Below are 72,089 nucleotides of genomic sequence, written 5' to 3'. Positions count from 1 at the left end.
TGGGTGAGTGGACTTAGTAGGCGGTGAGGCTCATTTAGATCAGGTCAGGTCAGGTTGGAAAGCATGCACTGTCTACCCAGCACATGAAAAAACAGCTCGGGATCCCATTTGGCAACACCCCAGGCAGACACATGGTCCAGTCCCACCCTTCAGAAATGACCCTCTATCTGCCACAGCCAGATGTTACGTGGATGTCCCCTTGGCCTGGTCCAGCCACTCGGGTCTTGAACAATGAGGTTCACCCTGATCACCCTCGGGGAATGGCACCACATGGCCGTAGTGCCGTAACTGACGCTCCCTCACCATGCAGGCAATAAGCCTCATTCGGGGCTCCGTGAGCAACACAAAGTCAAACCAGCGGCACCCAAGGATTCTCCAAAGAGACACAAGGAGTCCAGTCTTCATCAAACATCTGAACGTTGATCTGTCCTTAAGTGAGAAGACGACTGTGCATTCAGGACCTGAGGGAGTGTTCAGGTTTGTCTCTCGTGACGTCTCACCTTCTCCCCTTTGCTGTGCTTTAGTAAATCTATGGCCGCCATTTTAGGGGATACACCTGGTCATTGTGGACTTGCTGCTTTTGAACAAAATGCTGGCCAACTAAACGACGAAGTGGGTGTCCCATCATCCCAAATACAACACGGTCCTTAAAAACACCACTTCATGGCCATGTCTTATTATGCTACGTAATGGAATGGGGGTCTGGAGTCACATCACATCAAACCTGGAGTCAAACTGAGCAAAAAGGCCATCTGAACTGTCCTGGGGGGAGCCACCATTTGAAAGGGCTTAATGCATGTGAACACAGCGTGATTTCTGACCCTCCGTTTATTGAACTCGGGGGAGTGGAGATCCGGGACCTACTACAGTAGCACTGTGGGCAAGATGACAGACCACCACAAGGCCCACTCGCTTACACACACACACACTAAATAGAAAACCGTGTGAGTCATGTAAGAGATCCACAGCACCAGCCCAGGTAAGGAGACGAGTAGTGAGCTCGAATCCGTGCCCACTAAGATGGCTTAGTGTTTTTACTTTTTCTTCTCCCATATTTCAAAGTTTTGTTGGTGAAGTTAAGTGACGACTCTAAACTGGCCCCCAGTAAAAGCACAGGATCATGTATGAGTGGCCTGTGGGCTGGCATGAGGTCCTCGGCAGGCCTGAAATAGGCAGCCATGTTAGGAAATGCAGAACAATAGCAAGAAATGCGACAGGAAACAGAAAAGCTCCAGCTAAGAGAACCCTTTAGAGCAACACTTGGGAGCGACACCATGATCACTGAGCGGCCCGTCAACATGGCACATCTGCAGGCAGTTCATTATTGGATAGATAGATAGATGCATAGCTGTGAAAGGTGCTATATAATAGATTCATAGACATATGTGAAAGGCACATTATGATTGATAGATAGTGTGATGGATGGCACACATGGGGGGGCACCCTGGCTGGGATGTGGCAACAGTACTTAACTTGCTTGGGTGGCCAACCCTTTAACAGCACAAGAAGCAGGATGGCAGGCTCCCTGGGTGACGCTACCTGTGCGTGTTGGGAGAGCATGTAGTCCTGCCAGGTTGTCTTCTCCTGTCCTTCCACTACACTATACTGGCCTCCAAGCTGGGTATTGATCCTCAATCCAACACTGCTGGGATGCCAGTGTGCCCACTGCTGCACTGTCATTTTCTGCTCGAATTTTCACTGGGTTAATTGTGCCATTGAAGGGCTGGCCTCCCATCTAGGTAAGGAACCCTGCCCCATCCTGGCAAGGATGCATACCCATGTGTGCCATCCATCACAATAGAGAGATGTGAAAGGCACTATAGAATACTGAGATTAAATACTTTCTGATTCTACTGTAGATAGATAGATGTGAAAGGCACTATAGATAGGTAGATAGATAGATAGATGTGAAAGGCACTATATTAGAACATTAGAACACTCTAGACGAGAACAGGCCATTCAGCCCAACAAAGCTCGCCAGTCCTATCCACTTATTTCTTCCAAGAAAACATCAAGTCGAGTTTTGAAAGACCCTAACGTCTTACTGTCTACCACACTACTTGGTAGCTTATTCCAAGTTTCTATCGTTCTTTGTGTAAAGAAAAACTTCCTAATGTTTGTGCGAAATTTACCCTTAACAAGTTTCCAACTTTGTCCCCGTGTTCTTGATGAACTCATTTTAAAATAACAGTCTCGATCCACTGTACTAATTCCCTTCATAATTTTAAACACTTCAATCATGTCACCTCTTAATCTTCTTTTGCTTAAACTGTAAAGGCTCAGCTCTTTTAATCTTTCCTCATAATTCAACCCCTGTAGCCCTGGAATCAGCCCAGTTGCTCTTCTCTGGACCTTTTCTAGTGCTGCTATGTCCTTTTTGTAGCCTGGAGACCAAAACTGCACACAGTACTCAAGATGAGGCCTCACCAGTGCATTATAAACGTTGAGCAGAACCTCCTTGGACTTGTACTCCACACATCGCGCTATATATCCTAACATTCTGTTAGCCTTCTTAATGGCTTCTGAACACAGTCGGGAAGTCGATAGCTTAGAGTCCACAACGACTCCTAAATCCTTCTCATAAGGTGTACTGTCGATTTTCAAACCTAACATTTTTACTTCCTATGTGTAATTCTTTACATTTACTGACATTAAATTTCATCTGCCACAAATCTGCCCAAGCCTGTATGCTATCCAGGTCCTTCTGTAATGATATAACGGATTCCAAATTATCTGCTAATCCACCTATCTTGGTATCATCTGCAAACTTAACCAACTTGTTACTTATATTACTATCTAAATCATTTATATATATTAAAAATAGCAGCAGCCCTAGCACTGACCCCTGTGGAACACCACTCTTAACATCGGCCAGTTCTGATGAGGTTCCTCGCACCATCACCCTCTGCTTCCTGTGTCTGAGCCAATTCTGCACCCATCTACAAACATCACCCTGAACTCCCACCTCTTTTAATTTGATGCCCAACCTCTCATGTGGCACCTTATCAAATGCTTTCTGAAAGTCCAGATAAATAATATCATAAGCTCCACTTTGATCGTATCCTTTTGTTGCCTCCTCATAGAATTCCAGCATGTTAGTAAAACACGACCTCCCTCTTCTGAACCCATGCTGACTGCTTAGAATAACTCCTGTCCTTGCCAGGTGTTGCTCGATCTTATCCTTAATAATTCCTTCCATTAATAATCTATCTATAGATAGATAGATGTGGAAGGCACTATAGATAGATAGATAGATGTGGAAGGCGCTATAGATAGATAGATAGATGTGAAAGGCACTATAGATAGATAGATAGATGTGGAAGGCGCTATAGATAGATGTGAAAGGCACTATATAATAGATAGATGTGAAAGGCAGTATAGATAGATAGATAGATGTGAAAGGCACTGTATATAGATAGATAGATGTGATAGGCGCTATAGATAGATAGATAGATGTGGAAGGTGCTATAGATAGATAGATGTGAAAGGCACTATATAATAGATATATAGATAGATATGAAAGGCACTATACAGCAGATAGATAGGAAAGGCGCTATATAACACAAAGCTAGAACACACATTTATTAACCCCCGAGTGTAAACATCTTTTTATATTTTCATTTTCAGACCTTTCGTCTTTCCATTTTTCCAGACCTGCTTTTTCCATTGAAGCACGATGACGAGATGGTGTCAGTTCCTCCATCATGGGGCCATTCTAAGTGACCAGTGGACCTAAACCAGCGACTTGTCCCACTTTAAGGTGTGTCACAAGCTTTGGCAATATACAAGTGGAGACAGTGGGCTTTATGGGTGGCACAGTGGTGTAATGGTTGTCACTGCTGCCTTACAGCTCCAGGAGTCTGCCTGTAAATCCCAAACCCTGGCACTATCTGTGTGGCATTTTCTTGTTCTCTATGTGCCTGTCCTCCCACATCCCAAAGACATGCGTGTTAATTTGATATCAGGCGACTTTGAATTGGCCCTAAATGAGTAGAGGGTGTCCTGTGGGGTGTCTATTATGGGGTGTGGTCCAGCCTTGCCCCTGGTGCTTCTGTGATCATTTCTGCCCCCCGGAATTGAATTATTTAAAGAGGTCCAATAATGGATGAGTTGACAGCCATCCATTTTCTAAATCTGGCTATTCCAGTGTGAGGTTGCCAAGAGTGAGGATCAGTCCGTGAACAGGCTTGGGGTCATTCCTAGGACATAGTGATGCACACTCCCCCATTTATCCATCCATTCATTTATTTTTTCTTCCTAACTCCAATAAAAGTCACAAGGAGCCCGGAGTCTGAGCTAGCGACATGACAGGCAAGGCAGGAGTCCACCGGAGCAGTGCAGGGCACATTAAATCGCACTCCCACCCTGACCACCCATCAGTGAACCTCGTTTTCGTGAAGCCAGTGCAGGGACATGTGGAGAAAGTGAAGACCACGGTGACAGCAAGCAGCTCGGCCATTGAACGGAGGTCTTCAGAATCGCAAGGCGGCAGCACAAACCACCGTACCGTCGAGACCCTAAATTATAAGGCTGTCTTCTGGAATCATCTGATCTTATTTGATTTTTGTTAGAAAGTGAGGGGGCACTTACCTTCTGCTCCCAGACCCCCAACCACCACCCAGCCCGTGTTGCTTCTCCTTGCCAGCATGAGGACGTCTGCCCTTTTTTCCATTGCAGATTTTGCACGTCACCCAGCAAAGCTCAAAACGTAACTGCTGGCTTGAGGTGAATTCATAACCAGAATGTCCTGGAGCCCTCCACCGACTGAACGTTGGCGGTCTTTTCCCTAATAAACTGTGACAATTGCAGTGACCACATGTGGCAGATGATTCATAGGACTAACAGCCTTGTCTTGGCCCTTTTTTTATTTAAATACTGTAAACTTTAGAAGAGCAAAAGCAGGCAAGAAAATAGAAAAAAAAAAAATAAGAGGGGCATACACAACAGATTCGGAAAACATTGAGACCCCTTCACTTTCCGCACACTTTATTGTTTTGTAGACTTCATTTTGAATGGATAAACTTTCCATTGCCCCATTCCATTAGATTGGATGGTAATTCCATAGATGTTCTATGAAGTTTAAGTCGGGACCCCTCATGGATACTCGCAGACTTCTCAACCATGATAGCCAACTCTGACCCTGGCATCACTGGGCCCGCTCTCAGAAGGTCTGAGTCCTACCATCTTGGACAGATCCTACAGTGTGCCCTGGCGAGGAGAGTTCCAAAAGGGGCAACAAACATGCACAGGGGTGCCCCAAGGATCAGTGCTGGGTCCTCTCCTCCTCTCTCTTTACCCCGCCTCACTGGGCTCCATCATTCAATCCCCTGGTTTCTCTTATCAGAGCTATGCTGATGATACACAGCTGACCCCGTCCTCCCCACCTTAGGACAATACAGTATCACCTGGAGCCTCTGCATGTCTTACTGATATCTCAACCTGGATGAAGGACCACCATCTGCAGCTCAACTTGACAAAAAACAAGTTTCTTGTGATCCCAGCCAGCCAGTTTGTTCAGCTCCCCCTGTCTCACTGTCACCAACACCTGCCAGGTCAATATGGAACCTTGGGGTGGTGATGGGGGGGCAGCTCTCTTTTTCTGACATTTCTACTGTTTCTCGCTCTTGCAGGTTCATGCTGTACAACGTCCCCAAGATCAGACCTTAACTTCTGGTCCAGGCTTTGGTCTTGTCACGTCTGGACTAAAGCAACTCACTTCTGTCCGGAGTACACATCTGTGCTATCAAGCCAATGCAGATGGTCCAGAATGCAGCGGCCAGTCTTTTATTTAACCACCCGAGATGGGCACATTTCACTCCTCTCTTCAGGTCACTACATTAGCTCCCTGTAGCAACACACATCAAGTTCAAATCCCTGACACTTACCTACAGAGTAGTCAATGGGTCAGCACCTGAGTGTATATGGAGACACTAGTGAGGTGCCATACGCCTGCTCGCCCACTCAGGTCTGCCAGGAAACAATGTCTGGTGATGCCACCTCTGTGTGGTATCAAGTCTCAATGCAGACTCTTTTCCTGTGTAGTTCCCACTTGGTAGAACAGGCTGCCCACCTCCATCTAAATTGCTGACTCCCTTTTTGTATTTAAGAAGCAATTGAAGACCCTTCTGTTTTGTGAGTATCCATCAAATTGATTAAAAAAATCCTTTGCTCTGTGATCTTTTAAATTGTCGGTTGTGACGGACCCGGCTGGGACACCCTGATTATGGAAGGACCGGGGGAGAGAGAGTATTTCCAGGACAGTTTCTCCTCCGGTCCAACAGAGGGCAGCCTCCTTAGTTTCCAGCAGTGCCGTGGGTCATGAGCATGGGAGCGCAACCCTGCTGGGCACCGTGGCCACCACCAGGGGGCGCATGGATGCTTTCAGGGCCCTATTTGGCCCTCACTTCTGCCACGAAGCTCGTTGGGTACCTGGAGTGCTCTATGAAAAGGGGTAATGGTCGCCAGAAGTGAACGGCCAGAGTCGGGAGGAAGAGGACAAGGCCTGAGGAGGAGTGGAGGTAGAAGGACTGGCGGTAAAAAGGGACTGTGTTGGTTCTGGTGTTACTGTGTGTCCTTTATGTACTATGCTTTGGGGAGCAGGGTGAAACGCTCCCCAATTGTAAATAAACCGTGTGCTGTGTGTCCTGCCTGTTTGTGTCCGGGATATGCTGGGCCTTCACATGGTTAATTTGTGGTCTAAGTTTACTTGATATATGGATTGCTAAAGTTTGTATCATTATATATTTTCACTTGTGACAATCAACTTTTGTTTCCTGTCCTACTACAAACAGGCCCCAGTCTAACGTTACTTGTTTAGGTTTACCTCTTTGTAAGTCACTTTGGATAAAAACGTCTCCTAAGCAAATAAATGTCAGTGTGCCAAAGCCACTCCAGTGTTGTCTCGCCTGTGTTCTTCAGGCCATTGCCACGCTGAAGATGCTCTGTCTCCTCGGTCTGAGGTGACGTCCATTCTGGTGCAGGTTTTCTTCAAGGTCTTGTCTTTCCTTCAATTCTAACCTGCCACTAAGAAGCCAATGGCACCATGCCGTGTCACCATAGGGGTGGTATCAGGCGGATGATAAGCATGGTTTTCACCAGACACAGCACTTGGAGTTCTGCCCTTCAGAGTTCAGTTTTTGTCTCATCAGACCACAGAATCTTTTCCCGGCCCCCCCTTATATTCCTTTAAATGCCATCTGGCAAACTCCAGGTGGGATTCCATTGCGCTATTTGAGCCAGTGTGCCAATTCTCCTGTGCACCTTGGGTCGTTACGGTATTTTTCACTGGAGTACATGTACAAAAAAAAATAGTATTAATTGTAGTGCGGGATTTACAGTAATAAGTGGGTGTTGGCCTTAGGTGGTCCTCCTTTATTCTGGTTGACGGTCCAAAACGTTTGGATTACTGCTGGTCTACTACACTGTTTTGGATTGGTGTCCCATCCAGGGATGGCTCCCTGACTCAAATTTATTGCTACAAATCTCAACTCAGTTAAGTGGGCTTCGAAGATCGGTGGGTGCCAAGTCCAATACGCGGCCATAGCTTCGTTTGATGGAAGATGTGGAGGGGCCACCCTAACCTGCGTTAATATTTAACAGCTAGTCTGCTGCCTCTAAATGAAATAAAACTATTGGTATTTGGGTGTGGGGGTCTCTTCCTTCCCTGCACAATTTAGATATGCAGCATCTGTTGGGAGAACCCGCTGTCCCATCGTTTGTGTCGGCAGGCTGCACTGCACAGATAGCGGCAACATGTGTAGCACCACCCAGCTGAGAAGATTATGATAGCAGCCAGGGGTCTTCACTTTCTTTAGCTTTAGAAACGAACTCTTGACACACAAGTTCACACTGACACCACTAAAAATGAAGGCAGAGGAGTGCCAGAGTGGTTGAGGGTCCCAGGCCTCATTTACAGCCCCACTGTGGAATATGCATATGCCCCCTGAGTGGATGTTCTCCAGGAGCCATGGCTTCATTCTACAGAGATGTTTGCTGGGTCATTTCTGTCAGCAGGGTAGTGGTAAGTGGAAATAAAAAGTTGATCTGCTCCCAAAGAGCATGGACCTGCTCACTTGTCACACCAACAGGTCACCCACTTGAAGCTACACACGCTCAGGCCTGGTCAGTACTCAAACTGTCCTTTATACAGCTTCCAGTTAATCCAAAATGCTGCTTTAAGACTTATTACAAGAACAACAAAATACGAACACATAACTCCAGTTCTTAAATCCTTACAATGGCTCCCGGTTAAGTTTAGGGCAGATTTCAAAATCCTGCTTTTAACATATAAAGCCTAAAATGGCCGAGGTCCGGCTTACTTGTCTGAACTTATCACGACTTACAAACCTGAGCGCACATTAAGATCTCAAGATGCCGGTCTGCTTATGGTTCCAAGGATTGATAAAATAACAGCGGGAGGTCAAGCTTTTAGTTACAGGGCCCATAAACTGTGGAGTGGTCTGCCTGTTACTATAAGAGATGCCCCTTCGGTCTCAGCTTTCACATCCCTGCTGAAGACTCACTACTTCAGTTTAGCACACCCTGACTAGAGCTGCTGATTAACTGTGCAGACTGCATCTTTGTTGTTAGTTATTAGCACTAAAACATAAGGAACATGATAGAATTTGTTACTAACCCTCACCTATTCTGTTTCTCTTCTCGGTACTCAAATGTGGCACTTGGTGCCACTGCCCACCTGTCAAGTTGTTCTGCCTGCCTAAGGTAAAGTCATCCCTGATGGAGAATCGCAGGAATGATCGGGTAGAGGGGTCCTTTCATTGGATTGGCTGGCCCAGCGCCGACTCAGCTGTGGAATGGCCAATAGGGTGAGGCAACAGGACTCTGAACAAATCCAAATTGTATTATGGGATATCATCTACTGTTGAATTCTGCTCTGTATTTGTAATATTCGTATTGCACTATTATATTGAACTGAGGATTACTTGTGTTTTGTTGTGTGTATTGTATTGTATTGACCCCCTTTTTTGACACCCACTGCACACCCAATCTACCTGGAAAGGGGTCTCTCTTTGAACTGCCTTTCCCAAGGTTTCTTCCATTTTTTTTTTTTGGGAGTTTCTTCTTGTCTTCTTAGAGAGTCAAGACTGGGGGGCTGTCAAGAGGCACGGCCTGTTAAAGCCCATTGGGGCACTCCTTGTGTGATTCTGGTCTGTACAAAAATAAATTATGTTGTATTGTATAGTATAAGGAACAAAAGGATAGACTAGAAATAGCTTGCTCTCTTTCTCCCCCCCCCCCCCAGTCTCCCCGTCCCACCCCATTTTGCCTCCCAACATGAGGCTAGACCCCACTTCACAATCATTCCTCTGACATAGCTAGAGACAACAGGAGTTTTTCCTTGTCTTCTTAGAGAGTCAATGCTGGGGGGCTGTCAAAAGATGGCCTGTTAAAGCCCACTTTGGCATTTCTTGTGTGATTTTGGGCTGTACAAAAATAAATTGTGTTGTATTGGATGGGAGACCACCTAGGAAAAGCTTGGGTTGCTGCTGGAGGAGGCCTTGCTGAGTCCAGTAGGGGGGCACTTACCTTGTGGTCCGTGTGTGGATCCCAATGCCCCAGTGCAGTGATGGGGACAACGTGCTGTAAAAATGGGGCCACCTTTCAGATGAAGCATAAAATTGAGGTCCTGACTGACTCTCTGTGGTCATAAAAAGATCCCTGGGCATCCTTCATAAAGAGTAGGGTGTATCCTGATGTCCTGGCTAAACTGCCCACCACTGCCTGGTCATTATGGACCCCTGTCTCTAACTGTCTCTCTCTCTCACACCCCTTCACCACCTGACAGCTCCTGTGTGGTGAGCATACTGACGTAAAAATGGCTGCCGTCTCATCATCCAGGTGGGTGCTACACATTGGAGGTGGCTCCCCACTCACTGATGTGCTTTGAGTCGCAAGAAAAGCATGATATAAATGTAAAGAATTTATTATGATTATTGTCAAACTCCACAACATGCAAGGTCTACTTGTCTACTGACCTTGTATACCGAAAAGGAAGAGGATGACCTGATGAAGAGGGGTACCAGTCTGGAGATTCAGGAGAGGAGGATAAAGAAGATGTGCTTGGAGGTGGTGTCAGGTGAAATAAAAAGAATGGGTCTCCCCACTCAAGGACACCCAGGAGCAGTGGCTGAAGCTGATAAAAAGGAAAGGTGGTACTCATGGTGTTTCAGCAAACATGGTGGGGTGGGACCCCTTTACATATAAAAGTTTCAGGATGGGTAGTTTTAAGGCTTGAAGATCAGTGGGTCCCCCTTGTACATATGTACATAAGCCAGGAGACGGAGAGCCTGTATGTAAGCTAGTGGGTGGGGGTAGAAATTCAAATTAGGAGACAGAGAGACTTTGGAGAAGAGATTGATGGAGTTGAGCAATATTCACTTTCAGCAAATGGAGACTAAGAGGTGACAAAATCAAAGTGTTTAATATTATGGAGGGAATTCATCCAGTGGATCCCAGTTTAAATTTTAAAAATACACTTACTGGCCAGGGCGGCATGGTGGCGCAGTGGGTAGTGCTGCTGCCTCGCAGTTGGGAGATCTGGGGACCTGGGTTTGCTTCCTGGGTCCTCCCTGCGTGGAGTTTGCATGTTCTCCCTGTGTCTGCGTGGGTTTCATCCGGGCGCTCCGGTTTCCTCCCACAGTCCAAAGACATGCAGGTTAGGTGGATTGGCAATTCTAAATTGGCCCTAGTGTGTGCTTGATGTGTGGGTGTGTTTGTGTGTGTTCTGCGGTGGGTTGGCACCCTGCCCAGGATTGGTTCCTGCCTTGTGCCCTGTGTTGGCTGGGATTTGCTCCAGCAGACCCCCGTGACCCTGTGTTCGGATTCAGCGGGTTGGAAAATGGATGGATAGATGGACTTACTGGCCACTTTATTAGGCACACCTGTTCAACTGCTTGTTAATGCAAATCTCTAATCAGCCAGTCACAAGGTAGCAACTCAACGCATGTCGGCCTGTAGACATTGTCAAGACGAGCTGCTGAAGTTCAAACCGAGTATCAGAATGAGGAAGAAAGGGGACTGAAGTGACTTTGAACGTGGCATGGCTGTTGGTGCCAGACAGGCTGGTCTGAGTATTTCAGAAACTGCTGATCTACTGGGATTTTCACACACAGCCATCTCTAGGGTTTACAGAGAATGGTCTGAAAAAGGGGAAAATATCAGTGAGTTGCAGACCTCTGGGTGGAAATGCCTTGTTGATGCCAGAAGTCAAAGGAGAATAGCCAGGCAGGTTCAAGCTGATAGAAAGACAGCAGTAACTCAAATGACCACTTGTTACAACTGAGGTTTGCAGAAGAGCATGTCTGAACACACAACACATCAAACCTTGAAGCAGATGGGCTACAGCAGCAGGAGACCCCACCGGGCATCACTCCTGTCAGCTAAGATCAGAAAACTGAGGCTACAATTGACACGGGCTCACCAAAATTGGACAACTGGAGATTGGAATATGGTAGCCTGGTCTGATGAGTCTCAATTCAGATGGTAGGATCAGAATTTGGCATCAACAACATGAAAGCAGGGATCCACCTGCCTTTTATCAGCGGTTCAGCGTCCCACTAAAACATTCGGAAAACAAATATGGACGCGTCCAGGATAGGCTTTGTGGTGCTTGCTCCATCGGAATAAACAGCAGCTGGTAACAATGCATCATGTGGTATTTCGCACATTCAAACACCGTAGCAACAGGTCCACAGATAGACATTGGACAGCACTGTACTGTATGTGTGACCGAGTTAAGGAGACACAAACAGATGGAAGGGCTAATAAACAGTAGAACACGACAGCCTTCACTAATGTTCCCGGTGTACACTGCCATTTTGGATGGACGTCATAATCTGAAGTCAGACAGCCCCAAGTTGCCGAGTTGGAAATCCGACTTCCTACTTCAAATGGAACACAGTATTCAGTCCATGCTTCAAGCACAGAGAGACAACTGTCTAACTGGTTTAATTACCACTCTGATTTTACAGGAAGGGCGGCACGGTGGCGCAGTGGGTAGCGCTGCTGCCTCGCAGTTAGGAGACCCGGGTTCGCTTCCGGGGACCTCCAAGTGTGGAGTTTGCATGTTCTCCCCGTGTCTGCGTGGGTTTCCTCCGGGTACTCCGGTTTCCTCCCACCATCCAAAGACATGCAGGTTAGGTGCATTGCCGATTCTAAATTGTCCCTAGTGTGTGCTTGGTGTGTGGGTGTGGATGTGTGTGTGCGCCCTGCGGTGGGCTGGCGCCCTGCCCAGTGTTTGTTTCCTGCCTTATGCCTTGTACTGGCTGGGATTGGCTCCAGCAGACCCCCGTGACCCTGTAGTTAGGATATAGCGGGTTGGCTAATGGATGGATGGATGGATAATGGATGGATTTTACAGGAATGGCTAAGAAAGTTCTATTGCATGCTAGTTTGCAAGGGGTAAAACTTAATCTTAGTAACTTTGTGAATTTTTATATTCTATTCAAATTAAGCCGACAGTTGTGTGAATTTAACATTAACTTTCTAAGGCTGGCTCTTACAACACCTCAAAACAGACTTTCTCAATTTGGCCTTTTAGTTGTACCCCTAACAGACTATATAAGCACTGAATTATCAAATTCTTCAGGGGTTTGCAATCTTTACTAATCTCTACTTACCCAGTTAAAATGCCAGCCCCACCAGAGCGAGGCACAGTGCAGCCACCTGTGATGCCCAAATGAAGGTGGGTGTCCCAGCTGTCCACAAGACCCACTGCAGTGAATCCTCAGGGACAAAGCTTGGAAACAATGAAGGGGTGGAATATCTGGTGAGGGCTGGGTGGTCTTTTGGCCTTCAAACCCTTGCAGAATTTTTTTTCACCACCTTAACTGGAGTTTTTTATGCCCTCTCGGCCATCTGATCTTATCGTCGGACTCACCTTTAGAGACTTAAAATACAATATTGCAGTATATAGTATGACCATCAGGGGGCGCACCAGCTCCCCAAGCTCAACACAGACAGACACCAGGCACAAGTCCAGCAACACACACGTTTTATTTTCTCCTGTTAAAACTCTTCACTTCGTTTCCAACTTACACAGCACAGTACACAAGCACCAATAAACAACACCGTACAGCAGTTTCTCTTTTCTTCTTCTTCTTCTCTCTCTCTCTCTCTCTCTGTCATGTCCACTCCACTCCACTCCACTCCACTCCACTCCACTCCAAGCAAGCTTCATTCCCTCTTCCCCCTCTCCGACTCTGGTTCCTTGAATGAAGTGAGGTGGTCCATTTATGCTGCACCTGGCAGCACTTCATTTGGCCCATCAGCATTATCTGAAAGTACTGCCAGGTGTGCTGAAAGCCCAATGTAGGGCTCTGTAGCTCCCCCTGGGCTGTGCCAAACTCCCATGGAGCCATGTAAGAATCCGAAGCGCCGCTGCAACCCAGGAGGTGCTGCCATCTAGTGCTCCGGGGGAGGCAGTGCCCTGTGCACATCTGCTCCCCCTGTCCTTCCTTTACAACGGCCTCTGGGCCAGGAAAGGTCCCGGTCGACCATCACAACAGGCATATTAGACTTTTCTACTAATTACATATCTATGTTATGTAAACTCGTATTGGTTTGTTTTATTTTTCTTATTTATTATCATTATTATCATTCACTGTCTTAATCTTCCTTATTTATTTATCTGGTTTGTACAATGCTATATACTGTATATGCTGCCGTTCTTTATTATATTCTGTAAGTGCCTTGAGCATGGGAAAGGCGCTATATAAATAAAATGTATTATTATTATTATTCTTGTCTATTTTAACTTGTTTTTTTTCCCTTGTAACCATTTCCTGGACATATCGTAAAGCTACAGTCTCTGGAGGAAAATATGCCATAGTAATAAATGTTGTGGTTGTGGGTTCCCCTTCAGCTTTACCCTTTCATTCTCTTGTAACCACCTTGCATTTAGTTCTGAGATCTTCACTTGCGTGATCAATTATGTCACCTTGTCTTGTCACACTTGTTCCCAAACAGCACACACTGATGTTTATTCAGTTATTATTGACCTCTTTTATGAGTTGCTTTGAAAAAAAAGCAAAATGCAAATCAAACTAAAATCTCAATACTCACTGCCTGGCTAAAATTGTTTTACGTCACTTGTTATACTTATGAGTAATGCTTCTTCATTTCCTTTTTCCCTTTTAACCCGATGACTCATTTTTTTTCCTGTCAATGCTTAATATTGATTTATTACGTTTAAGTATGTTACGAAACTCTGTCCTGCCGTTATAACGTTCTGCTCCGGTCCTGTATATCGATCCGCGCGGAGTCCTGGGCTAATATTTGCGCAGCTCCCACTCCCTCACGGCACACACTCGTCTGTTTTTCGGCCTTGACTCGGTCACCTCTCCCCGGGACTCGCCGCGCCGCCTCCTTCAGCGGCGCCTCATGAATATTGCATTAGCCCCGCCCTCCGCAGGATGAATAATGCATATCGTTTGCTAATCGGAACAGGAAACGGTGCCATCTTGTTCCTGCCTGGATTTTTTTTTTTGAAAGGGGTCAGAGCTTCGGGAAAAAAGAAGGGGGACGGTGACCCAAAGAAGCACCTGAAAAAGCCGCCCTGCAGATTTCCTCCCCGACCTGTGTCGTAGTCACCTAACCGTGACGGAAAGTCGGAGGGGAAGGGCGAGGTCCGGCTGAGGAGGAGGAGGAGGCGCTGGAGGTGAGGAGGAGGAAGAAGAAGAAGAAGAGAAGGAGGGCCCCCTGTCACCGCGTCTTCATTGCCGAGGCTTTCTCTGCATGTTTCTGCGCTTCCGGGTTGGGCTGTTATCCTTCTCGTAGGCAGACCCTTCAGTCCCTGCTTGACCACTCGCTCCGTGGTGCTGCTGGCCTGCCACCGTGTCCGAGGCGGGTCTGGAGCTAAATGGCAGGCTGCTGACAGGCAGTTTTGTTTGTCATTTTTATTTGAATGTAACAGTCCGAGTCTCCCGGCAGCAGTTTGACATGGAGTGCAGGTTTCACGTAAAAAAGTAAGTTGCCTTTTAATCTCCCGCCTCTTTCAGATTTCCTCGGGGACTCGATGTTACTGCTCCGTGCCGGCCTGCGGTCTGAATCGGACTCTGAGCCTCCTCCCGGCCGCTGACATCCTCCGCTTAAGAGGACCGAGGAGACAGCGGAGTGGTGTGGACAGGTGAGGGCTCTGGTGTTGGGCCGGTAAAAGGGGTTTGGTGCGGCAGGGTGGGACAAGATGGACTGATGAGGAAGGAAAGACAGGATAAAGTCAACACGTGAGGAAAGAGCGGTGGGCAGTAGGTGGGTGGTGCTCATAATGGGCAGGTGGGGCCAGCTGGGAGAAGGTGGCTGGAAGCTTTGGAATCTGGCGGCTTGACTTTGGAGTGATGGTTGAAGGTTGAGTTGGAAGTCAGGTATATTGAGGACGTGAACATGGAAGGCAGTGTGCACTCGCTGAGCAAATTATTTGGAAACCACCTGTACATCTGCTTACTCGGGCAAGTAGCTAATTGGCCCGTCATGTGGCTGCAGGGCCGTCACAGTAGTGCGCCGGGCCCCAGTTTTAATAGCAAAACGGCAACAAACATAGAGGGCCCCCGGCCAGCACCCATACATTAAGATGGCCCTGCACAGCAGTGGAGCAAGTCATGCAGAGCCAAGTCAGGAGCTTCAGTTCATGTTCACATCAAACACCAGAATGGGGAAAACATGCACTCTCCGTGATTTCTGCTGGTGCCAGACAGTCCGGTTGGAGTGTTTCTGTAACTGCTGATCTCCTGAGATTTTTTCACACACAGCAGTCTACATGTAGAGTTTACTCAGAATGGTGTGAAAAAACAAAAAAAAACCTGCAGTGAGCGGCAGTTCTGTGGATGGAAACGCCGTGTTGATGGGAGAGGTCAGAGGTGGAACAGCCAGACTGGTTCACGCAGACAGAATGGTGACGGCAAACCAGCTAACCACTCTGTACGATTGTGAGCAGAAGGGCATCTCAGAATGTGCAACATGTCAGACCTTGAGGTGGGTGGGCTACAATAGCAGAAGGCCACCTCTTTCATCCAAGGGCGCAGTGGGCAGAGGCTCACCAGAACCGGGCAGCTCTCACGTGCAATGGAAAAACCTAGTAACTGACATTTTTTTCAAAACTAAAATTTAGTTTTTAGGCCTTTCCTGATGTTATAAGGTAGTGGTGATGATCAAAAATGTCTTCAGTCTAGTCCTAGCACGATGGAAGAAGCTAGTATGTACAGATGACCCCCAAAATTGCTAGGGGGTACACTCCTAGAGCGCCTGCGAATTGTGAAAAACCACGAATTTTGGACGTGGTCAAAACAAATGCCTATTTTTATACTTTAAACCCTAAATATGCCCCCAAAACAATTTCATATCATTTCATTTCAAACTCCGCTTAATACATTACCTAAAAAAAAAGTAAAAGTAAACCCGTCTACTGTACAGTACTGTACTGCTATGTCTCCCGCAGTGCTAGAATGTAAAATACAGATGTTACCGCTATATGTACAGTAATTCATGTAAGCATGTTTTCTTTGGTATAAGTAGGGTAAATACGTAATAATTTAATTTTAATAAAAATACAGTAAAATGTACGGGTACTCACCAATAATGAATGATATTAATTGAAGATGATGATGAATTAGCTGTGAAGTACAATGAAGGCATGTAATGAAGGTTATGACTACACAGCAAAGCAGAGGATTTACAGCTCCTCGGGTGGCGCCTCTTCTTCAGGAGTCGTCGTATATTCTGACTGGTCTTCTTCTGGTGGGGTTTCGTGCTGGCTTTCTTGATAGGTTTGAGGAACATTGTGATGGGAAGTTGCAGCATAACGTTTTAGTTCCCGGAGCAAATCCAGTAGTTCAACCTTCTCCTGGAGTGTCTTAACTTCTTCTGCTGTTCAGGTTAATTGCCAGAAGCCTTAGAAGGTGCGGGGCGTTTGGACGGCATCTTAGGGATTTAAGAAGAACAAAACGAAAAACACGAGAACACTCGGCAAAACACTCGAGGTAGCTACACGTGGTAAACTGTTATGATAAGGGAATGCTGGGCTGCATCTACTGGAGATGCGTCACAGAGCAGCAACCAATCAAGGAGAAACGAATAACGCTCTCAGATTGGCTACTTTCACCATCTCAAGCCGCGTTTTCCTCTACGGTTGCTTTGTGTTCTCCCTACAGTACAGTATTGCCACGAAAAAAGCCATAAAATATTGCGGAGGATATTTGCGGTTTCCATTAACAATTATTAGTTAGGATCTAAGGAAAAATATGCCAATGACTGAGGCTGCGAACTCTGAACTGCGACTTCGCGGGGGTCTGCTGTATGTACACAGTATTTTACACACTGCAAGACAAAAACCTAGCAACTCCACTGACCACTGAGGAAGGACCACCTACCAATGAAAACGTCAAATTGCGATCACGTGATTTAAATGGCGGGTGTTGTTAATTAGTGGGAAAAAAAAAAACAATATTGTGGACGTGATGCTCAGGAAAAATGAAATCTACAGGTTGTTAATTATAGGCGAGACATCATTTTCTCGATTTGCCAAAACTTGAAAGATGTGACATACCAGGTTTTTTCCATAGTTGGTGAGAGCTGCAGATGTAACCTGGGCAGATGATCCTTGAGTTGTTCTGAGGAACCACAGATCAGCGGCATGAATCCAACCTGCCATATGTTACTAGTCCAGGCTGGTGCTGGTGGTGTGGGGAGTGTTGTCTTGGCACGCTTTGGGCCGTTAATACTGATAAGCCACAGCCTATTTGAGTGTTGCTACCTGCCATCTTTTCATTACCACAATTGACCCATCATCTTCAAATGGCTACACACAATGTGATGATGATGTCGTCAAATAGCAAACTGGTTTCATGAACATGACATTGAGGTCAGCGGCCTTCCCCAGTCACGGTGTCCAAATCTAGGAGAACATCTGTGGGATGTGCTCGATTAGAGAGATATGCAGAAACTGCGTGAGGGTTATCATGTCTGCATGGAGCAGAAAATCAAAGGACGAATCCATGCCACGAAGAATTGAGGCTGCTTTGAGAGCAGAAGGAGGGCCCTGCCCAGTATCTGTACAGGGGTCCTAAGAATTTGCTCAGTGAGTGTATGGACTTTAAATGTAAAATCAGGTTGAAGGAGGGCATAAACGCACAAGGGAATGCATAACCTAACAGGTACTCAAGCTTGCACAGAAGCGTGTAGAGGCTGCATCTTCAATTTGTTTTGATTTTTGTTTTCACTCTTTGTCTTCTGCCCTGCTCAGTTCTCCATTGTGAAGATGTCGACCTCTTCACTTAGACGCCAGGTGAAGAACATTGTCCACAACTACTCTGAGGCTGAGATTAAGGTAGATTTCAAATTTTGCTTTTCCCTGTTGCTGTTGTACAGGTGGAGACTGCCGGCAGACCCTCGTGTACGTGGTGCGCACCAGTGCTTGACTGGTTTAATGTCCCGTTTATCAGCTTGTCTTCACGAGTAACAATCGGGAGTGCTCTCCCCTCGACTTTCTCGTATACTCGGGTATGGGGATGAATATTTGAGGAGTAAACCGCAAGACAGTGATTATATTATGAACATTAAAGAACCATTAACAACAAATCAAATCAAATTAATAATATATTGAACATTTATTATAAAAGTAAAGCTGAATAAATCAGACTCTGCAGCTGCATGAATAAAAAAAAAAGAACAAAATCGAGTATGTGTTCAGGTTAAGTACCACTTCCGGTTAGCGGAAATAGCCCCGAAGTTGATAGAAATCTAGGTTTTGTACCTAATCCTAGTATGCAAAATTTGGTTGACCAAAGTTAAAGTGTACTCAAGTTATCATGTTATATATATATATATATATATATATATACACATACACAGACAGACATAATTCCAAAAATGGTATTTTCGGACTCTGGGAGGTCTGAAACGTCGAGATTCATCAAAATTTCGACCTTGAATTTTTGGAGGATTCCAATACTGCCCCTATACTTTGTTTACGAGAAAGTCAGGGAGGGCTAAAACACCAAGATTTATCAAAATCTCAGCATTGAATTTTTGGATGATTACAGTGCTTTCGAATTCAAGAAATATGCTCCAGTACGGCCTGGTGTCCTCCAGGGTTCATTGCCTATGTGTTACACACACTGCAGATCATAAGGAAATGTGGTCTGAGTTGTCATTGTTGTGCAGATGACACACGTGCACACACACACACACACACACACATATATATTTACGTAAAACTTGCATAAGAAATTTGACAAACGAGAGGAGAAAGTTCAGCCCATAAGGCTCATTTATTAGCTGCTAGCTAAGCTGTCCCAATGTGCGGACACTAATTCTTAAAGCTTGTCAAGTTTCTTCTTCAACCCGCCACTCTTTGCAGAATGAATTGCTTTCCAGGTTTTAGTCCAAAATGCCCTTCTCCTTAATTTCCACAGGTGTCCTGAAGTACGTGATGTGATTCACAGTTAAGTTGAACGAAGTCTGCTGGATCGACTTTTACCGCAACCCTCTTTGTTGGGCTGATTGGCCTGTTCTAGGCTAGATTGCTCTTATCGATGCCTTGGAGAATTTTGAAGACCTGGATTAGGTCCCCCCCCAGACTGACTGAGTTTAACTCTCTAAGTCTGTCACAGTAGGACACATCCTTAAGTCCCATGATGCATTTGTTTGCTCTCCTCCGCACAACTTCAAGTGCTGCTCTCTCTTTCATGTAGGGTGGTGACCAGAACTTCACACGGCACTCCAGATGTGGTCTCAGTGGTGCATTTTTATTTTATACATGTATGTTACATGCATTGCCACCTCTGCTGTCCTTACCAGTTGTCTCCAAGAAATAGTCATGGATGCAACACAATTTTCTTCACCTGAACTGTTCAAAGACTGAAGTTATTTTAATAGGAACTCCTTCACCAATCAGTTTGGTCCATTTCTTGTCCATATTTAGGTATCACCTAACACTAATGCCCTCAACCTTGAGGCTCACGTTAAAAACGTTAACGATGGAAGAATTTCCTTCTTTATAATATTGCAAGACTCTGGCCATGTTAGTCACACTCTGCCCCTGAATGGCGCATTCATGTCGTTATCGCCTTTCGTTTAGACCAGTACTTCCCAAACTCGGACCCCCTGTGGCTGCAGGTTTTTGTTCCTAATTAGTGCCAACACCTGGTAACGCTGATCTCATTGAATTAGCTGTTATTTGTTTTCTGTTGTTCTACATTCAGAAAAGCACAGCAGCCTGAGTTTTACATTTATAGGATATTTTAGAAATATTACTGCTTTTGCTAGAGATTGAAATGCTTAACTCTTTTGTTGATTTTATTATATTTTGCCCTTTCTCTGTGCAGTTTTCCCCATTCATTGTATCTTATTAATGACAATTAAAAACGAGAAGAGCAGACACGCTGGTAAACAACACTGAAGAATCAGAGGCTGCAGCTACTTTAGCATCAGCCCCACTAATTAGTAAATAATGGATTAATTAAACAATTAGAACACCTGGAAAAGTAGAATGAAAATCAAGATGAAAATATTGTTAAAAAGAAAATATATGCATCATTCCCATATAACTGCTTGGTATATTTTAATTTTTTTTAAATTTTTTTTTTTTTACCAAATTTCTATATTGTTCCCAAAACACAGAACTTAGGAAATAACAGTTCACTTAATTAGCCCAGGAGTCCAATTAAAAATAGAATCTGATTGGAACAAAAACCTGCAGGCACCGGGGGTCTCCAGGACCGAGTTTTGGGAAGCCCTGGTTTAGATGAATGTAATGCACTTGTTTTCGCTCAACGTGCAAGTTCCTCTCAGCAATTCCAGTGTATGCAAAAATGTGCTGCTCGGATTCTAACTCTTACACCATTGCACAGTCACATCACCCCAGTACTTTCAACTGGTGTCCTACTCGTTCTGCTATGCATGATTCTAACCAGGCTGTCAGAAACAGTCTCATGAGGGTAGCGTGAGGGGCCCCGACGTCCTCTAATGGGACCTGTGCTCGCAGCACATCACCATGCAGCTTGATTGGCATTCGCCAGAGAGAACACCACAATTGGCAGCTCTGCCACTGGTGCCCCATTCTCCTCATAGATGAGAGCAGTTCACCCTGAGCACATTTGACAGACGTTAAGGAGTCTGGACACGCCGTGGTGAAGGTTATGCAGCCTGCAACATCATCCAGCATGACCGGTTTAGCGGTGGGTCAGCGATAGTCTAGGGAGGCATATCCTTGGAGTGTCACACAGACCTCCACATGTTAGGCAACGGTGCCCTGACTGCTGATGAAATCCATTGCCATATCTAACGCTGGTGCAGTGGGTTCCTCCTGTTGCAGGACAGTGCCCAGCCTCGTGTCTCCAGAGTGTGTAGGCAGTTCCTGGATGACGAAGGCATTGATGCCATTGATTGGCCCACACATTCCACAGACCTGAATCCAGCTGAGAACCTCTAGATTGTTCTGTATCGGTGCATTTTATTCCACCAGGTAGCGCCACAGACTGTCCAGGAGCTCACTGATGCCCTGGTCCAGGTCTGGGAGGAAATCCCCCAGGACACCATCTGCCGTTTCATCAGGAGCAGACCCAGACGTTGTCGGGAGTGCTTACAGCATGTGGGGGCTTATACACACTACTGAGCCAAATTAGGAGTCACCGGGATGAAATTCACGCAAGCTGGATCAGCCTGGGATTTCAGTTTTGGGCTTTGATTTTTGTTGTGATGTTGAATCAGCCCTTGGTGGGTTGGTGATTTTGGTTTCCATTGACCGTCGTTACATCATTTTGTTCTGAACAAATTACACGGTATTACACAGTAAAGATTTTTCCCCTTGAAGATTTTGTTCATCGTGATTCGATGCGTGATTTAAGTGTTCCCTTAATTTTTTTTGGGCAGTGTATAAACCGACAACAAACAGTTTTCGAAAACTGGGTAAAGAGAACAAGATTTCTGGAGGAGTTGAACTCTCCTAAAATGTAAACTGAAACCACCAGAATCGGTGATGTGTCGCAAACCATTTTGATTCTACAGAGCTGCTTGTGCCAGCACGACAGAGGGGGAGAGCGAGCCAGCGCTAGGCCTCCTAATAGAAAACGTTTAGAACCTCATCTCCCAATGCTTGAACGCTAAGTTCATAAGCCATACACACAACACAACACAAGTCGTGAACGAGCGGCAAGGCGAACAGTGCTCAAAAAGACAAGAGCTGGAGAGAGAGAGAGACTGAGGATATTTGCGAAATGTCGGGAGAACACAGCAAGGTAGGCCTACTCATCACTCCATTCGTGTGGATTCAGCATGGTGCTTGACGCGCGGCAAATTTCAAGTTTTGCTTTTTGAAACTTTCTCGAATTTTGTGAAAATATTTTCATTCCGTGGTTGGGCGGATACGGAGGGCCGACTGCATTGTTTATGTTTCCACTCCCAGCGTTTGTCTGGACGTATTTCACAGTACAACTCTGTGTCTGCTGTTCACATGTTTCCCATCTCTGATGCACTCGTTGGATGTCTCGATATTCGGCAGGTTCGTGAGGCAACCTCCAATGATCCATGGGGCCCTTCGAGTTCACTGATGTCGGAGATTGCAGATCTGACGTACAATGTGGTGGCCTTCTCTGAGATTATGAGCATGGTGTGGCGTCGACTGAACGATCACGGAAAGAACTGGAGGCATGTGTACAAGGTGTGAGAGTAAGTCTAGAGAGCACAGTTGCGGTTCCTTGAGCACCTTCGTTTGTCTCGATTAACCCCCTGCTGCCTTTCTTTCCTTTTCTGCTTCACATCGTGTGCGATGACTCCTGCTCTTTAGGCTATGACCTTAATGGAGTACTTGATAAAGACTGGTTCAGAGCGCGTGGCCCAGCAGTGCCGAGAGAACATTTACGCGGTGCAGACACTGAAGGATTTTCAATATATCGATCGAGATGGCAAGGATCAGGGTGTGAACGTCCGCGAGAAGGCCAAGCAGCTTGTGGCTTTGCTTAAGGATGAGGAGCGTTTGAAAGAAGAGCGTGTGCACGCGCTGAAGACGAAAGAGAAAATGGCTCAGACGGCAACAGGTACCTGACCTTGTCTGTGTTTTTTTTTTTTTAGGGGCACGTGGATGCAGGCAGGAATCAAAAGCAGTCGCACTTTGGCAAAAATGTACTCTTGCTTTTCAACAAAAGTTTCTATTGGCTTTTACTCCTGAGGGTTTCAATTGAATGAATGAGCGATAGCTGAGAATAAAGCCGTGGATCCGCAGATTAAAAGGATTCCCAAACTTTGATCCTTAGAAATAAGTCGTTTGATTTTGGTTTGAGTTATTATTGTAAAGGAACAGTGACGTTTTTCTAGCAAAATACGCTCTTCAATATGGGAGCTGTAAAACTGTGCAGTCATTTTCTTATAAAAACAGGATTGCCAGATTTCCAAAATCACAGAATGGGACAGCCACCATGTCGAGTGACCAAAAGAGAAACAAAATGTTAAGTAATTAAGGAAGACAAAAAAAAAAAAGAGGTTATCCAACCCGCTATATCCTAACTACAGGGTCACGGGGGTCTGCTGGAGCCAATTCCAGCCAACACAGGGCGCAAGGCAGGAAACAAACCCCGGGCAGGGCCCACACACCAAGCACACACGGGACAATTTAGAATCGCCAATGTACCTAACCTGCATGTCTTTGGACTGCGGGAGGAAACCCACGCAGACATGGGGAGAACATGCAAACTCCACGCATGGAGGACCCGGGAAGCGGACCCAGGTCTCCTTACTGCGAGGCAGCAGCCCTACCACTGTGGCACCGTGCCACCCTCTATTGATAAACATTTAAACAATTTGCCGTGTAACTGATAGACAATTTTCGCATTAATTAATTTGACTTCATCATTTCTCGGTGCTAGGATTGCCAGCGCACTCAAAAAAAAAAAGGGAGATCATTGTAATTAAATTATAATCTATACAGTATATATAAAAGCCAAATACCACTGACTCACTCATCATGAAATCTCCCAAACCCTGAGGACTTGGGACTTGAAATTTGGAATGTAGGTTACCCTTGGCCCGTAGGTGCTCGCTAAGAAACGGTTTTAAACATTTCGTGGTCCAAGCGCAAAATTCCTTGTAGTTCTTTAGACCCATTTGTATGTCTGTCCGCTTTTCACGAGAGAACTACTTAACGGATTTAGATGGGGCTTTTTTTTTTTTTCTATTATTTGCTTGAACATTCCATTGATTTTGCAAGTTTCTCATAGCGCTAAGTATCATAGTTCGCTTTTGGTACCGATTTATTAGCGCAAATCAAAGAGAGACTCATCGGGCTGTGGGGAGGGGGGCGGGGCCCTTCACACTCACACGTCTGCCTTGGGGCGTAACCTTAACTCCGCTTAGTTAGTGAACGAGAGAACTGCTTAACGGATTTAGATCTTTTTTTTTTTTCTTTCTAGAATTTGCTTGAACATTCCGGTTGATTTTGCGACTTCCCTCATTGCGCTAAGAATCATAGTTCAATTGCAGGAGTGATATATTCGCGCTAATATGAGACAGAGGCTGCGGGCCGAGGGGAGGGGCAAGAGTGACGTCAGGAGTGGGGAGCTGGGCGGGGCCTCCTCACTGTCCTGTTTCACTAATACGCAGGCAAAGCCGCAGGGGATGGCTAGTTATAGATATATAAACATGTAAATACATCTATAGATGAGACCATACATAAAATAGTCACAGAAGAATCATTACTGTCAAAATGAATTGCACACGAGCTTAAGCTGCCACGATGAGCACGAGAAACGTACAACAACACGCGTACACGAACACAGACGATTCAAACACTCTGATTCAGCCGACAGTAACAAATTTTATTCAAAAAAGGTGCTGCACCAGGCTGTCTACAAAAATTTAGCGAGCCTCTTAAACTAGATATTCGATATAAAAGATTTTTTTTTTTTCTACGTACAATTTTTGTTCAGTTGGGATTTTCAGAGGCATTATGGGATTTGTCTGAACTTTGGACAGTCCCTCTCAAATCAGGACCTCTGGCAACCCTGCTTATAAATCACCAGGAAAAACGAGTTGAAAGGAAACATGAAAAAAATGTGGCTAGGCCCCTTTAAGAAGTCTTTGTTTTAACAGCAAACCGTAATATTTAATGTGTGAATTCGGATGTGAGTGTCAAGAAGCTTAGTGTCCTGGGAACCAAGTTACCCAAACTCTTCTCTAACATTTCACTCTGATGCTGATCTTTCTGATCATAAAATAGGTCATTACGATAGCAATTGACGAGAAGAATTCAGAATTCATTGCAGAATTGCGGTATTTGAGAGTTCCTCAAGAGCGCCTCTTTCTCTTGCATCATTAGGCTCAAAAACCTAATTGGCATATTGTCATCTCATAACAGGCATAAGTTTCCAGTTTGGTATTTTTCCATCAAGTCGTTTCAGCTCAAGACCATCCTGAAGAAAGTGTGACACACAGAAAGACAGACACACACCCATCATTGAGAGATCTATTTTTTGGTATCGGGGGACTCTAAAACCTCGAGTTGACGAATCTAAAGCTTTTGTTCCTCCCCCATAGATGACCGGTTATAGTGGGGTGCAAAGCAAAAATAAATAAATAAAAATGATCCTTTGTAAAGATGCAGCCATTTTCATATAAATCGCCAGCTCACTTTAATTGCTGCGTTGATTTCCTGGGAGTTGAGATCTTAAGTCTTGGACCATTGACATCACCAGCCTGCTCTTCTCTGGTGATTCAACTCCTCGATCATGGGGGTTGCGTTCCAGAACCCCCCACGAAAGGTGAAAATCCACAAAGTAAAAACCCTATGTTTATATGGTTATTTTTATATATTTTAAGCCCTTATAAACTCTCCCACACTCTTGTAAACATTTCCCGCACAGTTATACAGCATAAACCCTTTATATTCTCTTAGACATTAGGTAAGATTCGTTTAAATTATGTATGTAAACACACAGTTTATGTACTACGTACAAACATACGTGTCGTATATCATTGAGGAGTTTTATTTAATGCGTAATGATGCCGTAATGGCGTCCTACAGCGGTGTAGCTGTTCCCTTCCTTCAGCATATCCAAACCTTTTACCTTTTCAGCAATCGTTAACACTTGGGTACGGCCCCTGAAGCAGTAGCAGGAGCAGATTGTTTTGGAGCCATAACGAAGGGCTTGACTACGCACAAAGATAAAGACAAAAGAGCACAAAAGTTAACTCTTTACACAGCGAAACACGTTGATACCGAATGAGCGAGACGAGATGCTGGCTAACGCAAAGCGGAATTGAATGCTGAATTCAATCAAATGAATTCAATAAAATGAATGTAATTGATTTTAACTGTGTGTTTTTATTAATGTCTTGTATTTTCGTTCTGCAGCACATCTTGGATGTTCTGCTGAATGACAAATAAAATTGAATTGATTGATTGAATTGATTGATTGAATGCTGCTGTCCGTCGCTGGGCCAATCAGCACCCAGGAACTTAACCGTGTGCTCTGATTGGGTAGCTTCTCAGCCATCTGCCAATAGCATCCCTTGTATGAAATCAACTGGGCAAACTAACTGAGGAAGCATGTTCCAGAAACCAAAAGACCCATTGTCAGCAGAAACCCGTGTTATATATTTAGATATGCTTACATATAAAATCCGCGATAGGGTGAAGCCGCGAAAGTCGAAGCGTGATATAGCGAGGGGTTTCTGTTTATGAAAATAGCAGCATCTTTACAAAGGATTGTACATTAAATATTGCTTGCTGTTAAAAGACCTCTTAAATGAGAATAGTCATGTTCTTCTATGTTTCCTTTTAACTAATGTTCTTTAATATTTTGCCTCCCATCTGCATCCCCACATCCCAAGGGCATGTGTGTTAAGTTGACTGCTGATTTCAAATTGGCCTGTGTGCGTGCGTGCGTGTGTGTGTGTCTGTGTCTGTGTGTGTGAGACGGTGTCCTGCAATAGACTGGCGCTCCTATCAGAGTTGCCTCCTTTCTTGCAGCAGACACTAATCCGCACGTGTGTCAAACTCCAGTCCTGGAGGGCCGCAGTGGCTGCAGGTTTTCATTCTAACCATCTTCTTACTGTGACCAGTTTTTGCTGCTAATTAACTTCTTTTGCCTTCATTTTAATTAACTTGACTCGGGTCCCTTAGCCAAACAATAATGAGACACAAAACAAGCCTCCACATGACCAGCTCATCTGGGCCCATCACACACTATCTGAAAATAAAGCTCACCAAAACATTTTGACGTGTTCTTAGAAAAAACAGAAAATCAACAGTTTTAGAAATGTCTGCTGTGGCAGAATGAGAGCAGCAACAGGCCACTGAATGAAATAACGGGTTTAATTAACAGCAAGAATCGACTTCTCATTAAGAAAGTGGTTGGAATGAAATTGGTTGGAGTTTGAAGCCCCAGTTCAGCTGGTCATCTGTTGGCTTGTTTGATATCTCATTTCTTTTTGGCTGTCATTTAATGAAGAAAATAATTAATTCAGAGGACTGAATCCTTAAAAACAGGGCCATTAAAATGAAGGGAAGAAGAATTTAATTAGCAGTGAAAACTGGGCACTGATTAGGAAAAGGGTTAGAATGAAAACCTGCATCCACTGCGGCCCTCCAGGCCTGGAGTTCGACACCCCAGTGCTAATGGGATAGGCTCAGACACCCTGCAGCCCTGAACCGGATTAAGCGACTCCTTTCTGCGTAGTCCAAAACAAGTGTCAGTTTTTTAAAAGATATTTAGAGCGCTGAGAAGTTCAATCAGTCCTCATTGTATATAACACTAGCAGCAAGTAATTAAGGCAGAGCTATGGAAATTCTATAAATGATGTTTTCCAAAGCGCGTCGTCCAAGAGACAAATTTATTTCATGACACAACATCCAGGAAAAGGCACCGTCTTTAAAACTCCATTTTTCAGCTCATTTGGATTTTGCTCCCACAAACTAGACCAGTACGTTGCTGGCTGAGCACTTAGCAGTTGCCTCTTTAGACTTGTATGCACCCGTGTAGTGAAGAGGACAATCCAAAAAGGTGCCCCCGGGTCAGTAGTTTGAATTCCAAAGTGGTCTATTGAGTCTTCTTGACAATGTGTGTTATATATGGAAACATTTTTCTGAGATTGATCCAAGGGTGTGGAATTTTATATAAAGAATAAGCACACCTACTGTACATACCCCCCCCCCCCCCCCCCCCCCATCATATACATTGATCTTTATATATTGGATTGTTGTTATTAGGCTGTCCTGTCATAGGGACCCTCCATACTCTTTTAATTGACTCCAGAGAGCTCGAAAGATTTAAAATAGTTCATTTGTTAAATGAGATGAAGGGACATACAGGTAGCATAACATTTTGTGGAGCCCACCTTGACAAATGTAAACCCCGGCCTATTAGCAGTCAGTGTTAGCGCCATGGATGGACTGAGTTCAGTGCTGGGAATCGCACTGTGGAAGCGTTATTCCATTTACGGAGCCACCTCAAAGCCACAACAACAATAAAATAATAACAACAGCAGCAACAACAACCAAAAAAATCCCTAAACAAATAATTTTATACTTGTGATAAAGAGTCATCCAACATCCAGATCCACAATCGGGGTCCGCCTGGAGTTGGAGGAGATGAACGCAGAAGGTGGCCCTCTGTGCTCAGTCTGTTTATCTTCTGTGTGAGGCCTAAACTTCCAAAGAACCAGGGTGGTGCAGCTCTGGCCCCCCAGTTATGGGTGTCTTGAAGGGGCTGGCTGTTCGTTGTTGGTTTGGTGCAGTAAATCGATCCATGACTGAGCGAGGAGTTTTATACCTTCTGGAGCTCTAGTCAAAACAGCAAACTTTATCTGGGTAGCAGAGGCCAAAACAAATTCTTTCCTACAGAGTTAAGGGCGCAATAAATGAAAGCAAAAGGGAGAATGCATGATAAAACGAAAAGGAATGTACTGTGACATGGTGATTAGTCATAATAAGTAGACATAAATATATTTGCATAACAGTAGTGTTTCATAAGCAGGCTACTAACGAGTTCAAAGCTTATTAAATATACATCCAGAATATTCTTAATCGTCACTGCGGCCTTGAATTGGCATACTTTAGAGTCGCACGGAGTACCCCGTCTGCTGATATCTTCAAATTCTACATTGACTACTCAATGGGCGCAAATGAATCTAAAGAAGCGGCTGCTTGGTGCTCAGCCAGCAATGGACTGGTTTTAATCCTAATAAGCTGAAAAATGGAGTTTGTTTCTGTAGATGAAACACCACAGGCTGATCATCTGATTATCCAACTCGAATTTTAGAAAGGAGGATTCGGGTTTGTCGTAAGGAAAAGCAGCACTGACTGAATGGGGGAGGCCCAAGTCTGGGAAACCCCGGTGTAGTCGAGCAGATTCATCGGTCTGTGCTGTAATAATAATAATAATAATTCATTAATAATAATTCATTACATTTATATAGCGCTTTTCTCAGTACTCAAAGCGCTGTCCACACAGGGAGGAACCGGGAAGCGAACCCACAATCTTCCACAGTCTCCTTACTGCAAAGCAGCAGCACTACCACTGCGCCACCTGTAAGACGCAGGTGGGGGCTTTAACTTACAAGAAAGTTCAGGGTCTTGGACAACTACAGCCTGTCCCGTTGTATTTGAGACAAGAAATAGCAAGCAACCCTGGGTGGGTCCTCACGCCCTGCTGCACTGTCGCCAAACCAGTTTACCTTCATACCTTTTGGGTGGAAAGCAAAAGTACCCAGGGAGACGTCTCGTGGAAGCGACGAGAAGACGCTACCTGCACGCGACTGAGACTTGGGGGGGGGGGGGGGGGGGGGGGGGGGCACGGGCACGCCCCAAATGTTTGTGAGTGAGGTGGCAGTGTGATGCTCTCGAGTGGCACAGGCAACACGCTTCATTTGGGTGCTGCAAGTGTGGCTGGCGTTTTGTCAGAATGTTTTTTGCTCTTTGTAAGAAAATAATAGAAAGTGGCGTTTGGAGGATTTGAGGCATCTAATAACTGCCATCCGAATCTGTCTGTCTCTGGTAAATGGAAATTTGTTATTTATTGAGAATAATTGGAGATATTGCTTTAGCAAATTCAGCTTATATATAAAAAAAAAAATGGAATTCTGGGTAGCTTTTTCTTTTTTTAAATGAGCACCAACCTGTTAGGAATTTTATTTTTTCCCCCTAATCTCCCCGTTGAAATTTCGACAGTGGAGTAACTGACAAGCCTTTCTACCCTTCGTCATTTTTCTTTTTTTTTTTTATATAACAGTGCTGTGAAAAAGTATTTGCCCCCTACCTGATTTTTTTTTTTTTTTTTTTGCACGTTTGTCACTTATGTAAATGTTTCAAATCATCAAACAAATTTAAATATTAGACAAAAGGTAACCAAAGTAAACACAAAATGCAGTTTTTAAGTGATGATTTTATTTATTAAGGAAAAAAAAGAACTATCCAAACCTACAGTACATGGCCCTGCGTGGAAAAGCAATTGCCCCCTAAACCTAATAACTGGTTGTGCCACCCTTAGCAGCAAAATCTGCAACCACGCGTTTTGCGATAACTGGCAATGAGTCTTTCACATCGCTGTGGAGGAATTTTGGCCCCCTCTTGTTGTAATTCCGCACACATTGGAGGGTTTTCCGAGCATGAACCGCTTTTTTTAAGGTCATGCCACAGCATCTCAATTGGATTCAAGTCCCGACTTTGACTAGGCCGCTCCAAAACCTTCATTTAAGCCTTTCAGTGGTGGACTTGCTTGCTGGTGAGTTTTGGATGATTGTCCTGCTGCAGAACCCAAGTGCGCTGCAGCTTGAGGTCACAAACTGATGGCCGGATACTCTCCTTCAGGTAGAAAGCAGAATTCATGGTTTCATCAATCACAGCAAGTCGTCCAGGTCTTGAAGCAACAAAGCAGTTCAAGACCATCACACCTCCACCATCATGTGTGACTTTTTCTGAAATGCACTGTTACTTTTATGGCAGACGTAACAAGATGCACACTTTCCAAAAAGTCCAACTTTTGATTCTTCAGTCCACAGAATATTTTTCCAAACGTCTTTGGGATTGTCGGGATGTTTTTTTGGCAAAAGTAAGACGAGCCTTTATCATCTTTTTGGTCAGCAGTGGTTTTCACCTTTGAACTCTGCCCTGTGTGCCATTTTTGCCCAGTCTCTTTCTTATGGTTGAGTCATGAACACTGACCTTAACGGCTGCAAGTGAGGCCTGAAGTTCTTCAGATGTTGTTCCGGGTTCTTTTGTGACCTCTTGAGGGTGTACTCGCTGCACTCTTGGGGTAATTTTTGTAAGCCGGCCACTCCTGGGAAGTTTCACCACTGTTCCATGTTTTCTCCTTTTGTGGATAATGGCTCTCACCTTTAGAAATGGCTTTGTGACCTTTTCCAGACCGATTGATGTCAATTACTTTGTTGCTGAACTTTTCCTGAATTTCTTTAGATTGCGGTGTGATGTCTTCCTTTTTGGGATCTTTTGGCCTACTTCACTTTGTCTGACAGGTTCTATTTAAGGTCTGGCAGTAATCAGGCCTGGGTATGGCTGGTGAAATTGAACTCGGCTTTCCAAAAAATGTGATTAACCAGTTACTTCATGATTTAACAAGATGGGGGCAATTACTTTTTCACATAGGGCCATGTAGGTTTGGATATTTTTTTTTTCCGTAATAAATAAAATCATCACTTAAAAAAACAACATTTTGTGTTTACTTGGGTTATCTTTATCTAATATTTAAATTTGTTTGATGACCTGTGTGGCAGACGTTCACCAGGACACCTGGAAGGACGACGGACCAGGGGAGGGGCACTATCTTTCCTTGGGCGTAAGAGGGCAGCCCCCCTGGATTCCATCAGGGCCATGGAGATGGAGCTGGGAAGCTCAACCCTGTGGTGACCTGTGGTCACCACCAGGGGGCGCCTGGATGGTCCTGGAGGACAGCACTTCTGCCACACCAGGAAGTGCTGCCAAACCAGGAACTACATACGCCCGGAGTGCTTCTGGGTGCAAGGGCAGCACTTCCGCCATACCAGGAAGTGCTGCCAGAAGACCATTACAGAGCCCATCTAGGGCGAGATAAAAGGGGCCGCCCAACTCCCTTCGAGGAGCCGGAGTCGGGAGGAGGAAGACGGAGCTTGCGAGAGGGGAGTGGAGGCGGCTGAAGGAAGGAAAAGGACTGAGTGTAGTGTGGTGATTTGTGCACTGTGTTGGTGTTGTATGTGGCACAATAAAGGGTGCGTGTTTTGAACATTCGGAGTCCGTGTCTGTCTGTGCCGAGGCCGGTCTTTCACACCTGAAAAATGTAAGTGTGACAAATGTGCAAAACAAAAAAATCAGGAAGGGGGCAAATACTTTTTCACAGCGCTGTACACTTTTCAGATGCCCATTTGCTTCATGGTTATAATTAGCAGCATCATGGAGGAGCACAGATTTCTTTGTTTTGCCCTCCCATCACTTTTCAGAGTGCGTAGTAAGAAGTCATAAGAGCTGTCATGAGCCGTGAAGAGGGGCGCCTTGACAATGCAGAACGGCGCGGCTTCGCTGTGGCACCTGAAGTGGGCAGAATGAGCGTCGGCTGGAAGCAAGCAATGCTTACTTTTTCTTTTTCATATCCATAAAATATTGTCACTTTGTGTTCTGCTCATAATGCTGATAAGCATTTTATCATTGTTCATATGAATGAAATGTGCAGTTTGTGTTTTAATGAGAAAGTCCATTTGTCTCCCAAGTAACCTTTCTTGCTAGTCAGGACTTCTTCAAGTTCAACTGCTTTGACTGGCATCACCAGCCAGCGCCACTCCTCTTGGAGCTCCACACAGTAGTAGTAATTGGTTAAGGCTCATTTTTATATACAATTTATATTGTAAGCCATCCTGTAAAGTCCATACTGTCAAAGTGATAAGGTGGTGGCTCTGATATACAAGGTGATGCTCTAAACTCTCATAATTGTTCTTTCCCTTCATTTTTTTTTTTAAGCATCCTCTACTCCTTCAGGAATGAGTTCTTCTGGCCTGACTTCTTCAGGCATGTCCGGGGGCTTGTCTACTGATGCGGAACAGGCATGGCCACAGAGCAGCGGCGAGGAAGATCTTCAGCTACAGCTCGCTCTGGCTATGAGTAAAGAGGAAGCAGAGCAGGTGAGTTGTCGATCTGTAGCCAGACGTCTGGTAGAAAGTGTTGTAATGGTGACCGGGGAAATCCCCCTTAGTAAAATGATAAGCAATCTGTCTGTGTGTCTCTAGAATCTGAAAAGATGGTGCAACACAAACTGTGTTTTTATTTTTTTTTAGTAGTAAGCTTCATTGCATTTACCATTCCAACAGGTGGTGCATGACAAACATTAATACAGCTTTGATAAATCCCACTCCAAATAGCATATAACGGAGACCTATGCATTGCATTTGTCATTCCAACAGATGGCACATCACAAACATTTGTTGCAATGCATTTGTGGTGCCTGCATTTTCAATGCATTTTCTTACTACATGCATTACAAGTCGCATTCCACCGGTTGTCGCTCTACAAATGTTAACGCTTAGCTGAGACCTATGCATTGCATTTGTCATCATCTCAATAGATGGCGCATCACAAACATTTTAGTAATTATATGTATTGCATTTGTCATTCCAGTAGATGGCACATCAAACATTAACACCGCTTTTATGAATTCCATACCAAACGGCATTTAACAGAGAGCTATGCATTGCATTTGTCATTGCAATGCATTTTATTGCTACAAATGTGTTTGGTGCCTGCATTTTCAATGCATTTTCTTACTACATGCAGAGCACCAACTGTTGGAATGTAATTGGTAATGCAAGTGTTAACGCCAAGGTCTGTGTTGATTACTTAGATGAGACATATGCATTGCGTTTGTCATTCTAGTAGATGGCGTATCACAAATATTAACACTGCCTTTATGAATTCTGTACCAAATGGCATTTAACAGAGAGCTATGCATTGCATTTGTCATTCCAACACATGGCACATCACAAACATTTGTTGCAATGCATTTTATTGCTACAAATGTTTTGTGGTGCCTGCATTTTCTTACTACATGCATTACAAGTCATATTCCAACGGGTTGTCGCTCTACAAATGTTAACGCTTAGCTGAGACCTATGCATTGCATTTGTCATTCCAACAGATGGCACATCACAAACATTTGTTGCAATGCATTTTATTACTACAAATGTTTGTGGTGCTTGCATTTTCTTACTACATGCATTACAAATTACATTCCAACAGTTGGTGCTCTGCAAGTGTTAACGCCAAGGTCTGTATTGATTACTTAGATGGGACATATGCATTGCATTTGTCATGCCAGTAGATGGCATATCACAAACATTAACACTGCTTTTATGAATTCCATACCAAACGGCATTTAACAGAGACATATGCATGGCATGGAGCACTGCATGCATTAATGCTGAGGTCCTGGTTGCTTTCTTAGATGGGTAGCACAGTGAGTACATTATAATTTCTAAAGGAACTGGAAGAAGTAGCTTTTTAGAAAATGTAAATATCTATGGGCCTTTATGTTTAACTTGGTTTTTTATTTGCATCTTATTTTAGTACCGTGGGTCTGTGAGTTTCACTTGAATAAAATGAAATCCTTAGACGTGGGCAGGGAGTGTGTCCCCTTGGTGGGTACAGTTCTAAACTGCATGGCACTAGAATGCCAGCATTAGTGATCCTCAATGGGTTCACCTCATCAGATGGCTTTGAACGGAGACATCCGCATTGCGTAGTGCCCCAGAAACGTTAACGCTGAGTTCTGCGTTGATTGCTTGGATTTCAGCACATCTTAGATAGGGAGCATGGCTCGTGTTTTATGTTTGCGTAGGCCCCATATGATGTCCGACACAAAAGGAAAACAACACGGTGCCTGTAACTGTTTTTATTTAACAATTTAAGAAAATCAACGACGATCACCTTCAACACAGTCCCCTTCTGGGTTGACACATAGCTGCTTACGACGTGGCGAACATTCCAAGTAATTCTGCAGATTAATGCTGAACGATTAATTGCATTTTTATCGTTCTTGTGATAAGTCATTTCTGCTGTAACCCTATTGCTGCGTCAACTGTATAGCAGCAATAAACTTAAAACAGCAGTTAGGCAAATAACTGAAGTACAAAGTAAAAGGCTGAGAGCAGAGAGACTCTCATGCTGCCCACGCTCACTGTAGACAGTTACGTCGTATGTGTAAGAGGCGCAACAGCAGCTCGGTGGCCGTCACCTCGTTTATTAGCTATGCTGAAAACTCTGGCTTAAAAGGAGAAGATTTAGTCTGCAAACGAGCCAGCAAATCTGTCGTATGGCAGTACTTTGCCTTTAAATGGGAAGACCATTTACAAACGCGGGTATTTTGTAAATCATGTCGAGCGAAGGTGGCTTCTGTGAGAGGAAACATAACAAGCCTGTTCCACCATTTGAAACACAGTCCTAAAGAGCAGTCCGAAAGAGTGCTGTGCACAAAAATGCGTAAGCTGCATGGCCAGATTGAAGACAAAATCTGAACCATCTAAACGAGCCATTCATTTTCTCCAAAAGTTTTTAATGCGCGTCGCCATACGAGCCCGGGTGCCGACATCCAAAAGAAATAGCGCAGGCCATTACTCGCACTACCTGTACCAATAAATACTGTCCAAAAAAAAACGGTTTTGTGTACCTTAACAACCTTGACCAAGATTCCATCCCTTACGTATTTTTCCCAAGTCGCCATGCCGTGTTACAAACTGGTACTGGAAGAGATGAAAGACATGGAATTCTTCGCAAGCACAACCGATCTTTGGTCAGGCAGGACAAACAGAGGCCTACATAAATAAGCCTGACAATTCACTTCGCCGACTGACTTTGAATTAAAGACTCGGTGTTTATAGACATGGGCGGCACGATGGCACAGTGGGTAGCGCTGCTGCCGCCTCGCAGTTAGGAGACCTGGGTTCGCTTCCCAGGTCCTCCCTGCATGGAGTTTGCATGTTCTCCCCGTGTCTGCGTGGGTTTTCTCCCACAGTCCAAAGACATGCAGGTTAGGTGCATTGGCAATCCTAAATTGTCCCTAGTGTGTGTGTGCTTGGTGTGTGGGTGTGCTCTGTGGTGGGCTAGCACCCTGTTCGGGGTTTGTTTTCCTGCCTTGCGCCCTGTGTTGGCTGGGATTGGCTCCAGCAGACCCCTGTGACCCTGTAGTTAGGATATAGCAGGTTGGATAATGGATGGATGTTTACAGACATCATCCCTACTTCTGCAAAGAACACCGTGGGGAAAATTTAGCTACGGGATTACGTGAGGTTTTGGCTAGCTGGTGTTTATGTGAAGATGGACAGGTGTGTTTTACTACTGACAATGCGAAAAATGGGAACAAAGCCACTGAAGTAAATGACGGGCACAGGCTGCACCTTGCCGTTAGTTAGTGTTTATTTTATTTAAGAGATTTAACTGGCTAGTAACACAGAGTAATGCGGAGTTAAAAATGTTTGCCGTTCTGTTCTTGCGTTTACCGTGTTTGGCAGACACCTTAAGGGCGAAGTAGCACTAGTGCTATGTGCTCAGTAGGTAAACGTTTCAGACCAGAGTTGCTAACAAACCGAATTCCTGAGCTAAGATAAAAGAAATCGTCAGGTAAGTCCAACCCAATCCAACTCAACCCCGACGCCCGTTTTTCCTGAAGTGCATTGCTGCCTGTTGTGTGATGCGGTGGGCAGTTGCACCCTAAGGACTTGGTTGTTAACTTTTGCTGCAATCTGGTTTGATAGTTTTATTTATTTAAAATGGGGTGTTTATAGGCCCAGAATAATTGACAGCATATTTTTTGAGAAGCCAAGCAAAATGACCCCTTTTATTGGCTAACTATAAAGATTACAATATGCAAGCTCTCGAGGCAACTCAGGCCCTGATTACATCTTGCCTGAAGAAGGGGCCTGAGTTGCCTCGAAAGCTTGCATATTGTAATCTTTATAGTTAGCCAATAAAAGGGGTCATTTTGCTTGGCTTCTCACTACATCAGAAACTTCAAAAGACTTTGATGGAAAGTTATCTTATAAGAAGATCTTCACCTTACATTGTTCTCCTCTCCTGCTAAATGAATCATAGCCTGAAAGGGTTTTTAATTTTTTAATTTAAGATGTCTCACTTAAAGGCTTTTCCAATGTTATTTGTCCTAGTGTGTATATAAACACCAGGAACTCCAGTTTCTGTATTACATCTGCCTGAAGAAGGGGCCTGAGTTGCCTTGAAAGCCTGCATATTGTAATCTTCTTAGTTAACCAATCAAAGGGGTCATTTTGCTCGACTTTTCACTACATTCATAACGGCTAACACGGTATGACATGCTAGTACACAACATATTTTTTGTAAATGTTTTGCAGCATGTATTGCTTTTTTTGTTGCACAAAACGTTTACTTTTTCGCAGTATTGACTGTGTATTTTTTTGAATTTTAATAAAATTTGTCTGTTTTGGCAGCTTGCATAATTGGTGAAACTGCACAGTCCACAACCCCCTAATTTATTGTGTTATTTGTTATTGCGTCGTCATTTTCCCAATATTGTACAGCCTTAACACATCTTCTACCCACCATTCAAAAATGCATGCACTTTTCGCCGCAGCCCTCCGTCATTAATTGAAACGTTTCCGTCCCGGATTTCTTCAGTTTCACAATGTCAACTTTATTTATATAGCACATTTAAAACAACATAGGAATGCTGTGGCCAAAGTGCTTTAAGGTAATAGAATAAAAGAAAAACATACAATTAACATGAATAACATATATAGAAATAAAATAAATGAACATAAATAAAATAAATAGAAGTAATCTTACATAATCACAATGAGGAAACCATCAGTATTACTGAAGGTTACAGAATGCAAGTGAATAGAAATGAGTCTTTAATCTCGTTTTGGACAGTTCAGTTGTAGACGACTTCTTTATGTGATGAGGTAAAGAGCATCACAGGCAAGGCGCAGCAGCTGCAGAAGCTCTGTACCCCTTAGTTTTACACTTGGTACGAGGGACAACAAGAGACAACTGACCAGAAGATCTAAGCACTCTAGATGGCTGGCGTAAAATACACAATTCAGATAAATAGGCAGGAGCAAGCCCATGTAACAATGTAAAAACTAGCAACAAGATTTTAACGAGAAGCTTGATGTTCACTGTTGCTCAAATGAGGGTACGAAAACGTCAGTGTCTGAGCACACATCCACTCGTACTGAGTGAAGCGATTGACTTGAGCCTTTCCTCACTGTGTTAAGTTAGAGCGGGTTCTCTAGCCATCTCTTTGTTTCTCCCCTCCCACTCTTGGTTCCCGAGTTATAAGATGAATCTTGCGTTTATTTTGTGTCGGACCTCGTATGTTTTCTTTTAAACCACATTGATAGGATTGTTTTTTGCAATAAGAACGCTAGCATTTAGATTGTGTCCAACATCACAATTAATCCTTGCTGAGGATGAAAACCAACTCCCCTGTGTTTACAGTTCATGGATTTACCCCACATAGTAACCACAGGGTTTGAAGTATAGAGAGGGATTTGAAGTGTGATTTGTTGAAGGTAAACCCACCAGAGAGTGGCGCGTAGTATTTGCAGTGTGGGTTTCACCAGATCACTAGTTTTAGTGTACAGATATATATATTTTTTTTTTTTATCAAAACAGACTTATACCATTGTGATTTGTATTACACCTATCCCCTTTTTAAAATCTCAAGCGCTTTTTTCATGGTCAGAATATGTGCCCAACAGAATGCGGATTCAGGCCTTCAGATGCCGGTCTTTAGCCACTTTGTCTTAAGACTTGGACAGTTTTTGCTTTATGTCAGGTGCAGAATGAATCGATCGTTAATGGCTTAAAAATACAACACTGGCCGTCGACGTGATTTTATTTTTGCGTCAGTAATGATTTACAGATGCATTAAGGGCGTCCGCACCGTATAAGAGCTGAAGCATAATTCACATTGTGGCGCACTTTGATGGGTCAGGACGAAGCCAAACACTCTGCCTGCAAGTAAAATGGTTTGACAGGGCAGGCCATTTCAGCACCTCCTAAATAAATCCAGAAGAGAGCAGAGCAAGTTTAATGTGCTGGTAAGGCAAATATGGAGCCCAGATGTCTAGTACAACTACAACTAATGTCAATTTTGTGAAATAGGCCGGAATGTCTAAGACAACGTCAGACCTCACACCTCTGTTTGTCCAATCACAGGTGCTTTTATTTGTTAGCCACCTGCCCATTCAGTTTTGACCAATTGGCGATTACATTGCTGATTTCTGTATGGCAGAACAGGAGACTTTTTTTTTTTTTTTATGTATTAGGGGGCTTCGCCCCCTGCTCGCTTCGCTAGCCAACCCCCATGCTTGAGCTACACGTTAGCCTCTTTGTGGTTCTGCCGCTTGCGTATGGGGATGCGGATGTACAATTTACTATTTTACATTACAGTGAGTAATTAACCATATTAAAAAATATTAAAACATAGTAATTTGAATGTAAATTATGTTTCATGTTGCATTCGAATTATTCGTTGCGTAATATGATTTAATTGTGTTTGGCTTTGGAAATTAACACGCATAAACTTTTTAAACTAACACTTTTACTGTAAAACTTAAGTAAAAACAATTTTTTTAATTAAATTTTTGTCAATATCACATTGAATTTTGATTCTGTGTTTGGACTTTCATCATGACAACGCAACGTATAACTGCCCGTGAGTGAATTTCGTTTCTCTCTATTAAATAAAACGACTTTTTCGAATGTTTGACTTTGAGATTTGTTAATCGTCTTTGAAAAAGCTATTCTAATGGGAAACTGTTAACATTTTAATACGAATGGCATATCAAGATCTCTCTGGTGTCTAATGTTATCTGTGGAAGGTGTACTACGTAACCTTTCTTGGATACATCCTTCTTTCAACAGTAATTTTTACAGTGGAAGACCAGACCGTGTTAACCATTGTAGATATTCTTTGGGATATTGTAAGTTGATGTTTTCGCCATGTTACCAATCAACATTTTTGCCGTTAATTCGTTTGACTTCATCGTTTCTTGGTGCTAGGATTGCCCGTGTACTCATTTCTTCTGTTGATAACCCTTTGGGATGAAATTCTCCAATAAGATTTTGACATAATACGTCTTCTTTAATTGGGAACTTAAAGTGAGGAAAACGTTAAAATGTATAAGAGCTGAGACAGCAGGTCCTGTGTCTGTCAAAAGCATTCACACGAATGAGAGGTGAGAGGGCCGTGTGTGTGGTTGAATATGGTTGAGAGGAGGGCATGACTTGAAAAAAATCTCATGGCCAAAGTCTCAACTTGCGGGACTTGAAAAAATTTCCCAAAAAGTCTTGCCCCGTCGCAGGATTTTTTTTTATTATAATAGAGAGATATCCTCTGTTGACATGGATGAGGAAAAAGAGTCAACATATTGGCAATAATAATTCTTTACATTTATATAGCACTTTTTCTCACTACTCCAAGCGCTCTCCATGCAGGGAGGACCCGGGAAGCGAACCCACGGTCTCCTAATGCAAATCAGCAGCACTCTTTTTCACCGAGAGTGTTTAGACCAGCATTTATGGCACTGCGTTTCTGGACTCTTTATTCTTAAAATCGGACAACAGTTGTATTCTGGTTCCTGCCTTGTGCCCAGTGCTGCTGGGATAGATCAGCTTTTCCCTCCTCAGGGGCCAGACCTACAGTAGATTAGTGGGTTTATTCTGCTCTCCAGTTGCCATGTCGTGGTTTTTTGTGTAGCTTTCTGTTTCTTTGAGAACACATTGTTGACTTTCGCACTTCAGAAATGTCTTCGTCTCATTTCCATCCCCTGGACTTGCTCATAACATCGAGATGTCTGGGAAACATCAAAGACCCTCACCGTCTATTGTTTGAATTGGGGAGGGAGACTAGCCTATCATAAAGGGCTCTTATTTGCTCTTCACGCCACAATTTGATTTATCAACCAACCTAACATTTGAGGGATAAGTTCATTATTGTTTAAGTCAAAGTTATTTCTTTACAAACCTGGCATGTATCCATTTGCCATGCAAAACAGTTAAGCACATTTCATAAATTTAAAAAGAATGTCTTCCCTGCTTTGGCGCTTTCCATTGTAGACTATGGTGCATGGAGGAAAAGCTATAAAACATATCAAACGCGTCTATTTATTTATTTTTCCTGTCCTACTGAGGGATGTAGAATGTGAGCCATCAAACAAACTGAGCTTCTCTTCTGTATGTGAGGTTCATAGCTGCCATGCCTCTTAAAGGATCTGGCACTGTGTGGAGGGTTAATAGCTGTGGTGCCTACAGCCACAGTCTCTGACCTTTTTTCGTTTTTCCATTCGGTTTTATTACATACACACTTCCCTTCTATTTGTGAGGTTCAAAACACGTGTGTTCCTTACTCTTCGTCACTACATTCTATGCATTGTACTGCCATCTGAACACACATTGGTTCATAACTTTCGCACGTAAAGAGCCCACCCCAAACCCATTTGATTTTACCATAGCAGACTAGTTGGCCTGAGTTGTTAGGGATGTCACATCAGACGATCAGCTTCACAGGAGCCCGCTGCCGACTAACTAAGATTATCTAAATGACGGTCACGGCTGAAAATCACTTGAAAAGTCGTCTAATGTGACACGGGCTAATAGGCTGAATTTTTAGACATACAGTAGATCCAAATAACACCAGAATCTGTTGTGCTGCTTGCTGAATCAGGGAAAACAATTCATTCAACTTTACAAAATACAACTTTTCCTTCAGAGTTGTGTCCCACTGCTAATTGATTAGTTTCAGCTGTAGTTCTCGTGCTGATGTCTCATAGCCAGAAGTCAAAGGATGGGACACCAATGTTGGGAGACCTCCTAATCTGATTGAAATCCACACAAAATGTTGAGTGCAAGTCTGTGAGACCCTTACTGTTTTCTTGGGCTTAAATGTGTGAAACGTCTCCTGGGCTGAGGGCTGAGATGTGCGAATGAGTGGCTGGTCATGTCTTTTAAGAACGGACGCCAGCTTGGTTTGTTTGGCAGTTTTTTGTCCAAGCGGGTAGCCGGCCTTTGTACTGGCCTGTTGGACTGTAGAAGGATTGAAAAGTATAGCCCATAACTGGTGGGTGGCTTGGAAGTTCATATTAGCTACAGATTGACAGCATAGTTAACACATTTGGTAAAAAAAAATGCCAACTGAGATTGCATTCTTTGATCACTGTACCACTTTTGCATATGAATTAATCATATAACCTTTGTTCCAACATGTGCGGAAAAAGTATTTTGCTGGAGCACTCTGCTTTCACTGTCAAAATTCTACTTCTTCACTCTGCTCATTTTGGCGCAGGTTCCTTCACAGTACGATGGACCTACAACTTCCAGTGAATCAAATCGTATTTGTGTTCGTGAACCCTCTAACAGCAGGAGTAACGAAATGGAACGAAAAACAGCACCAAAAAAAGTAGGATATGGCAAAAAAATATCAACTTACTGTTAATCTCAAGGGCAAGTTTATAGTTAGCTAGTAGGTCAGGTCCAGTCTACGGGCTGTAGATTTCTGCCACCCTGGTCTTTTGCATAGTCACAGTAGGGCTTGAATTTCAGTATTGTGGGAGTCATGTATTTTATTTTAAAATCTTCCCATGTTTTAAAGTGGGGAAATTCAAGTGTTTTTAACTATTTTGTCCTGTTATGGTATGAATTCAGAAAAAGAAAACACAATTCATGCATGCTTTGAGAATACAACAATGTGAGCAATAAACTGTGAGCTGCATTTATTTTAATCTGTGGCATGTTCAGTGAGGGAATTAGAAATGATAGTGAGATGGATCGCTGGCTAATAAACACACCATTCATGGACTCCACATGAAAACCAAGTGTTCAGATTTCTCCTACAGTTGATTGTCTGTCCATCCATTTTCTAACCTGTTTATCCAGCTTTGGGATGCCTCCTATCCTGAAGGCACCAGGCACAAGACAGAAACCAACCTGGAAAGTGCACTGCACTGCAGGACACCCTCATGCTCACACTCGCTTGTACAGGCCAGTTTGGAGTTCACAGTTCACTTATCCTATTTATCATTGAGGTTTGAGAAGAACACCCAGGCAAAATTTTGGGAGAATTGGTTCAAACATATTTTTGCCTGTGTGGAGTTTTGACAAGTAGCAATCTCTGTACTTGTGGCCAGTTTAAAACAGTAAAAGAAAGAAATGCTCTGCAGTGGATGCCTAACAGTTCCGGTGTAAAACAACATCAAGCAAGTCAAGGATCTCAGATGCATGATCCAACCGTGATAGGCTCAGGTGCAGAATCATCATTTGAGGGGGCTGAAAAGGTTTTAAAAAATCTGTTCTTAGTACAACCATAGAGCAGTAGGGTAGAAAAATCTTTCTCAAAATATGTCAGGAAGGGGTATGTTTAAGAAGCAGAGGGGTGTCAGTATTACCAATGACAATACAAGCTAACCATTCAGAAATACCAACACAGCCATCCTTGAAGGGATGTGCAAAGACAGATCAGTAAAATATTGCAGTATTACATTGTGAGCCTGGAGGTTTGTTTTTGGAGGTCTAATAACGCTCGTCAGTAGACGGATTAGGAGAGCATGGGGAGGTCATGAGGTCGCTGGAAAGGGGTGTGTGGCGCTCCCGATATCTATGCAAAAGGGCGAAGGTCCAAGTCTTTAGAGTCCTGGTGCTTCCTATCTTGCAATGGTTGCGAGACATGGATGCTATCCAGTGACCTGAGACGAAGACTGGACTCCTTTGGTACTATGTCTCTCTGGAAAATCCTTGGGTACCGCTGGTTTGACTTTGTGTTGCTCATGGAGTCCCGAATGAGGCACATTACCTGCATTGTGAGGGAGCGTCAGTTGTGGCACTACGGCCATGTGGCACGTTTCCCTGAGGGTGTTTCGACTCATAAGATCCTCATTGTTGGGGACCTGAGTGGCTAAACCAGGTCAAGGGGTCACCCATGTAACACCTGGCTGTGGCAGATAGAAGGTCATTTCCAGAGGGTGGGACTGGACCGCGTCTACCCTGTTGCAAACCAGGATCCCAAGTTGTTTTGTCGTGTGGTGGGTGTGGCAACATGCTGTACCAGTGCATGCTCCCCAACTTGACTTGACTTGATAGCTCTCAATGCGGTAAACTGCAACGCTTCCTGATGGCGCCACAGCAAGATGCTCAAAAGACCCGAAAGTACCAAAATGGGCCTCATTACAGTTTAATCGGCTCAAGAAAATACTCGCTAAACCACTGCCTTTTATACCCTGGTGAACTGTTTAAACTATGGTCTGTTGTGTTCTAATACTGTGCTCATCTGCAGCATAGGCGAAATGGTAATTAAGATTTTCACGTTTATACCGTTTATTCTGGGTAATAATAGTGAGGGTATGCTCCATTATTACTCTGCTAAAACCGTGCACATCTATAGGTGAACCCACTACAGAATTAATCACATCCTAACATAGGATTATAGTGAACATTAGAAGTAAAGCTAAGTAGTGACGAAAGACAGATTACATTTTAGATATTGTTGAAGAGGACCTTCATGTAGAACCTGTTTGGATGCAGGCTGTCACGTCGATAAAAAAGCGGTCTCTCCCAAAAGAAGTTCCGGTTGTCATGGAGCAGATTTTTTTCTCATACTAACTAAAATGATCTCCGTGCACACTAGTGTTTCGACACCATTTATGATAAAGTTTGCCCACACCGGGCAGCAGCCGAAACAGGAAGAGGAAGTATGGAGAACAGCAATGGACAATACAAGAAACATTTAGTTTGGACTGATGTTGAAGTGGAATTATTATTATTGCAAGTAGTGCACGAGTATGAGGCGAGCAAAAACAGCTGAGAAAATGTAATGAGCAGAATCCAATCAAGGAAGGGTCACGTATTACGTGCAAACCAATTGGAGTGCAGTTAGTCTGCGTTTTCAAAGCTCTCCATTTTCACCCATCCATGATGTGACACACAACTGGCGTTTTTTAGAAGTTTACAGTTCTGGAGGGTATTTTCAAAAGTCTCTGTTTTCAAGGGTTGAAAACACTGGGGTATGTGGATAGAAGGCAAAAATGGAGACTAATGTGTCTGCATTTTGTAAACGAAAATGTAGTGGTGCACCCCATTACCTTTAGAACAAATGGTTAGATGTTTTATCTTTATTAACAGGATTTCCTTCTCTCAAAGCCAGAGACTGTTTCTTGCATAAATAAAGCAGTCTACCACAATAAATATGTGAATTTTAAAGACATGTAGACTGACATTATTTTCCAATATGGTGCACTACAGCAGCATGTCTTTGGGATGTGGGAGGAAGCGAGAATATGCATAGAAGTCCCACACAGTTGGCCAGGTGAGGATCGTTTGCGTGGCATTTAGGCCAGGATTTGAATCACAGGGCCACAGTGCTGCTCCCAGTCCCGTCTCCTCCTCAAGATTTGCTTACTTTAACCCATTAAGCTTGGCCTTATTTTTGTCCGTTTTCTGCTACTTTGATTTAACTGGCTATAGCTTCATCATCCTTTGTTCAATATTCACATTCTGCTTTACTGTTTTATGATAGATACTTTATTAATCCCAAGGGGAAATTCACATAGTGAATTCATAAGTGTCCATAAGGTACACATCCATTATTGAAGACCCATGTATCATTTTGAAGGGCAGACCTTACTGTCGGAACATATATAGTTGGTAAAGAAATGATATCGTGTATGCAAATTACAACACTAATAGTTGAAAGATTCAAAAACATATCTCAATTATATAAAAAAAAATCCTGCAACGAGACAAAACTTTTTTTGAAGAGAATTTTTCAAGTCCCGCAAGGCGAGACTTTTGACATGAGATTGTTTCAAGTCCCGTCCTCCTCCCAACTATATTCAAACATGCACACAGTCCACTTACATCTCATTCGTGTGAATACTTTTGACAGACACATTTCCTGCACTCTCAGCTCTTATAAATGTTAACGTTTTCCTCAATTTAAGTTCCCAATTAAAGAAGACGTATTATTTCCAAGTCTTATTGATGAATTTCATTACGAAGGGATATCGAGAGAAGAAATGAGTGCACGGGCAATCCTAGCACCGAGAAACGATGAAGTCAAATTAATGCGAAAATTGTCTATCAGTTACACGGCAAATTGTTTTAAATGTTTATCAATAGAGGGTGGCACAGTGGTGCAGTGGGTAGCGCTGCTGTCTCGCAGTTAGGAGACGTGGGTTCGCTTCCCTGGTCCTCCCTACGTGGAGTTTGCATGTTTTCCCCATGTCTGCGTGGGTTTCCTCCCACAGTCCAAAGACATGCAGGTTATGTGCATTGACGATTCTAAATTGTCACTAATGTGCGCCCTGTGGTGGGCTGGCGCCCTGCCCGGGGTTTGTTTCCTGCCTTGCTCCCTGTGTTGGCTGGGATTGGCTCCAGCAGACCCTCGTGACCCTGTAGTTAGGATATAGCAGGTTGGATAATGGATGGATGGATGTTTATCAATAGACTCTGCTAAAACAGTTGGTGGTGATCGTGTGGAAGTTGAAAACATCAACTTCCAATATCCCGAGGAATAACAACTGTTAACATTGTCCAGTCTTCCACCACCCGAATTAATATTGAAAGAAGGATATATCCAAGAAAGGTAATATAGTACATCGTCAGGGGATAACGTTAGACGACAAAGGAGATCTTGATATGCCATTCATATTAAAACGTTAATCATTTCCCATTAGAATTGATTTTGCAAAGACAATTAACAAGAGTCAAGAGTTCGAAAAAGTCAGTTTATTTATTAGAGAGAAAGAAACGAAATTCTCTCACGGGCAGTTATACATTGCGCTGTCACGATGCAAGTCCAAACACAGAATCAAAATTCAATGCGATATTGATGAAAATGTAATTAAAAAAATAGTTTTAACTGGAGTTTTACAGTAAAAGTGTAAGTTTAAAAAATATTTGCGTGTTAATTTCAAAGCCAAACGGAACGAAAACATATAACGCAGCGAAAATCTCAAATGCAACATGAAACATAATTTACTTCCAAATTACTATGTTTTACTATTTTTTAATATGGTTAATTACTCGCTGTAATGTAAAATGGTTAGTTCTATTATGCATATGTGACAATTCCCATGAAAATAACAATCTGTTTAAATTGTACATCCGCTTACCCACATGCGAGCGGCAGAACTGCAATGTGGGTTGCGTGTGGGCTGACGAGCGAAGCAAGCAGGGGGCAAAGCCCACTAGTCTTTATATAATAAACAAGGAGAGACAAATTCTGAAAGGTAGAAAGCAGGTTGTGATGTAATTGGAAAGCTGAAATCCCCCTCTCATGTAGATAATAGTCTATCCATCAAATTGTACACAGTTGAATTGGGAGGTTGAAGAAAGCCATTTTGTTTTTGGTCAGGTGTTGTTGTGATACAGTAATTGGCAACCTTTGAAGGGAAAAACGAAAGACATTGCAGTGTGGTATCGGAGTATGCAAAACAGCATTTTAATATCAAAACACAATAGTTTATTCATAGCAATGAGTAAATGAATGATTTTATGCACTTCCTAAAAATTTGGCATCATTGTTTGGTCCCACCAGTGGGTCCAAAACAGTGGGGCTGAGTTTAAAGGGTTAAACCGCTGAGAAGTGCCGATTTATTTTGTTTTAAAGTCTTTACTTGCTGCTTTCCAATACTCAATGCGGTTGACACCTGAACTGTCAGTCTCACTGCTAGTGAAGGGCAGCGTCCAGATAAAGAATGGAAGTGGACTGCATCTTGTTAATGACTGGGCCTCTGTGGTGGGTGCTGCTGTGTTTGGTGCTGGTGGGGTTGGTTGTGGGATTGAAGCACCTGCCGGGCTTTCAAGGGCATTCATCACCTTCAACAGTGTTTCATTCTGTCTTTCTTTCAAACCCCTTCCCAGTTAGCCCCCCAAAACGACGAGGAACTTCAGCTGCGACTGGCCCTCAGTCTGAGCCGAGAGGAGCACGTCAAGGTCAGAGGTTACAGCAGGAGCAGGAGGTTATGGTTGAGGGCTTCTTTCCCCTTGCCATTAACACCACCTTCTTCTCCTCCTCCTCTTCCTCTTGTCTGTCTTTCTCGCTGTCTTTTAGACTAAATCCAACTAATGTCTAACAGCCTAATCATTTGATCAATATGTAGTTCTGCATGAAAACAACAAACTCTTACAATTAGTTGATTTTCTAGTTCTTGAGTGTGTGTGTATCTGTTGAGGTGTGTGTGCTTAAAACTGAGTGCTTCTGGTTTTTGTTTTGTTTTATAGAGAGCAGACGTGATGCCAGATACGCATGACACTCTGTTTCTAACATTGTGGTGCTTCCCCAGGCTGCTTACTTGTTATACGGTGTAGGAAGCGAGATTGGCCACTTTGGCGCCGGCTTCCATGAGATGCTTGTTTTTCAGCCAAGTGATTTTATTGCACACTATGTGAATTATGACTTTGGAGAGGCCGATGGGCTGAGTCCGTTTATTTTGCTCTGGCTGTGCCGTGAGGAATCCTGTTTATAGGGAAATTGTTTTACAGTTTACCTTGGAGTTTTTATTCATGTATGGTGGCCTTTCTTTAAAATTACAGGCGACTTTAAGAATTAAATTGACTTGATTAAAAGAAAAAAAGGTTTGCACTACCGGTCAAGAGTTTTAGATCATCTCAGTTTTTCCATTTTTTCTTCAAATCGTATCAGTTGATATACAAAATAAGCAGTAAACTGGCAGAGGCTTGGGTTAGGTTGGGTTAGCAAAAACTGAAAAAGTGAAATGTCAGAATATTACAAGTGGGCCTTCAGGGAACAACTAATAGGTTACACCCTACAGATGTTCTGCAGTAAGGCAAGTAAATGAAGCTTTGCCAGTTGAAGCAAACAATTTGCACATGTGTCCCAAATTCTGTTGATTACTTAAAAACTCTGTTAAAGCAGAGTTGGAACAGACTGTGTTACTACACCCTGTAGAGTACCACTTGGACAATATGACACTGTAGAAAACTGCAATTAACAAATGAAATGGGACCGAGCGTTATTACCCTTAGAAGTGTAGGCCTTTCATTTAGAGAAATTGCAAAAAGATCAAAGTGTCAGTGAGTCCAGCATTGTCCTACACAATCCAAAGGCAACTAGAAGAAACTCTGATGGGAGGAGACCTGACAGATCCAAAGTTCCCACCCAATCAGAAGTCAAGTTTCTGAGGGTCACCAGCTTGCGTGATCTCAGGGGCCTTCACAGCACAACAGCTTCAAGCACAACAAAACTGTGCAGGTCGACAAAAGTCAAGTGTCAGTTTGTAATGTGAGGAGGAGACTTTGTGCTGCAGGTTTAACAGGGCGAGTGGCAGGAAGAAAGCCATTCCTTAAGGGACATAAGTAAGAAAGCCCAAAGCTTACCTCCAGGCGATGTCAGAACTACGTTAAAAGAAAAGAACAAGACGGCGCACCTCAAGACATGGACTGGCCAGCATGGTCTCCAGACTTAAACCCCATTGAGTTAGTTTGGGAAGATTTGGACAGAAGGGCATAAGGAAAGCAATCTACAAATGCAACTCATTTGTGGGAACTTCTGTAACAGCGTTGGGAAGATCCTTCTGACTTCCCTTATAGAAAGATTGCCACGTGTGTGTTTGGCTGTTATATCAGCAAAAAGTGGCTATTTTGATGAATCAAAAATTTGAATACAGTTTTGTACACTTAATGATTCCTTGACGGACTATTTGTCATTGTTTTATTTGTTCTGTTATGGCCGGCCTTTCCACTGGTACTGTGAGTGCTGTGCAGGGAGAAGGCAGAACCTCTGTGTTTTTCCCAGTTGATTCTGGGATTCGTCATGTTCAATGCTTGCATGGACTGGGTGTTGAGCACTGGCGTGGAGTCCAGCGGCTGTGGGGCATCTGTTGGTGAAGAAAGATTCACTGATCTTGACTTTGCCAACGATGCTGTGATCTTTGTGGAGTCAATAGAGGCTCTGATCAGGGCTCTCGAGAGACTGAGTGAGGAGTCTGAGCTTTCGAATGTCCTGATAAAAACCAACATCCAGGCCTTTAATGACCTTTTAGGCACGGCCATCAGCACTTTGTCTGTCTGTGGAGAGAGTGTCGGCAGCGACATTCATGTTTCTGGTGACTCTTCCTATGAAGTCAGTAGACAGATTGGGAGAACATGGAGGGGGTGTCATGAGGTTGCTGGAGAGGGGTGTGTGGCGCTCCTGATATCACTGCAAAAGGATGAAGGTCCAAGTCTTTAGAGTCCTGGAGCTTCCTGTCTTATTATGTGGTTGCGAGACATGGATGCTATCCGGTGACCTGAGATGAAGACTGGACTCCTTCAGTACTGTCTCTCCGGAGAGTCCTTGGGTACCACTGGTTTGACTTTGTGTAGAACAAGTGGTTGCTCACGAAGTCCCGAATGAGGCACGTTACCTGCATTGCGAGAGAGTGTCAGTTACGGCACTACGGCCATGTGGTGCGTTTCCCCAAGTGTGATCCAGCTCGCAAGACCCTCATTGTTAGGGACCCGGGTGGCTGGACCAGGCCAAGGGGTCGCCCACGTAACACCTGGCTGCAGCAGGTAGATGGTCATTTCCAGAGGGTGGGATGGGACCGCTTGTCTGCCTGGGGGGGGGGGTTGCCAACTAGAATCCTGAGCTGTTTCATCATGTGGTGGGTGCGGCAATGCACTGTTCCAGTGCCTGCTCCCCAACCTAACCTGGCCTATCCCTTAATTTCATTAAACATTATGACATTAGACTGCATCCATAAAAACTAAGGTATTCTAAAATTTTTGACTGGTAGTGTATGTGAAAATTGGTCTCTTGATGCTTACTGTGTAGAGTGGGAGTTATGTTATAGCTTTTGTAATTAGGATTATAATGTCAGAAATGTTTGTTTGAACGATTAGTTTTATGAATAAGCAAAGATGTACCTTCATTAGTGAAAGATTTAAAAAATTAAAATTATGTTGACACATTGATGGCTTCTGTTGACTGAGATCACAGCAACGTTGCAGTAACGATTGACAACATCCGTTTCTTTAGTTTTTGCTTTCAGCTTACAGATAAAGGAGTTTCACATCTTGGCCTTCATTCACCATTGCACTGTAAGCCACCTTGACTTGCAGCCCGACGCCTTTTGCGTGAACGACCCGAGCCGCACTCTGCCCGTGTAGAAGAAAGCTTGCGGTCAGCTAACAAAGGGGTCTTCCTAATGTTATTTTGAGTTATTTTCTCGCATAAAGACCGCCACACGTTGTTCGTCTGCCTCCTGCCATATCATGATGAGTAAGTGTGGCTCATCAGAAGTGAACTTGACCTTGACACCACTGGATTCTTCTGAGATCCTGTGATTTTTTTATTTTTACAATAGAGGTCCACCAAAGATTTAATATGAAGTTTTCTTTTTCAAAAATAGGTAGATATTAATCTCGTTAGCGAAATCCATTGCCCTGTGCCAATTTAAAGTATTCACCCCCTCAGGTGTTTTCACATTCTATTATACAACCTTGAATCTCGGTGGATTTAATTTGGCTTTTTTCACACTAATTAACAGACTCTTTAATGTTAAAACTGATATTCTGCACTGTGGACTAAATGTAACTATGCATACAAGCGTGGACAAATTTCTTGGTCCCCTTTCAGCTCATTAGAAAAGTGTCAAATGCCTCCTAAAAAGTGATGAAATAAGAAGCCATTGTCCCCTGTGTACCTGCTTGATGGGTCCTCGAGTTAAACAAAGCGCATGTGACAAGAGATCAAGTGTTGCTTATTCTAACAAAGAGATTCTAAAATGGCCTGGACACATCTTTTGGGACCCCTGGAAAAGATCATACATTTGATTTGAGTAATTTATATCACAGGCATCTCCAATCGTGTTATTCAGCTGATTTTAAATGGAGAAAAGTCATCACTCTGCTGTTTGGTGACCATCATGTGTCCCACGCTGAACGTGGACCAGAGAAAGCAAAGGAGAGAGTCGTCTGAGGACATCAGAAAGAAAATGATAGGCACGTTAAAGGCAAAGGCTAGAAGATCATCTCCAAGCAACTTGATGTTCCTGTGACACACGTGTTATTAAGAAGTTTAAGGTCCACAGGACTGTAGCCCACCTCCCTGGAGAGGACAGTCAACCCCAGAATGGGCAGATGGCTCATGAGAATGGTAGACAGAAAGCCAAGAACAACTTCCAAAGATTAGTACGTGTCTGATCACACCATCAGTCGCTTTTTGAGTAACAGTGGGCTCAATGGACGAATGAATGAAGACCCAGCAGGGCTCCACTGTTGAAAGATCAACACAAAAAAGCCTTACTGGAATTTACTAAAATCCATATTGATAAGCCACACTGCTTCTAGGTGAAGATCATCTGGACAGATGAGACACAGTTTGAGCTTTTTGGCAAGTCACATCAGCTTGATGTCCACAGATGGGAAAATGAAGCTGTGAAAGAAAAGACCACCATACCTACTGTGAAACGTGGAGGAGGCTCAGTTTTGTTTTGGGTCTGCTTTTCTGCGTTTGGCAAAGGGTTGCCTTGAGTCTGTGCAGGGAACAATGAAATCTCAAGACTATTGAAACATTCTGGAGCAAAATGCACTGCCAGTGTCAGAAAGCTGTGCCTCAGTCACAGGTCATAGGTCCTCCAATAGGATAAGGAGCCAAAACACGCAGCTGTAGGCATCCGAGAATGCCGAAGAACAATACATTGGACCGTTCTGAAGTGGCCCTCTCTGAGCCCTGATTTGAATCCCATTGAACGTCTATGGAAAGAACTGAAGCGTGCAGTCAGGAGAAGACCCCTTTCAAACCTGATGAAGCTGGAGCAGTTCACTCAGAAGGAGTGGGCCAAAGGTTGCTCTCCGTCTGTTAGCTTTGCACATCTCCACATGGCCGTCACTCTGCATTCTTCTTCATGGCGGGCATGGTGTGCTTTTGATACAGAGCAATGTTCAAACGTGGCATTTAGTCTGATGGCCAAAAAGCTCAGTTTTGGTCTCTTCTGATGATGGACCGTTCTTCCTGCTGACTTCTGAAACCTCCCCTGTGCCTTCTTCCGAGGTGCCATTTTTTTTTTTTTTTTTTTACCTCTTTGCACCGGACCCAGTTGTTGTCTACATAGTCTCACCAATCTTTGCTAGTGTTGACTGTGACTCCTTCAGAGTTCTGTTGGTGGTCTCTCACTCGTCATCTTCAGTTTTTTGTGGACGGTCTGCTTTTGCGGATTTCCAGCTCTGCCATACTCTCTTGCATTTCTTAGGAACTCGATTTAACTGGATTTTCAATGACTTGGAGGTTTTCTTGTCTCCATCCCCCTTTGCACAGAATTGTTTGTTGTGTTAGTTTTGTCTTCATTGTATCTGTTAGCCCACCGTACTGACACACCACAAGCTGGCCCTTCCACGTTCAGGTGCACTTAGATTACAGTCAATGGATACCCGAGACAGGGGGTCTACATTGAACTAATTCTGAGAACTCCAAAACCAGTTGGTTGCTCCAGTGATGACTTGGGGGTGTCGTCATAAGGGGCATGAATACTTAGGAGATTGATTTATTTTGTGTTTTATGGTGTGTGCTTAATTTGTAATTACTTTGCCGAGATTTCATTTAACATTAAAGAATCTTTTTCGGCTGTTAAAAAATCTGTGTGATTCAGCGTTGTACAGCCATATCCATAAAATGTGAACACCGCCAAGGGGGTGAAGACTTTACAGGCACCGTATTTTTCTGACTCTCTGGTTGGACTCTCCATTGAGCGTATCAAATTGTCCAATTGTGAGTAAGTGTGGGTGTCTATTTGTGAGTGTAGTTTGAAGTTGGGTAGCACTGTACCCATGGTGGGTAGCACTCTACCCATGGTTGGTTCTTACCTTGCTCCCAGTCTTGCTGGGTAAGGCACTGGTGCTTTTGCACCCTGAACTGGATAAGGTAGCTCAGAAATGGGTGGATTGACGGATGAACTATCAAGTAGCTGTTCATGTAACATTTCAGGTTAGCCGAGTGCTGAACTGCTTAGACAGCCCACCCTGCTCATTGTACGAGGTGTTTATTACCAACCGGAACATGCAGTTTATTGAAGTATTTGTGCGTTTGGCGGCTTCATTAGTAAATGAATGCCTTGCTGCTGCCCAATTCCATCCTGGTGATGGTGAAGAGTGTGAGGAGTGTGTAGTGTCAGTTAGGAGTTGCTACTTCTAATTACACTCATCAAGAAGACTTTTATAGACCCCCCAAAGTCTAGCACAGGCTTTTTACACATTGTTTGATTTTTTTTTTTTTGATTGTCTACTCTGTCTTCGCATATTTGAGTGGGGTCATTGGCCTACAGCTCATCTAGAATATTAAACTCTATTTCCAGTTCTGCTATCTGTTGTAAGAAAGAGAGACAGAATCCATGAAAAAAGGTTTTGGGGTATCCACCCTGCATACTTGGGTGCCTCGTTAGAGCAAAAGAGTATCCTTAATAGACTGAGTCCACAAAAACCTGGTGGGTTTATTATATAGGGTAGTCTGGAAGGGGCGTGCCATGAGGGGTAGAGCTGGAGCAGGAAGTGATGTCGTAGCTGGAGTCGGGACTGATGTCCGGTGGGATTTCTTTCTGAAGGTCTTAAGTGGACGCAGAAAAGGTGTTAGTGTGCATCACCAACCCCTGGTCCGGCGTAGTGATATCTTTAGTTCAGCCCATCGACTGCCTGTCAAACATGCGCGTTTGTGTGACTCCATGTTGGGATGAAGTAGCCCTGACTTGACCACCTGGCCTGTGGGTAAAGAAGGCTTTGCCGAACATTTCCTGGATGGTGAAGGCCGATCAGGCTCCAGAGGTGCCTTTTAGGGAACAGTATGAGGCCTAGACAGCTGGCGACTATTAATCTCTGAAGTTCAGAGGTCGATAGTTTGATTCCCAAGGCTGAAGATCAAGAAAGGTGGGTTGACTTGCTTTAGCTAAGAGTCGGTGGCCAGGAGACTAGCTTGTTGAGTTGAGTTGTCGACGTCTCATGAAGTAGTTCAGTTTGAATTGTCCGGCTGAGTAGTCCTGAGGAACGTTTTGCATGCAAGTGGATGTGCCCCCCACCTACCCATCCGTCTCCAAAATCCCTGATTTCTTTCCCTTTGCAGGGTGGGTCAGATGGCCAATGATCTCTGTTGATTAATGTCATGTATCTTTGAATCTGTAGCTTTCACCGCCAATCTGAAAACTACTCCTGCTACCTTGACTGCTCACACTAACCTGTTGGTTTTTTAATATCTCCATACAAGCTGACCTTTCCAAAGCCAGTGTGAACGGAGACGGGCAGCCGTTGGCCAGAAGGGCAATGAAGTAGGGCAGCTGCAGCCTTTGCCATTTTAGATCAGCATTGACCACTTTCTTCTCGCTTTTAGGAGGAGCGTTTGAGGCGAGGTGATGACCTGAGACTACAGATGGCAATCGAGGAGAGCAAGAGGGAAAACACCAAAAGTGAAGAGGTATAATGAGACGGGAAAGTGCAGATTTTATTTGCGTGTTCCTTTTTAAGACATTTGCAAATTGTAAACATTTCCATAGTTAGCCCACGGAGTCTTTGGTGGACTGAACCAGTTTTCTTTGGTTTATCATTTGGCGCTTTAGCCACTGGGCTGTGCAGCCTTCTTTAGTGCTTGATGTTTGGTTTGTCTGACCATCACGTTCAGTCTTTTTACAGTATCGGAGCAGCAAGGCCACGTAATATGTTTATGCCTTGCACTGGAGACATTTGCGTGTGAGATCAAAAGGTGAATATGACAAGAGAGAGCAGAGTTTCAGCTTTTATTCCGTGGTATTGACATCTCAATATGTTCAACAAGATAGAACAGAGCACATTTTGTATTAAGCCACTCAGTTTTCCATTGAGCAAAAATATTGGAACAGAATTGTTTCAAGTCAGAAATACTTCCTATTTGATCTCATATCCCTTGCTCGCAATAATGGCATCAAGCCTACAACCCGTCGACTTCACCAGATTTCTTGTTTTTGCCTTTCTGGCTTTTCCTACGGCATCTTTTAGCTAGTTGTCGGTTTTGTGAGGTTTCTTCCTTCAGTCTTCTCATCACGAGGTCCACTTGGGTTCAGATCTGCTGATTGACCTGGCCAGTCCAAAACCTTCCATTCCCCCCGCCGTGATGAAGTCCATGATGAGGTGGCATTGTGTTTATGGGTTATTGTCTTGAAGCCTAATAAAGTATCCTCCCAATTAGTCTGGCTGCTTTTCTCCATAAATTGGCAGACAATATGTTTCTGTGGACTTCTGTGTTCATTCTGCTACTACCATCATGAGTTACATCATCAATAAAATGACTGCACCTGTCCCAGAAGCAGCCATGCAAGCCCAAGCCATGACACAGCAAATGAGTTTGTACTGTATGTTTAGGATCATGAGCAGAGATCCCTTCTTTCCCCACACTTTGTCCTTTCCATCACTTTGGTGATTTAATCTTTGTCTCATCTGTCTAATCTATCTATCCATCTAATTTATCTATCTAATCTATCTATAAAATCCAACGTCTGTCTGTCTGCTTTTCTTGTCAGAGCTGCTTAACAGATTTAGATCGGGTTTTTTTCTATACTTCTCTCATCGTGCTAAGTATCATAGTTCACTTGCAGTAGTGATTTATTTACGTGAATCTGAGAGAGACGCAGCGGGCTGAGGGGAAGGGGACGGAGCCCTCCTCACTCACGTTCCAGCCTCCGAGCGTACCTTACCTCCGCTTACCTAGCGAACAAGAGTACTTAACAGATTTAAATCGTGGTTTTTTTTGTATAATTTGCTTGAACATTCTAGTTCATATTTCGCTTGCGGCGCCGATTTATTTGTGCGAATCCGAGAGAGTGGCTGCGGGCCGAGGGGAGGGGAAGGCGGGACCTCAGGAGTAGGGAGCCGGGCGGGGCCCTCCTGACTCAGCGCCAGCCTCCATTTGAGTGGCTCTACCTCTTGCCACGTGTTGGAGCGTACCTTGCCTCCGCTTAGCTAGCGATACCTGTTTGTTCAACAGACATTATCATCTAAAGCCACGTTTTCAAACTGTGGTGCGCGTACCACTGGTGGTACTTCAAGTCATGCCAAGTGGTACTCGTGTGGTCCTTTATTTTCCACAAATCGATGTTGCTAGAATGCCAATATGTTGCATATAATCATATATAGTATAAGAATACTACTGTAAATGCGTGGTTGACTCCAAGCCGGCTTTTATTAGCGCGGGCACCCATTTCCTTAATTAGTTTAATATCACTTTAACGTCATAATTATAGTCATTATAGTGACTTTTTCTTCAAAACAACACGGGTGTAAATTAACGATTCATTGACAGTGGTACTTCAGTTTACTGGTCCTCGCGGAGTGGTACTTGTTCAAAAAAGTTTGAAAACCATGGATCTAAAGATTGTTAAGGAGTAACGTTTGACATTTTTGAGAGAGAGATCAGAACTACGTGTGTTTTAGAAGGTACCTGCTGATTGCCAGAGATATCATGGCCACGTGCACTTCTCCCCATGCGGGGGACGCTCTCCCGTCAGAGCTAAATGCGATCAGATACAGTGCCAACATTTGACGTTGGAGTGTACCTACCCTTCCGCTTGACCAAAATTAATTTTTTTTTTTATTGATTTTTGAAGTTTGTCCTGTTTCATGACTTATACGGGTGGAGCCACGAGGGACAGTTAGTCAGTCCATAAAACATTGTTCCAGAAATGTTGTGGCTCATCTCTGTACTTTTTTTGCTAATTCCAATCTGGCTTTCTGATTTTTACGGCTGATGAGTGGTTTGCATCTTGCAGTATGGTCTTGGTATCATTGTTCTCCTTCCAAGTTTCCTTGGAACAGTGGACTGTGATTTTTCCACCCCTGCTTTTTGGAGGTGGTTCATGATGTTATGGACTGTGATTTTGGGGTTTTTGTCTTTACTGCTTTCACCATTTGTTGTCCTCAGTTGTTGTTGTTGTTTTCCTTGGTTCAGTGCCTGTTGCTCAGTACACCAGAGGTTTCCTTCTTTTTGAGGACGTTCCAAATTGTGGTACTGGCTATACCCAATGTTCTTGAAATACCTTGGATGGATTTTGTCCCTTTTTTCCGCTCCAGAATGCCGTGCATTCTTCCCCATAGATAGCTCTCTGGTCTTCATGTTGGTCTACCCTTCTTACTTACAAATGAAGTCTTTACAGCAGAAAGCCAAAGCTTAGACTGAGAGTAGATATCCAGGGCTACATAATGATTCAACAAGCAATCTGATATGACACACCTGGGGAACAAGAAATTCCTGTCCGCTTGTCTCATTCCAATAGTTTTGCTCACTTGACAAACGGGGTGGTGTGATACAAAATGTTCTCTGTTCTGTGTTGCTCAACATATCGAGATAAGCTGAAACTCTGATCTCTCGTCATATTCATCTTTTGATGTCACACACTAATGTCTTTAGTGCACGGCAAAAACAAATTCATTGGCCTTGCTGTTCCAAGGGGACTGTATGTGACCCTGACATGTCTTCAGTGTTAGTTCAGCTTCAAAAAAAAAAAATTGGACGTGAGCGTCAGCAGGCTTTGCGCCCTAGGAACCAAGTAACCCAAACTCTTCTATAGAAAACATTTCAGTATTTGTTTGCCGCTCTGATGCTCCTCTTTCTGATCATAAAGTCGGTCATTACGATTGCAATTCACAAGAAGAATTCATAATCATTTGCAGAGTTATGGTATTTGCCATAATTCTCGAGATATTATCAAAAATTCATTTCAGGGTTCCTCCAGTGCCACTTTCTCTTGCACGATTTGGCTCAAAAACTAATTGGCACATCGTCATTTCATAACAGGCTTAAGTTTCGAGTTTGGAATTTTTCCATCCAGCCGTTTTCGCTCCAGACCTTCCTGTGACATGCACGCACACACACGCCCATCATCGAGATATCAATGTTTTCAGTATCAGGGATCCCTAAAACTTCGAGATCTGTCGAAACCAGGAGATCAAAATGTCTGACGAATCTAAAGCTTTCGCTCCTTCCCTATAGACAATCGGTTATGGTGGGGGATGGGGGCAAAGCAATTAAAGTATACCAAGCTTTCACTTTATGCCGCAGTTTATCGTTAAGAGTAAGGCTACATCCACACTACTACATTTTCATGTAAAAATGGCATAAACGTTTATGAAAGTATCTTCTTCCTCACTAAAGCACCTGAAAACGCATTTGCAGTAGACATTCGCCTGCGCTGAGCATGGGCACGTCAACGGAAAAATCCTTGGAAGGGATGGTAATGATACCATGGGATTTATCACAAAACCATAAAGACTGGCAAATTATTTGCTTTTTTGCATGTGTATGCAACATTCAAACTGTACAAAACGCAACTTAGGTGCATGTAGGTAAGCAACACTACCAGCGTCATGGAAAGCAGCACCTCTCTGACCGCCATGTTGGAATATGATTTACTTCAATGAAGGGTGAACAATCGGAATGATATGTTATAATGAGCAGAATCCAATCGGAGAAGGGCTACATAATAAGCTTGAACAAATCCGAGTGTGATTAGAGTCTGCATTTTGAAGCTCTGTTTTTTTTCCCCCATCCACATTGCAGCGCTCAGCCGGCAATTTAACAAGTCTACGTTTCAGGCGGGCATTTTCAAAAGTCTCCATTTCTGGGGAGTTTAAAAACGCCGGGGTGGTGTGGACGAAAGACGAACATGAAGACTGATGTCTGTGGTTTTAAATGATAACTTAATAATGTGGAGTTAGCCTAAGCAAGCCACCGTCCCAAGGAAAAGTACCATCAGGCAGTAAACATTTATAAATTGCAATAAAAAATATTAATATGCTTAAAAAATATACACTTTAAATTTTAGCATCTAAATATATATAAGTCTTTAAATATGTAAATGGAAGGCAGATAACTATCACTTTGTTGTACCAATGCTTGTCTTCTGTTTTAAGTCGTCACTCATGGACCTGGCAGACGTGTTCACCCCAGCCACTTCAGTGGCAGCAGCTGATCCTTGGACTGGAACCGTAACCTCCAAATCGGGCCCTGCTGCTGCAGGAAATGACCCATGGGGAGGCCCCTCTGCACCTAGTGACCCATGGGCCTCTGGCAGTCAGGCGCAAGCACCAGCACCGACCACCAAAGCAGCAGCAGCAGGAGGAGGAGGAGATCCTTGGGCGAGTGCTCCAGTGCCCAGTGCTGATCCTTGGGCTGCTGGCACGGTGAACCCATCGGCTGTTCAGAGCACTAAAGCAACTTCTGACCCTTGGGGTGAGAGTGCACCTTCAGCAGACCCGTGGAATGCAGCAGGTAAGCCTAAAGTTGGAATTGATCGCAGAGGTTTTGCATGTTCTGTTTCCTTTCACACGTAAAATGGATTTGTTTCAGGCTTTGTATCGGTAAGATCACGTTACCATGTGCAGTGGCGATGTTGCGCAGAGAAGATAGGAGCCGAGTGGGAGGGAGCTGAGCTGATGTCGCCAAGAAGCGCTCTGCTCACAGTGTTGAGAAGTGGCCTCTAAAGGGTTCACCTATTAGCTTACACTGTAAGGAGACAGCTTCTGAGGTAACTAAGTGAATTGCCCCGGACTTGCACCTCAAAGATCTGTACTGTGGTGAATTGCCGGTGGTCCGTTGCAAACCTGCAACATCTGGCACAGAAGCCGTCTCCTTGCAGCGTGAGATTAGTCGCCCATGTGGAGATCATCTCTCGACATTGTGAACGCTTCCTGGTAACATCAGCTGTGCTCTCCTGCTTTCAGCTGCCATCTTTCCTGAGCAACGTCACCTATACGCTCCACTCATCACCAAGTGAAATGCTGAAGCCTCATGCCATGAAACATCTCAGTTCGGTGAATTGCTGGTGGTCAGTTGCGAGCCTGTAATGTCTGGCCCAGAAGCCGTGAGCTAATAGGAGAACTCCATTATTCACCCTCGCAGAGACCATCTCTCCACACCGTGAATGCTTCCCAGTGACATCAACTCTAACACTCCACCTGTCCACAGTGCAAGTCTCATTCTTGTTGCTAAGTGAATTCCTGTAGACTCGCGTCATTCTGAAGGTTTGCGCTGCGGTGAATTGCTGGTGGTCCGTCGCAAACCTGCAACGTCTGGCTCAGAAGCAGTCACCTTGCAGCGTGAGCTAATATGAGAACTCCCTTAGTTTGCCACGCAGAGACCGTCTCTCAGCACTGCGAGTGGAGCGCTTCATGGCGATGTCTCTCTCGCTCTCAACACGACAACATCTCCACTGCACCGCAAATGTTTACTATAAACCTCAAACTTAAGATGTGGACAAATGTGTGTAAAATTCTGTTTATTACTAACACTTTGTTCATGGTCGGGTGCTTCCTGCTGGCTTCCAACTGTCATTCTTATTTCTTTCCCCTCAGTGACCCCTCCCAGTTCTGACCCTTGGGGGTCCGCGTCAGTGCCTCCATCACATGATCCCTGGAGTTCTGAACAGAACAGTGATCCGTGGGGAACTCCAGCACAGCACACCAATGGCACAGGTTGGCAGAGCGGCCGGATCCTCCTTTTGTGCCCCTGTCAAGCGGCCTCATCTTATTGTCTCTCTGTCTCTCTTATGGTTTCTTTCAGGGGACTCCGATTCAGGAGATGCAGCTCCCCCACAATCACGCTCTCCTGACTCGTTTGACTTTACAGCGGTTGGAGCCTCCCTTCCTTCCCGGAAGACCCCAGAATCTTTCTTGGGTCCCAATGCAGCACTAGTTGATCTGGACTCTCTAGTCTCCCAGAAACCCAAAACGACATCAGCAGGCACTTCAAATCCCTTCCTTTCAGGTGAGCAGTCATTTATGTTTTTGTTTTTTTATTATTAATCTGACTGAAAATGTTCTCGGCAATAATGGAAAATGCTGAGTCACCCCTTTGATTTCTTAATAACCTGCCCCATTGTCAGAAGTCACGTAGAATATATAATCACTTACTCTTCCCCTGTGTCTGAACCTCTCAGGTTTGGTGAAACAAAACTTTAATTTGCTGTTTAATTCCACATGGAGACGCAGCTCAGATAAGGGGCCTCCTTGTCCTCCTGTACAGTTCTGTGCAAAGGTCTGAGGCACTTGTGGGAAACAAATGCAATAAAACAGGAATGCTTTCGAAAATAATGCCATGAAGAAGTCGGCATTACTCTGTTAACTACAGGGCACTTGAGATACTTCACACAGATATGTGACATAGATGGCCATTTCATGTCTTCTGGATTGGTGTGTCAATAGAAAAGAATGCATTTTAGAGTTCCACACATTCCTGTCGCAACAATGCAGTAAGATAATTGAATGTTCTTAACGAAAGAAAACTCGTGTAGCAGTGGAGCTCATTCAGATTCAAAAACTTGAGGCCTTTGTAGACACACGGTGTGCTGCTTGATTAAGCAAATCTAACAAATAGGTGCTGATGATCAGCGATGTCATGTGTAGGTGGAACCAACGGTGATGAAATGAAACAAACAGCTGTGTGGAGAAATTTAAAAACTGAGCAGGGACAACCAGATGAAAAAGGGGGAGTTGAACCTGCAAAGCTTATACTGTGGCAAAAGTGAGTATAGCGATGAGACACATGGGGGTCCATCCTGCATCATCACGGTCTCTCGTTTCTAGATTGTGCTCAAGTGGTGACAAACGCAGCACAACAGCAAATAACATCAAAAAGTCCATGGGAAATTCCAGTTACTCGTGTGGTATACATGTCAACTCATCCAGTCGTATCCTCACAACATCCCAATGGTGTGTATTTTTACTAAAATATTATTAATAAACCACTTCCTGAAAACGTTCTCGTGAACGCAACCAAACATTTGAATAGTAGACCCGCCTCCTCGCCTTACTCATTGGTCAGGGGTTCAGCTCAGTAATGGCTTACTGATTGGTTAACATTGCCTTTCACTGATATTGACAGCGGTAAGTTAGTTGAGAGACACATACAGATGGGTCCTTATGATTCGTGGAACTGCCTATTCACGGGTTTGTCATCAATAATGAGTGTGGAAAACCACAGACTACACGTGTAGGCTAGAAAAAGTCATGAAAACTAAAAATGTCTAGTAAGTCATAAAGGCCTAAACTATATTGTGATGAACGGCAGGCATGGCTTGGTGTATGATTCTTTACCTGGATGGGCTTAATGGCTAAGAAGAAAGGCAGACTCGGTTGGTACCTATGCTGGCATCCCGGCAGGGATGGACCAAAGATCCTTAACAGGGATTTCTTGACACTTTGCGAATGTGAAATGGCCGGCCAAAGTAGCATATACACTGGTCATTTTTTGTAATTCGGACTTTGGCCACACCTCTTGGCCAAAATGGGAACTGGACGAACTTCGGGTTTTGGCCGTAACATATATATGAAACCAATTACAAAAGACACATCCATAATAGTTTAGAAGTTTAATAAATGCTGAACACACAGGCCTCTAAACTACCGATTCCACAGGTTTGACAGCAGGAACTAAAAGGAATTGAAATTGATATGACAGCCGTGTAATACAGGCGTCAGTACACCGGCGAAACATGGGGAGTGTCTTGTGAAAAGTGGGCGGTGTCAGATGCCGCTGACAGGGGCATAATTTTATAGGACTCGACGTATGTCTAAGGTCGGTGAAGGCTCCTGACTGTCTCTGCTGCAGCTGGACTCTCTTGAACATATTAGCAAATTTTCGCAATCACGGGGGACTTTTGTCCCAACTCCATCAAATCGTAAAGCCCGGCTGTACAACTAAAGATTGACAGTTAAAAAGAACAAGAGAGTGAAAACATCAGGAAAAGAATCTACAGTATGTCGCACTTGTGCATATCTGAAATGCTTCAACATGAAGAAGTTTCGGGCATCTCTACACTTTCATAGACCACCTTTAAGTAATCCTGAGGATATGAACATAAATGGTAACGATGGCAGGCAGGTGTTCAAGTCAAAGGCTTGCTTGCATCTGAGCACCGTTCCATTTTCATTCATGGGAGTGTTTTTCCGGAAGTGGTTTATTTAACAGGATTACATGTGTTTGGGGTGTGCTGAGCATTAAAATGGATGCCTTGACTTGTGGATTGTGCAGCACAAGTGAGGTGAGGGAATTATTTGGATGCTGTTTGCGTTGCTCACCATGGAGACCTTTTGCTATAAGAATTGTTATTTCTGTTCTGGACTGAAATATGAGATTACAACTTTTTCTCAGCTGTCACTACAAACTACATGGGGTAAGTAACAGATAAAACACAGGGTGGAGTGGTGTCTCTGAAGCTAAGGGTCTTCGCTGGTATGTGGAAGGTTGCCAGTTCAAATCCTGCTAACTGCCAGAAGGGATCCTACTCTGTTGGCCCTTAACCTGAAATTTGTTCCTGGGGAGCTGTACAGTGACCTCCAATGTTCATGCAAAAAAGACAATTTCCCCTCGGAAATTAACAAAGTATATCAAAATAAAAAAAATCAAACCTCATTTTTGGGTGGAGCATTCAATTATAGGAGAAAAAAAGCAAGGGTTCCATCCATCCACCCACCCATCCATCCATTATCCAACCCACTATATCCTAACTACAGGGTCATGGGGGGTCTGCTGGAGCCAATCCCAGCCAACACAGGGCACAAGGCAGGAAAGAAACCCCGGGCAGGGCGCCAGCCCAACACAGGGCATGCACACACACACACTAGGGACAATTTAGGATCGCCAGTGCACTTTCTGTAACCTGCATCAGCGCTACCCACTGCGCCACCGTGCCCAAGGGTTCCATATCTTACAAAAAAAAAAAATTTTAAGCTGGAAAAAGTGTGTTCCGTTAGCAAAAAAGTAAATGGCTACTAATTGTGAAAGTGGTTGAAACAAAGATCTGTGGTGGTCCTGACCATTTGCCAGGCAGCCTAGAAGCCCAACAAACTCTACATGTGTCTGTTTTAATTTTTTTTTTTTTTTTTTTTTTGGGCAGGTTCTTCTGGAGGTGGTTCTTCTGCTGGGGGCACTACCATCGCAGCCAGAGGAGTATCTCCGACGCCGCCACCGCCAGCCCCCGTATCCAACCCGTTTGGCTCAACTTCAGTCTCTCCCCAGCCGTCTGCCATAAGCCTCGGTCCCATGCGAACAAGTCCTGTTCCCCCTTCGATGATGATGGGAGCCCCGCCTGCAGGTCCTCCTCACCTTGGCATGGTCCAGCCTACTGTGCCAATGGGCATGCAGATGCCACCTCAGATGAGTTTGGGAATGGTTCCCCCCAGCACGATGGGTATACCCTTTGGCACGGTTTCACCTATGAGTGGTGCCGGAGGGCCCATGTTAATGGGGGCCCCTCATTCACAATCTCATATGATGATTGGCACCCCCGGGATGGCCACTGTGGCAGCTGGAAATGTCAATTTGGCTTCAGCTGGGACCACTAATCAGAACAGTAGCACTAATCCTTTCTTGTTGTAAACTTGTTGCCAGATTTGTGCTGATACACACTGTCCTGCTGCACCTTGTTTGTGTGTGAGTCTGTAGGGCCGACGATCGATCAACAGATTTGACATTTTTTCTTCCCAGGACTCTGGAGCAGGGAATGAATTTTGCAAAGAGTTGGGGTTTTTGTATTTGATTTCATTGCCCTTTCAGTGCGAGGCCAAACCCAAGAGGACTTTTACAATAAGTGTCTGGCCAGCGTGTCCTCTGCTGGGGGAGCCTTAGTCATCCAATATAGGAAAGGAAAGTAGTTGGGTGGGGGGAACAACCCTTTACATTTAAATTAAAAAGTCAAATTCACACGGCTGGCTGCATGTGTGCCGCCCCCTTATTCCACCTCTATTTTTGGAAGTGGCGTACGGAATTCCCATCAAATCCATTTCTTCTTGGGCTCCCCGTACACTTCAGATGGATGCTGTGATTCATACGCGGACACAAACGGCATGCACACGTGCAGTAGGCCATTGTGTATCCCTTGACCATCTCGGAAATGTTCGACCCCAAAGTACATTTTTGGGGAAGTTCTTGATGGTTTGGGGTTGGGCGGGGAGGGTGCGGGAAGGGCGGTGAAGTGATGGTAGCTGAGATGGCATTGGGGTAGCGGGCAGAAGTAATTCTAACGTCTAATTTGCCAGTTGTATTTCTTAATCGCCCCTCTAGGACTGTATGTACTAACCTGGGTATTGGGGGTGGGGGTCACAATCAATTTGGAGGCCTTTTCCATTTATGGTAACAATCTCCAAGTTCCTAAGGCTGCCTGCCCACACCTTGAACGGCGTTCTACTTACCTGTTGTGTAGTGATGCTCCAATTCCAATGTTTGTCCGGGGAGTGGACTTCATTTCTTGCCTTGTAGTGCTTTGTCCGTTTTGTTCCCTCTGTGCATTTCACAATCCACGTTCCATGTTTCGCACACGTAGTACTGGCTTGTTTTTGTAGAGCATATAGGCCACCCTATCAGCCTTAATGGTGCGTTTCTGCACAGCATTGGTCATGGATATCGCCAGCTGATTTCCTCAAGGCTTTTTAGCCTGTTGCCGAGTGTAGTTGAACCTTTAACCCCCCCCCATCCCGGACATAACTCCATCAGTTTCACGCCTCACACCAAGGTGGGTTTATAAATCGTAACAAAAAGACCTTTGAAATACTGCAAGAGGTCAGTAGAAGCCAAAACTCTGCCCTCTTGTGGTAGCCGGTGGCAAGCCAATATAAACATAATGGGGTTGAAGAAGAAGGGGACAGTTGGCAGTGGATGGTGAATGCCGATTGGCTGAGTACTGATAAACGTGAATGGCCGAGAAGAGAGGGTTGCTGCACGACACTCATTGACAGGAACTCCTCACGAGTCCCGATAACCTGTTCTGTGGGAGGGAATGGATGGCTTGAAGTAATTTGGGACCTGATTCATTGTTGAAATGATTATTTTAATTATTATTTTTGCTCTTTGAATAATGAACTAAAGTGTTAATTTATCAGACAATGTAATACACAAGTGTTGCTTTGGAGGAGATGGGGAACAGGGAGGAGGGCTTGCATCAGGCCTCACCGGCCTTTTAAGTAGACACCAATGCCCGTGGCTTTGCCCAGATGGGAAATGAACTTTATTTTCTATGTCCGTCTCCTCTCCTCTCTGCCTCCATCCTCCAAAAAGGGCAACCACCCACTAATGATCCATTCACGATTATGAAGTATGAAACAAAAACTGATGAACAAAGAAAATGTGTATAAAGATAATGAATGAAATGATGACGTCTTGGGATTAAAAAAACACAACAAAAAAATTTAAACTGTTGGTGAATAAATGAATACTGTAACCAATCTGGAACCGGTGGTGGTGTCCTCTGCTTGGTGTGGCTCAGACACTCTAAATGTTTCTCCTTGTTAAAATGTTCATTGACACCAGTAGGGTGAATAAAAAACTCATCCTTTTTTTTTTTGTTCCCAGAGCACAGGAAATCGGAAAACTCTTCTTGTAGGAGTCCCGTGGGTGCAGGTGGTCTGCTCCTCTTTATGTTTGCTAGGATGTGCCACAGGCTTTGACTTATTTTTATTTATATATTATAAATCCAACAGCCTAGTATGGTATTTAACAATGGAAACAGTAGTCCGTTTGGTAAGACTGGTGCACGGACATCATCATCGTAGACGGTAAACTAATTCTCTTAATAAGTCTGTAATGTAGACTGCATAGCATCTGCGGTCTCACGTCTGTCACAAACGGCTGTCCACACTGCTGGTTGTTTATCAATACTGTAGAGCCGGAGATCATGCTAGTGCTCTTCAAAACTGAACTTCCCCACCCCTAGTGGACCCAACTGACACAAGTGTGGGGGGGGGTCAGGGCTTCTTTTAAATGTATTGTACTTGATATCTTGAATGTAACCCACAGGAGCAGAGCCGCCTGAAAGAGTTTGCAAAGTGCAAGAAGACGAATGGCAGGGCCACCGTAACAAGGGCCAAGTAAGGTACAGCAGCGTATTTGTTAATGTCTGCCTTGACATAAAGGGTGTCTTAACACTCCCACCCAGACATGTTTTTTTTTTTTTTTTTTTTATGTAGTTTGTAGTAACGCCCGAAAGAAAAAAATTATAACTCTGTGTTTTCATGCAGAACAGAGATCACAAAGTTTCTAATAAAATTAAAGACCTTTGGTGATGAATGCTAGTAAATTGCACCAAAATGTTCATGAAAAAAATCTCGCGTTCTCATATACCAAGAATAGGGAAATATTGTAATTGTCTGAAGATTCAATGTTGAGATTTTGATGAACCTCAACGTTTTAGACCTCCCAGAGTCTGAAAATACCATTTTTGGAATTCTATGTGTATGTAAACATGATAACTTGAGTGCGCTTTCACTTAGGTCAGCCAAATTTTGCAAACAAGTTTTAGGTACGAAACGTAGATTTCTATCAATTTTTGGGCTATTTCCGTGAACCGAAAGTGGTACTTTTTTATTCTTGCAGCTGCAGAGTCTGATTTATTCAACTTTACTTTTATAATAATTGTTGTTGATGGTACATAATATAAAAATCTAATCATTTTCTTGCAGTTTACTTCTCAAACATCCATCCCCTTATCTGAGTATCCGAGAAAGTCGAGGGGAGACCACTCCCGATTTTTACATTTAAAGTCTCAAACGCATGTTTGTACTAAAATATTAAATTAACCACTTCCCGAAACACATGCGTGAGCAAAATTTGAACGCACTTGGATGAGAACAAGCATTTGAACCGAAGACCTCATTCATTGGCCAGGTGTCCAGTCCAGTAGAAGCCCATCCATTGGCTGTCATTGCACTTCATGTGATCTCAACAAAGAGCATGCGGCGAGAGACGACAACATCAATGTATTTCTTGTATAGCCCAAAAGTCACGCAAGAGACACACACAACTAAAAAGTATATGTTAAAGAAATGCAAGTGAAAACATTTATCAAGAAGACAATGCGCCGTGGACTTGTGCACGTGTGGTTTCACTGACTGCCGCCAAATAATCCAGAGGTTCTCCAGTTTGTGGACATGAATATAAAGTTAATGGGAGTCGATCTGCAATTAAAATGCCCGTCCACATCTTTTGCACTTCATTTTCATGCGCTGAAAAGGTGGGATTTTTGATATTTTAGTAAAAGTAAGGGTGGAAGTGGTGGCTCTGAGGTTAAAGATCTGTGCTGGTATCCCGAAGGTTGCCGGTTCGAATCCCCGTCACTGCCAAAAGAGATCCTACTCTGCTAGGTCCTTGAGTAAGACCCTTAACCTGAAATTGTCCCAGGGGCGCTGTACAATGGCTGACCCTGTGCTCTGACCCCAAGGGGTATGCGAAAACTAACAAATTCCTAATACAAGAAATTGTATAAGGCGAAATAAAGAACAAAAAAAAAAAAGTAAACAAGTTTGGGATGGCGTGAGCATACGACTGGACAACTTGACAAGTGGGTGATTTGTGATTTTTCACTGTAGTTTTGTATGATTTGCAGGCGATGCTTGTCTAGCGTTAAGAGAGCTAATGTGTTTCATTCATAAATCCCCCACACAAACCACACCAGCCTACACTGTTAACACAAGGCACGACGAATGGAATGGAGTCGTGTAGTTTACGTCAAATTCTGGCCCCACCATCTGCATGTCCCAACAGATACTGAGATTCGTCATTTTCCCAATCTTTAATCATCAGGTTTTGGTGACCACGTGCTCACTGTGGCTCTCTTTTCCTGATCTTGGCTGACAGCGATGGAAACTGGTGTGCTGAGCTGTCCTGTAGCCCATCTGCTTCAGTTTCCAATGTGTTGCACATTCTCAGATGCCCTTCTGCCCACCAGCGGGTATGTGAAGGGTTGTGGCCTTCCTGTTAGATTGAATGGGTCTGGTGAGTCTCCTCGGACCTCTAGCATTACCACTGCCTTTTGGTCCACACAGCTGCCCCTCACTGCGTGCATGGACATACTACATGGGAGCAGTTTCTAAGCTACTAGAACTACCATGTCTGCCATAAAGAATCACAAGCACAGTCAAAGTCGCTTTGATCACTTAGATTAGGAAAGTGTATTGTAGTGGATAAGGCTTTGGACCAAGGACGTCAAACCCTGAGGTTGAGGGTTCAAATCCCACCACTGTGTGACCATGAACCTGTCACAGGACCTGCTGGTGCTCCAACTGGACATACAAAAGAATTGTGGCTAATTGTACCTCAAATGGTTTAAGTTGCCTTGGATAAAAGGGTCGGCCCAATTAAAATGAATAATAATCACCACACTTCCTGGCCATTCTAGATTTTGCTTGATTAACATATAAAGAATTTTGACCTTGCCTGATGAAGGAGCCTTAGCTGCCTAGAAAGCTTGCATTTGTAATCTATTTAGTTAGCCAATAAAAGGTGTCATTTCACCCTATTTTCTCCCATGGTATACTGAATTATAATTACAAGCATTTCATAAGTGGCAAAGGCTTTCATTGACAACTACATCAAGTTTATGCGCAGAGTCCATATTTGCAGTGTTGGTCCTTCTTTCTTTTTCAAGACCTCTGCAATTCCCCCTGGCAGGCTGTCCATCAACTTCTGGGTCAAATCCTGACTGATAATCAATACTTGGAGTTTGTCAGAATTGTTGGGTTTTCATTTGTCCACCCGCCTCTTGAGGATTAACCACTCAATGGGATTAAGGTCTGGGGAGTTTCCTGGCCATGGACCCAAAATTTTGATGTTTTGTTCCCCGAGCCACTTAGTTATCACTTGTGCCTTATGGCAGCACGGTGCTCCATCATGCTGGAAAAGGCATTGTTGGTCACCAAACTGTTCTTGGATGGTTGGGAGAAGTTGCTCTCAGAGGATGTTTTGGTCTCATTCTTTATTTGTGGCTGTGTTCTTAGGCAAAATTGTGAGTGAGTCCACTGCCTTGGCTGAGAAGCAACTCCATGTGACATGAATGGTCTCAGGATACTTTACTGTTGGCTTGACACAGAACAGATGGTAGCACCACTCACCTTTTCTTCACAAACAGTTAGAAAGGAGATTCATCAGAGACAATGACTTGACCCCAGCAGTCCAATCCCAGAATATCAGTCTGTCCCTGATGTTTTTCTTGGCTTCTTTGCTGCCCTTCTTGACACCCACCAGGCCATCCTCCAAAAGTCTTTGCCTCCCTCACACCTGCCTGCTGCCATTCCTGAGCAAGTTCTGCCTTGGCAGTGCCCACAGCTGAATCAACTTTAGGAGAAGGTCCTGGCACTTGCTGGACTTTCTTGGGTGACTGAAGCCTTCTTCACCACAGTTAACCATCTCTATTGTAACTCAATCAGCGTGACAGAGTGATCTGCAGCTTTGTCCTTGTCAACACTCTCACCTGTGTTAACTGAAATGACGTCAGCAGGTCCTTTGGTGGCAGGGATGAAATGCAGTGGAAATGGGTTTTTTGGGATTAACTTCATTATCATGGCAAAGAGGGACTTTGCAATTAATTGCAATTCATCTGATCTCTTCGGAACATTCTAGAGTCGATGCAAATTGCCATCATAAAAACTGAGGCAGCAAACTTTGTGAAAATGTAATATTTGTGTCACTCTCAGAACGTGGCCATGATTGTAGTCACAGGATTGGCTGGCTGGAGGTGGAGGCTTTTTGTGTTAATAAGATGGCTTGCCTGATGCATAGGAAATGTATGTGTGGGGGATATTTACCTTGACTTATTTGGCTGATGCCTTTACGGTGATTTAACAACATTTATGATACCATTGGTTCCGTTTTCCTTTTGTTTTTCCAATTGGAGCACAAATGGGTGAAGTAACGTGCTCAGGGTCCCACAGTGTCAGTAGCAGGATTTGGACCCACAACCTCAGCATCTGAAGGCCAAAGACTTAACCACTCCGCCAGACTGAAACTTCAACAGTTAATCCTAAATTTTAAGCCTTTTTTTGAATTGGGATTACTAGAAGCAATAGTAGTAATTTGTGATATCCGGCATTATAGATTATTCACATTACTCATTTTCTTGTAGCTTTCTGTTTTTGAAGCATTTGACGTGATTTAATGTTCACATGGCTTCACGCATTTTGAATTTTCTTTGACGCTAAACTTTTTATTAATTTTCCAAACTTGATATTTCCGAGGAGCCGTAGACTATGCTGATAACATCAGCCACAAGACAAGAAACGGAAACGGGGTATAAGGTGAGCCTATCGCCAGGCACATTTAGTACTTTGGGGGCAATTTAGTGTCCCTAATCAATCTGACGTGCAGGTCTTT

At 43.9% G+C, this 72,089-nt stretch overlaps 1 protein-coding gene across 7 annotated transcripts; it reads left to right on the top strand.

Moving 5' to 3' along the window:
• The first annotated feature begins 14,484 nt into the window (after positions 1 to 14,484).
• Positions 14,485 to 67,171, top strand: epn1a (epsin 1a). Of its 7 annotated transcripts, none has more exons than XM_028821988.2 (13): positions 14,485 to 14,677; positions 15,018 to 15,145; positions 18,254 to 18,337; positions 22,511 to 22,669; positions 22,796 to 23,045; positions 32,945 to 33,105; positions 42,297 to 42,410; positions 47,867 to 47,938; positions 55,320 to 55,403; positions 59,867 to 60,224; positions 61,307 to 61,426; positions 61,515 to 61,718; positions 64,849 to 67,171. In XM_028821988.2, exons 3-13 carry the CDS (start codon positions 18,269 to 18,271, stop codon positions 65,328 to 65,330), a joined length of 2,073 nt encoding a protein of 690 aa, XP_028677821.1. In that variant the 5' UTR covers positions 14,485 to 14,677; positions 15,018 to 15,145; positions 18,254 to 18,268; the 3' UTR covers positions 65,331 to 67,171. The 7 variants fall into 7 exon arrangements, with proteins under 7 accessions (XP_028677821.1, XP_028677822.1, XP_028677825.1 ...); XM_028821989.2 differs by having other exon boundaries at positions 14,485 to 14,772; XM_028821992.2 differs by lacking the exon at positions 42,297 to 42,410.
• Positions 67,172 to 72,089: the final 4,918 nt, after the last annotated feature.

The sequence above is a fragment of the Erpetoichthys calabaricus genome, chromosome 16, assembly GCF_900747795.2.
Source record: "Erpetoichthys calabaricus chromosome 16, fErpCal1.3, whole genome shotgun sequence".
In the NCBI taxonomy this organism is placed as follows: Eukaryota; Metazoa; Chordata; class Cladistia; order Polypteriformes; family Polypteridae; genus Erpetoichthys; species Erpetoichthys calabaricus.
Note: the sequence above shows the minus strand (reverse complement) of the source record. Positions and strands in the feature narration are given on the sequence as shown.

What these genes read in the sequence shown, in the direction of transcription:
- epn1a (XM_028821988.2), top strand. Translation starts at nt 18,269, where the DNA reads ATGTCGACCTCTTCACTTAGACGCCAGGTGAAGAACATTGTCCACAAC. An exon ending in ACTCTGAGGCTGAGATTAAG is followed by an intron (nt 18,338 to 22,510) that starts GTAGATTTCAAA and finishes GATATTCGGCAG; the next exon opens with GTTCGTGAGGCAACCTCCAA. An exon ending in AATGGCTCAGACGGCAACAG is followed by an intron (nt 23,046 to 32,944) that starts GTACCTGACCTT and finishes TTTTTTTTTAAG; the next exon opens with CATCCTCTACTCCTTCAGGA.